A 72,089-nucleotide genomic window follows, 5' to 3' on the forward strand; every position below is an offset into this window, starting at 1 on the left:
ATCAGCCTCTGAAATTTCGACAGTTTGACACATTTTAAAAACCTTCGTACATTGAGATTGTTAGTTTTGAAGAAAGAAGGATGAGTTTCGTAAGCAGTCCCTATACTTTCGAATGTTTAGCAGTTTCTGCCCAAATTCAAAAATGGACTGATTTTGCTGAGAAATTGAAGAATATGCATTTCAGGCCCCTACAGTTTATGCAAATTGACGCTTTCTACCTAGCTTCGGAAAAGGGGAGAGTTTTGCATTTTTGGCTGTTTTGGGCGCACCGGGTCACTGCAGAATTTTGAAATTGACAATTTCTACCCAGTTTTGAGAAATTTTGTCAAAGGCAGTCCATGAACGAAGCTAAAAATTGAAGATTTTTTGGATTTTCCGGATTGAAGCACAAAGTTTATGCCACATGTTAAGGGGGAGTTTTGACACAAAAAATTCCGAATAGAGCACCTTCTCTTTCCTTGAAGGTTTTATAATCAAATTTCGATTATAAAAAGGGGGAGAAATTTATATGGAAATTCGAACTTGAATTTTTCATATTACGCGGATTTGAAGACCGAAGTGACCTTGAATTTTTGAAGCTTATGAAATGATGCAATTGGAAGTTCGGAAGTGATTTATTTTCGAAATGGGTTTCGTTTTATTGAAAAATTTTCGGGTCTATTTTTATGCTCAACTTTTGGGTGATCAATTTGGAGTTTGAGAAGCTCGTGATCATTCGTTGATGCTTGGTTTGTATGGTCTCACATCCTAGAGACCAAATTGAAGAATCATGGAAGAACTTGAGATTTGAAGTTCATTTCGATATGTGTCACCCTTGAGGCTCGGATCGCATAGTTGCCTGATTTTGGAAGTATTAAAGTGGGTCATCCATCCCTAACTTTGTGGGGGAGAATGTTGGGATGCAAAGTTATCCATGTATGAATTTGTAATGTGTTGAATTTTGTAAACCCACTTGCATGTGGTGCATTAGCCTTTTGACTCATGAGATAGAGAGAGAGACATGTAAACACCTCTATATAAGGTGGGTTTAGTCCACATGTAGCGGTGTGCTTGAGAGGTGTAAAAGTTGAGTGTGTGAGTGTGTGTTATTTATGTAGATGTAGATCTATGTCCCTTTTTGTAACAACATACATATTCAATACATCTCTTAAACACCGAAATCACCGTGTTCATTGTGCATTCTTTAATTCCACATGTCAAACCATGTTCTTTAATTCACATCAAGATGACAAAGTTGATTTGTTAGCTTTTCTTAAGATTTTTTATATATGTTTTATTGTTTAGAATAAAAAATATAAATTACGTTAATAAATTAAGTTATTGAATATAAAATAAATAAAATTATAAATATAGTATGAATAAAAAAAGATAATAATATATAGTTTGTTAAAGACAAAAAAAATAATAAAATGTTATTTTCTATATAAATTGTTATATTAAATTTAGAAAAAAAAACAAAATCCTATACAACGGTTGTATGGTGATTAAACCTGTATTAATTGAACTTCAATTACAATGTAAAGTTTATCTCATTGAACCTTATACCACCCTATTTTTGTTCATTAAACTCTTTATTGACCTTCCATTGGGGATGATCTTAATTTTTTTTAATAAAAGTAACTTTGCGACTATTGAAACAACCAAGATTACAAAGCTTTAGGCCACTATACTATTAGGCTAAAGGGTGTAATCTAGGCGCCGCATTATATTTTACATTTTTTTACAAGTTTTACCTACGGACTAGGGTGTGGTAAATGGTTTTACCTATGAAGTTTTTTTTTAAGTTTCAAAATTTTAACAAAAACCATATTAAAATTACAAAATTCATTTAGGAAATCCTAAAATTAAAAAATAACATGAAATTAAAAATTACATTAAAAACCTAAAAAAAACATGAAGTGAAAAATTAAAACCCTAGAAAAGAAACATAACATTCAAATTTTAATTGCGTTTGAGCTTATATATTTCACGAATTGAAGCCTTCACCAATTTAGCTGTCTCTTGATCTTCGGCGTCGAGGTGTCTCACATCTTACATCAACAAAGGATATTATGTGAGTCGAACCGTTTCAACCATATGTTTCTCCAAAGTTGTATTCAATTGTGTCATTTGTTCCATCATTTCCTCTAATCTAGTTGACCGCTTTGTTCCGACTGAAAAATTTGACGATGTCATTTTCCTATTCCTTTTCCTTGAGCTTTTGCTTTGTCCTTTCTCAGGGGAAGAGAAGGAGGGTGTATTTCTTATCCGTTGTCATTATCATCGTTAATATCAACGCCAATGTGACCATCCAATGATATTTGTTGTGAGCTCGAATATGAAGATGTTCGACTTCTTTTTGGTACATTAGCAATCTCTTCATGTGTTGCAAGGTCCTTCCATCTGATGCTTTGAATTAACTTAAAAGGCTTCAACATATCATCTTCGAATGTCGTGTGCGTTTTTTTCAACAAACTTGCTTCACTTTTGCCACTAGACCATTGCCTTTTGAAGTTTGTGTAAATTCCGTTTCAACGTGTCACGAGTTTGTTAAGAAGATTCCATTTCGAATTACATTGGTTAGACTGACGTCTGATATTCTGGGTCTCGACCCATAACAGTACAAAATTGTTCCGTAACGCGTAACCAAAATTGATCATGCAATTGGCACTTTCCGTGTTGCTATCTTCTGATATGTCGACCCGTGTTGCAGAATTCAACTCGCCGATTTGCATCAGTAAGTTAAGCCATACTTATCAGATTATGCTTCAAATTAGCTATATATGCCACATTTGAAATGGAGAAGTTTCCATTTGTGAGGATGCTATAACATCTTATCTGAGAGTTGGAGTTTTTGTCATACGTCACATAGTCAACATTTGGTGAAAGTTTAAGATATCGCAGAAAATCCTTCTGCCCCGTCATGTGCATGGAGCAAGCACCATCAATATACCATATTGTTTCTTACTCCAAAGCACAGAGTGCCTAAAAAATTAGTGAGTTGTGGAGTTTTTAAGCTCTGAGTTAGGTTTTGGGACAAGGGCATGGGTTTTGGACTTTGTTTGTGACTTTTGAGCAACAATAGTTTTAGAAGGTTTATTGCGCGACTATTTTGGGAACAAACAGAAAGACATGATTCTTTCATCTATCCACTAATCATACTAAATGACATATGGTTTCAGAACGACTTTTCTTAGACCAGCAGCTTCTGAAGCATTGAGAATCACTGTGTCTTTCGGAGTTGCAGTTTCATTTTTGAGATTTTTCACTTTCCATACAAGATTTTGTTTTGAAGATTTTTGTGAAACTGTTTTCTTAAAAACTCGTTCTTTGTTTGATGATACACTTGGTTTAGAAAGCTGTTTTAAAATCGTACCATCAAATTTGGCTATAAAAAACAGATGAAACAGTCCGAGGAGAGTTAGTTCTGACAGATTGAGTATCCACAATGGTCTTTTTGGAGGTAGGACTGACCATTTTCTTATGATCCAGCTGGTTGGGAGAATTAGATGGTTGTTTGAGAATCTTGATGGGTACAAATGTGTTGTGACTCCTAGTTGATGGATTGAAAGTCCAAGATGCACTTTTTATGGAGTTCTCAAGGAATCTGGAATTTTGTCTAGACCTAATTTCCTTTTGGTGAGCATTCTTGGCTTCTACTTTAGGATCAACTACGTTTTTCCTATTTAACATGGGTTTCTTTTTAGAGTTGAAAGAGGAATTGGAAGTTTGACCTACAGAAGGATTGTTAAACATAGGCTTGATCGGCACAAGATTCGTTTTAGAAATCATTTATGAGTCAGAATCACTTGAATTTGACAAGACAACAATGTGACTATCTAAGGATGCCCAAACAAACTCAGAAGTACGAGGCTCAGTTGTCTCTGGAATGATTTCATCAACAACACAGTTGTTAGGAGGACTGTGGTTCAGATTTTGACCGACAATGTTTGGAATACTAGAGTAGGATCTTGAGGTCCGATTTAGGTCCAAGTTTGTCACGGGCAGAAGAGGCGTGGAATCAGGACACTTGACAACTATAGGCTGAAACTCGAGAATCAGTGATGCAAATTGGTCAGAAGTCTCAGGAAGGGGTGAGAAAGGTGAGACAGGTGTGTCCGAATATTTATGGTTCAGAACATCTCCCATAAAAGTTAGGTTTTGCAATTCCTTCAAGGGACAAGCAATAGGTTTTGGAAACTCGCTTCCGAGACCAGGAGCTTTTGACCAAGGATGAAGAAAATTATGATTCATCCATTCATTTGCTTCAATAATGCCAATGGAATTATGCAAGCATCTATTTTAGCATTGAGACGTTTGTTGTCAGAAATTAAAACATTTCTTTCAAAATAAGTGATTTCACATTTGTCTTTAAGAATTATACATACATCTTTTGACATTACAAGCTCTCGTTCTAAAGACTCTATTTTTAACTTCTTATCCTCGAAACATAATCTAAGACGACCTAATTTACTCTCCATCTTCTCACTGGCTTCTATCGCTGACTCATAGGCTTTGTAAATGATGTTCATATCTGATTGGATCTGGGTTACATATGGTTCACAAAAAGAGATAAATCAACGTTATTATCAGTAATCATAAATTTTACCTGTTGAACGATGCTTCTACCGGGTGGATCGTTGGTAACCATGTAGCAGTAGTTTGGTTCAGCATCTTCATAATCTCCCTCTGATGCAGATGACCAGTAGCCTTCATCACATTCAATTGTCTGTCTAGCCATAAGACACATATTCATGCTAGTACTCATGTCATCATCATCTCCAGAAGATCAATATCCTTCCACTTTTCTTGATATAGTTGTAACAAAAGCCTTTTCACTCTCTGCCATTTCTTGAGCTCGACGTGCATAGTAAGCTGAGTCTTTCATCTTGGGTTTCTGTATGACTTCAGCTAAGCAATCTTTGGCAAAATGGTTTGCATGACCACATTTGTGAGATACAATCTTGGGTTTATCAGACTTCGGAATCTGTGAAGATTCTATGGTGTGATTTGGTGTTGGAAGGTTAGGTTTGTAAGTTGGTGGGTTTTCTGAAGGTTTGTTTAATGGTTAAGGATTATTTTTGTGAGGAGCATGGAAACGGTTGTGATATGGCTTGTTGAAAGGACTATTGTATTTCATGGAAAGAAAAGCAAACTCCTGTTGGAAGCGGAGTTCGGAGTCCGTTTCTTCAGAGTTGAGGTCACCATTTAATTGATAGTTGATGTTTGTAGGAAAAGGTATGACTGGAGGTGAGTGTTGAACAGGTAGGATATATGGAACAGTTGTGAAGGAGTCCGAGACAGCAAGGCTCGACATCTGAGGACCGTAAGAACGAACAAGAGCTAAAGGACCTCCTGTGAGTTCTCGTAGGGTTTGTGCAACATTTGATTCATGACCTTGAAGCTCATCGAACAGTTGATAGAGCTTCAGCTTTTTCAGAGATCCATTACTCTGAAGACATGATTTCACATTTCCCCATCCCTTTCTGAGGCTGTTATTGAACTTGAGGTTGTATTCAAGTGGAGTTCGGACTATCCCATGAGTTGTCATGTTGTTGACGACGATTCGAAATCTCTTTGAAGCTGAGGCAGTAGATTCATCAGGAGTTGTAGTGAAGGTATTGAACTCGTTGACAACGGAGGTTAGACGCTTATCCTTCATGTTTTCTGATCCCTCAAACAGGTCTTGAAGTTTGTCCCAATTCTCTTCGGCAGATTTTCACAGTTTAATGTGCTTAAAGAGAGAAGGTGGAACACCAAACACCATTTCGGAAAAGGCAACCTGATTTGCATGCAACTTTTCGATGTCATCAGCAGTGAGAGGTGCTTGACGCTATTCATCTTGTCCCATAAGAGTTGCAACAAAATCTCTAACAATTGTTCGAACTGGAACATGTGGACCTTCTTTAACGAATCTCCAGATAGCTTAACCTTTTTCTTTATCAAGTAATAATCTTTCCATTCTGACTTTCCAGTGATCATACTCTTCAAAAACTAGCAGTAGGGCATGAGAAGCGCAACCCACGCTCTTTGTTATTTGCATTGAATACATTTGTGAGAATTAGAAGCAGCCATTGAAGTTAATATATCTCGAGCAAAAGTCGTATATAGAAGAACTTTTATCATGAACACAGAAATGACTTAAATACCAAGGTTATTTCAGATCAATTATAATATGTTCTTATGGATTCAAAGGAAACCACTAAAGCTCTGATACCAATTGTGAGAACAAGGATCTGATTGCGCAAGGACAAGGTTTGAAAACTCAAACCTTGAGTTAATGATAAAGATCAATGTCTACATCTGATTAAGTGTTGCAATCAAGTCTAGTAAAACCAGTCGATATTGAAGTAGAATATTCAACAAAGTATTCAAGTAATAAATGAAGAACAAAGAGAATAATCAAGGTAAAGACAATAAATGAATATGAAGAATATTAGAAAGAGTTTGATTTGAGAGAAAAGTAAAAGTGAAGTAAATTAATATATATATATATATATATATATATATATATATATATATATATATCTTTGGAGCAACAATCCGTCATTTATTCTTGTCATTAAACCCTCCTTATATAGCAAAAGGAGGTACATGGTACAAACCGAAATACATACAAAGGACTGGATAAACAAGTTACTTCTGACACTCTGATTATCCAAATTGCAAAAAGACTTAGTCCTATGTAAGGTTACATCAAACAAAAAGACAAGAATAATAAGTGCTCCATATTGTCTCAGAGTAATTCGTCATCTCGGACCACCTTCACTTATGACTCTAACTCCATCTCTAACCTCAAGCTTATCTCGTACCTCAGTACATCTTGGACTCAAGACTGACTTCAGATCCTCTTTGAGTGCTTGCTAGAGGTTCACTTTCAGGTTCCAACAAAAACATCAGATAATTTTGAAGTTTAGTAAAAATATTAGTTACCTAGTTCTTTTAATTTACAAAAGAATTCTATTGAAGTAACGTTAAAGTAAATTTTTAATTTTCTGTTTTAACGTGGTAATAACTATTGACTACTACAACAAACTGACTTAGATAATTTTCTTAAAATTATAAATATTAACTATGTTAACAATATAAATGTATGACCTCGAAACTTTTGTACCATTACCGTACCAAGATTGCTTAGTTGCTACGGTATTACCAACCAAACATATTGACTACAAATTTTATTGGTTCGGTTAGTAAAGTTGGTTGGCAGGGATGGACTCAGGAATACATGGTAGGTGTTGTTGGGATGAATAGGCGTTGTTGATACACGAAAAATAGGTAGAAAAAACTGAAAAATCGAAAAAAAATTTCACTGTGGCCAGAAAAGTTAGTGGTTGCCGGTGCCACAACTGGAACCCCTTAGAACCGTCCTTGTTAGTTGGTTTTCCATGATACAATTTTGACTACCCTAGTCTTGTTACTCTTCCGATTGTATTGTTGGTGTTTTGTTTCCGTTATGGTGCTCTTGACAGCCACCTTCGTGTACTCTTGTGGGTCACCAGCTGGCTTTTATTTTAATAATATAATGCCATTCTAAAAAACACTATCCTATTACCCACACCACAAAATGATAGTTACAACCATGTAAGGTATCATTAATTTTGTAAAGGGAAAATGACACAAATGCACTACGAAGTTTCTAGGGTTTACTCGTTGAGTCCCTAAAGTTTTTGTCGGACTTTATGGGTCTCTAAACTAGGATTTGACCTACTCTTGTAGTCCCTGTTAACCTGTAATAGCCAGTTCAGTGATCTTTCAGACCAAAAAAACTCACATTATGCCCCTATAAAGCTAAAAAAAAATAAGTTTGGGGATCAATACGAATTGAGTGTGAATCAGCTTTAGAAGTAAATGATTTTTTTTTGTATGGATTGATCCCCGAACTTATTTTTTTTGGATTTATAGGGGCACAATGTGAGTTTTTTTGGTCTAAAAGGTCACTGAACCGGCTATTACAGGCTGACAGGACAAATAGAGCAGGTCATATCCTAGTTTAGGGACCCATAACGCCCGACAAAAACTTTAGGGACTCAACGGGTAAACCCTAGAAAGTTCGTTGAGCATTTGTGTCTTTTTCCCTTTTGTAAATACCATGTAAGGTATCATCAATTTTGTAAAACTAGCACTTAAGAAGAATATGGTAGGCAATTTCGGTGTTTAACATTTCAGGATTTAAGTTGACCATTTCATAGCACTATAAAGGAATAAAAGATGCCAGAAAGCCGGCTGACCAATTTCTTATCCAAACGAGCATAATGTTGTTCTTAATGTTTTAGACGGCAATTCTTATAGATAGCTTATTTTACATTGGATGCAGTCAGAAACATAAGATATATGTATTAAACAATAGGATAAAAAACCATGCCGATTAGCCCTATATATATATATATATTGAACAAAGCAGCTTCGTAAAGCACCAAAAACCATCTGCATTGTCCCTCTTATTCCTTAGCTTTCATATTTTTTTTATCTTTCATTGCTGTTATTAATAATATTTGAAGAAATGTGGAACAGATTCATTTTATTGAGTGTTGTAGCTCTAACTTTTAGCTACCATGCCTTAGCCTACGAGCCTAGTCCCCTCCAAGATTTTTGTGTAGCCGATCCCAATAGCTCAGGTAATATCTACTTAGGTGCTCTTTTATTTAAAATCTTGCTTGTCTATTAACAAAATATTGTCATTAATGTGCAGTCAAAGTAAATGGTGTAACATGTAAGAACCCGATGCAAGTTCAAGCAGCTGATTTCTTCTTCAGTGGGCTACATCTCAGGGGTAACACATCAAACCAATTGGGATCAAAGGTGACCCCAGTCTTTGCGACTCAGTTACCAGGGCTAAACACTTTAGGCATCTCAATGGTTCGAATTGACTACACACCATGGGGACTTAATCCTCCTCACACTCACCCAAGAGCCACAGAGATTCTTACGGTTCTTGAAGGGACTCTACAAGTTGGATTTGTCACTTCTAATCCCGATAACCGTTTTATCACCAAGGTATTGCAAAAGGGTGATGTTTTCGTGTTCCCTGTGGGACTTGTTCATTTCCAACGGAATGTGGGTAATGGAAATGCTGTTGTTATTGCTGCATTAAGCAGTCAAAACCCAGGTGCTATAACAATTGCAAATGCTGTTTTCGGAGCAAATCCTTCAATTCCAGCAGATATTCTAGCCAAGGCATTCCAAGTGGATAAGAGTGTGGTGGATCAGCTACAAGCCAAATTCTAAAGTTACAAATATTACAATGATTACAGTTGATGTCCGTGTGATAGTTTAATTTCATTCATAGGCTTCTTTTGAAGGTTTCTTTCAAATTTATTTGTGTGTAATTGTCTTTTCAAGTTAATTGGTATTTATTATTCATTGTGTACCTTATCTGATCTGTTGGTTTCATATGATAGCGCTTATAATTTCGAAAGTTTTAATTACTGACAACAAAATATTACCTGTAGATGCGGAACTTTACACTCTTAAATCTCACAGAATGCAAGAAGGGTTTAAATTTACAACCAGTAAAATCTAGAACACGTATCATTATGATGTATTTACATTGCTACATCAAAAATACATAGTTTAAAATGTTAACTAAGTCAATAAAAGTAACTTCGCGACTAATGATATAACCGAGATTACAAGGTTTTAGGCCACCGGTACTATTAGAAAAATGGCAACATTCCGACTGCTAATTCCGTCGGTGGTAATAGTATGGAAAAGCTATTATCACAGAATTCCGAAATACAAATCTAGCGAAGTAAGGTGTAGACAAATAATTATGAAGGATTTCAAATGGATATATACTTTCACACTTCTCCAAAAGAAAATTTTGAATGCTACCGACGCAGTTCTCAAAGACCGGTTTGTGTTACATATTTCACTAAATACCCATTGATGTCGGTAATGACCATTTCAGATGGAATACAATTGGAATCTATTAGTGAGTTTTTAGCTGCGAATTTCCCATCGTAAAAAATAGTTTTTTATTTTTTTAATTTTATATTTTTGGAAGGCTTACACAAACACATCTTTTAAATCCTACTCCAAAACTATTCATTTGTGCACAACGTCACTTGAACCCTCGACCTAAGGAGAGTGACACATTTCAAAACATATTGATATCGTAATTAAGCGTAAAACCCTTTCATATGTAGTTTAATAAAAATACGAACAAATCCATATAATATCCGTCCAAAGGGAAGAAAAAGTCCTATACAATAATAACTGATGTTATACATATTCAACCACAAGGATAACAAAAATAAATCAAAAATTTATCCAACACAAAAGTTTTCAGAAATTTATAAACTACAAATATAATAAAGATACATCTTCAACAAGTGCATAAACAAACAACCATAAAAACTAAAATGATCAGTTTGATGGATTAGCGGGAGTGTTACAAAATTGTGTCATAAAGTTATGATATTTAAACTTGAATATCTTCATGTGTTTTTTCGTTTCATTTCCATTTCCCTTACAATATGATCTTGAGTATGTTATCGTGCTTTTCGTTTCATTTCCCTTTGCAACTCACCCAAACCTAAAAAGTTAATAAAAACACATAACTATTAAACAAACTGTATCTATCAACACTTAACCATTATAGCCATATATATTATTTTTAATTCATATTACCAACATACTTTATCTTTTTTACCAATATAGGCAACATGAGTGTTGTAAAAATTGGTCTAGGTGGCCTCCTACTGTCTATGATTAATGTTAGTTTGTTGAGTTAGGCAGAGTCGATCCTGGGCGGGTATAGCGGTCCTAGACGATCTAGATGGTTTAAGCCGATAAAAAAACAAAACAATCAAAATTTTCAAAAAAAATCATGATTATTCAAATTTATGATATTGGGTGACTAAATTATGATGATTGTTGACTAAAACTGTTAAAAGTATCGTCAAATAGTCTAAATATTAGTATGTGCGATGATTTAAATAGTTAGACAAAGGAATATATAAAAGTTTTATGATTATTTACTTGTTTTGTTAAGATATAGGTAATATTTAATTTTTTAAAAAAATAAATTCTATTACAATTAAGGTTCTTCGCTTATGCGCCGATCCTGCGTGGACTGATTAGTCTCTTAACCTCAGTCGACCGCCCGACCACAGGGTAGCGACGTTTACAACTATGGGTAACGTACATACATAATAATTGTTTCATAATAGAAACTTACATTATTTTTTTTATCTATAATGGCAATGTACTTTACTTTTTTGCCATAATAGCAATAGATTTTTTTATACATAATATCATCATACATTATTTTTAACCATAACAACAATATACTATATACTTTATACCAATATAGACAATATCCTTACATTTTTTATCCATAAAAGCAATGTACTTTATTATTTATCGTATGCGGGAATAGGGCGTGTACAAATGACAAAGATGGGAGAATTTAGTGAGGTGTTGTAGGACGGTTAGGTTGTGTTACTTGTGTATGTTGTATGATGGCCATCATATGGAAAAAAACAATAAAGGAGGTGTAATTGATGGTGATTATCAGATTGAGATTTATAACATTGATTTAAACATATTCACAAAACGAAAACTTAGGTGGTTGGTAGGTTATAGCTTTATGTATATGATGATATGAAGATGTAAGTGGTAATACTTGATAGTAGATGTTGATAGATGGCAATAGAAAATAAAAGACCATATAGACAAATGTATACCACAATGGATGATTGTAGATGCCGATAGATGGTAAGAGACATGAGTTTGCTTGCTTATGTGGATTCACGATAATACTTTTACTAGATTTATGGTACGGCTTAGATATGTGTAAGAATTATCTTTTGCATTTAACTTGTAGTTGATTTTGGCTTTCTTATAAGTAGAATAGAAACCGAAATCGGTACCATTGCCAACGTACTTTAGATTTTTATCAAGTCTTCATACTTTTGCATGTAATCTTGTACCAAAACCATCTAAATACATATTATGACATGTATAAGTAAAATCATAAGTTTTTCTAGTAGATATAACATGTCAAATACTAATATTCTATCATTTATTCTTTTGTCCCACTTTCGAGTAAAATAACAATGCACTTTGCAAAATCAACCATTCCTTATATAAGTGCACATTTTAACTTATAACTTTCATCCAAAGTTACATTTTAAGACCTACCGACACTACTGTAAAAAGGTTAATACAATACACCATAATATAATACGGATATAAAAAAACCCGTACTAGAAAGGGATATATGTTTCTAATTAAAGGCGTATTATATATACACTTAAATCTGGGGAGGCTTGTCTACAGTAGCTCTTCCATTCACCTTCCGCCATCTGCTGCTTCTTCGACCCTTCCGAGTGTCTCCCACCGCCGTCAACTTCCAATCAAAGACGACCATTCTTCCCCAGCACCATCTATCTTCCAAATTACTAGATTAACCTAACCGTCTTTGTTCTTTACAGTTCAGAGCCAAAACCCTGTCACCACCACCGCCCTATACGTTGCTGCTCTCCGATTATAGGATATCTTTCCAACTACGAAGCCTCCACAAACGCAACCCCGACTCCATTATCGTCTACTTCTTCCCAACGCCCATTCTTTGGTTAAGCCCGAAATACATTCCACCGCTTACTGCTTCGTCTTCCTCCTCAATCAAATTGAGAGCCGCTGGTGTCGTAGAAAGACAATCTTCCACCGCCTGTGTCATCAAACTCAGGGCCGCCGGTGTCGTAGAAAGAGAATCCACCACCGCCAGGTCACCACCTTTAAAGGCTTCTGGTTCGTCTTCGTCGCCAATTCGGAATCATGTTCTTAGGCCACTCGAAAGGCACTCATTGTCGATGAAATCAAAATGTGAAATCATGTTCTTAGGTCACTGGAAAAGCACTCAAGCTCGATGAAATCATCAATTACGTTCAGTCACTACAAGGTCAAGTTGAGGTAAGTCGATGATTTCAAATTCTTGTAAATAAATCCACCGATTACCATCAAGATGATTGTAGTTCTTCTTGTAGATATTTGAGAAGCTTTTTTTCACCTTTCTACTCCGAATATCATTCGCCTTAAGCCGCCTCCGACTCCGTCGATCACCTCACTCACGAGTCACATCCCTCCAGCAAGTTTCGTCTTCGTCTACATGTGTTCTGCAACTCAATCCAACTTATTTGTAACCAATCTTTAATTTCGTTAAGATTGGTTTACTTTTCTGCTGAATTGCAGTTGCTTCCAATTTCCATCAATGGCATCTCAAGCCGACTCATCTCTGCAAGCCATCTGTTATCACCGTGGCTCACTTCAACTACTTGATCATGTCCCTTTTCGCCTTCATATTCACTTCATTTCATTTAATTGTAACTGTTGTTTTGAGCAGAGAAAACTTCCTCTTGATACGATCTATTTGGAGATTCGAGATGCTGCTGAAGTGTAGTGTTTCCTTAGAACTTTTTCCTGATTTGTTCTACTGTTTCACAGTCGTCCAACAGCTGTGAATCTTTCAGATGCTGCAACTAAACTTACAGAGATTGTAATGAACTCTGCTGCAACTGCTACAGATGTTAATCAAGCGTTCCTTGCAATTCCTCTCTCTCCTTGTAATTCATATCATGTATTCATGTTTGATTTAGTTGCTTTCTGTTCTTTGCTTTTTCAGGCTTACATTGAAGCTGCTGAAGTAATGTTGGAAGATGATGTTGCTTCCAATAAAGCAATCGGGTCATATGGATCTTCTTTCATTCAAATTCAACAAAAGGAATCTAAGAAATTTTCTGTTTTGACACATTGTAATACTGCCAGGTTAGTCATCTCCCTCTCCACATGACAAACTCTAGATCTTGAGCTACATGTTCTTATGATTTGTTCTTTATTGTTTCATTTCAATAGTCTTGCAACAGCTGGATTTGGAACTGCTCTTGGAGTAATCCGTGCACTACATGATGATAGAGTACTAGGAAGAGCTTATTGTACAGAAACCCGTCCATTTAACCAAGTAAACAATCTTCATTATTACATGGAAATATGGAATAGTTCTTTAGTTGTGTGTGCACCCTAGGTGTTCGATGAAATGTCTGACTCGATCAATACTGCTTTTGTTCATTTGTGAAAGTGTAGGGATCAAGATTGACAGCTTATAAATTAGTTCATGACAAAATACCCGCGACTCTTATAGGAGATTATGCAGCTGCTGCTTTAATGAAAACTAGATCTATCCATGATGTCATTGTTGGAGCTGATCGTGTTACTGCTAATGGTATGTTATTACTATTTTACCCACACATCTTTTTTTACTTTTAATCTAAAAAATTAAATTTGATTTTAGGTGACACTGCATAAAAAGTGGAGTTTCTTATTGTTTTATTGCATAAAAAAGGTGTTCAAGAGAAGTTAAAGAAACAGATTAAAGAAGTGGAACTTGCACAATCGAAAGAAGTGTCATTACACTGGTATGGCATGGCAGAGGTGTGTGTATAACAATACAACAGATCATCTTTTTTCTTTATATATTTTTAAATTTCTATTTAAGTTATCTTAACATATAGTAATATAATATAAGTTACTAACTTTATTTTTTTTTTTTTTTACATTTTGGTTTTAAGAGTGTTCAAGTTATTGGTGGAATCTATGTGGCCTTCAGCCACTTGGGTGAGGTTAGTACACATATATCTTTAGTTTACCAAATTTTGAAATAGAAATATGACATCATCATCATGTTCTGTTTAATCCTTAGATAAGGACATTTGGCATGTTACATTCAAGATTTAAATGGGTTACTTCAGCTATCCGCGAACACCTTGTGCCAATGCAAAAAAAAGGAGCCTAAAAGATATCATGGAGATTATCACACAAGATGTTATGAATGATGGTCACAAGTAAGTCTTATTTTGGATTGACCTTTCAATATTTTGTTGTCTTTTTGTGTCCTTTTCTAGGATACTTGAAAGAGCACACGCTCATCATCCTTATAATGGAAGGAAAATGTATTTTCTGCCCTCTGGCGCACACACACACATGATTTTGTTCCGATCATTGCAACTAGGAAAAATTTGACCACAACTAATCACCTCCGTCATTTGGAGTCAATAGTGACTCGCCAGTCGGGTGCCGGCAAGATACCAAAGCTGAATGTCGTGATACTCGGTGAGTCTCTTGCATCCGAGGAGGACGATCTCATATTTCCCGGTCACGATTTCTCCCAACAGGCACACGTACCCTCTCCTCAAAAGGTATCATCCTCAAAATTGATCAATAGCAGATCATCTGCATACATTGTTTCATTTCGTCGGAAAAATAGAGTCGGTGTCGAGTCAAATACATAAGTTCTTGCTAAAGGCGATATCTAGTTTTGATTATTGAGAAAGGATTGATGGCTACATAAACATATAGATCTGTTATTTCAATGAGGATATAGTTTGACCTAACAAGAACAAAGAGGACAAAATTCCTATTTTAATTTGAAGTCTTCTACTTTGGATTTTCAAAATACGAAGTGAACTTTAATCACAAGAAGGAAACATGACCTATTCGCTGTTCTTTTTAATAAACATTTTCATCATATAATCGATGATTTGGGGCACCATTTCAGTACTTGGAGTTGGAGATGTACAACAGATCAATTGAAGATCCTGGTGGCTTTTGGTATGATATTGCGCATCAGAATTCTATTGGAAAGAGAAATGGGGTCAATAGGTTTACTCAGAGAATCTTGATGTTACAAATGGGAACATCAAAATTGAGGTAAACGATACTTTTATCTTTCTGACATATGCCTCTTTCATCTAGTATCACACACCTAATCAGCCATTGGCCATTCCTATCTATCTACTCAGTGGTTCAAGGGTGGCATCACCAACAACTGTTATAATTGCTTGGATAAAAACATAGAGTCTGGGAATTGCGATAAAATTGCAGATGTTTGGGGCTAATTGCAAACATGGCCCTTCTCAGGTAGATGTTTGGGGAATTGAAGAAAACCCTAGTTATGGCCCTTCTCAGGAAGATGTTTGGGGCTAGTGCCGAGAAGGTCTTTCTAAAATTCTGTCTCTTCTCTCTTTTGTTTAATTTTATGTCCCTCTAATCGGATGATGAAACTGTCTGTTCTTCTTGAATTTGGTTAATTTACAGGTGAAAGTGGAGAAAAAAACCTGGAAAGTTAATGTAAGTATCTCCCTTCTGAATTATTTGTTATTCCTGATTATGCAGAGGTACCTAACAAGATTGAAACATGGCTCTTTTACAGGCTGGAAGTAGAACTGTTGCTTTGGAACTGACGACTCTTTCAAGCACCCACTAGTGGAGCTGAACCCAAGTGATGTTGGGTTCCAGGATCGGTACATTGTTCAAGAAATCATTACAGAAATGGCAAAGAACAGACCAATTGACGTTAAAGGAAAGAAGGGTTTCAAAGGTTTGCAAACAAGTATTCTTATATATATATATATATATATATATATATATATATATATATATATATATGTGTGTGTGTGTGTGTGTGTGTGTGACATCCGTCCTACCAACGTGCTCATGGTGTTTTATATATGTTGTATCAGTATTAGTACTCAATGAGGTTGATAAAATTTCAAGAGAAGCACAACATTCTCTAAGAAGAACAATTGAAAACTTCAGAGAAACTCAAACAAGCTAATGAAACAGATCATCGTGCTGAAGTTAGTGTAAGTAATTGATTCCTTCTTAATTCTCATACACAAACACATCAAAAAAGATTTATACTCCTTTCATGGTGATTGATTTTTGTTTTTGTTGGAATGCAGACTAGAAAAAAGATTATAGATGCTAAACTTGCAAAAGATTTGCAAGCAGTTCTAAAAGAATTTCAAAAAGCTCGACGCCTTTCAGCTGAAAGAGAGACAGCTTACACTCCTTTTGTTCCTCAAGCTGTTCTTCCTTCAAGGTAAATGTCCAATTCACATATGGAACTAAATTGAATTAACTTTGTGAATTAACATATTGTTATGGTTGTATTTGCAGTTATGCAGCCAGTGAAATCGATATAAGCTCAGACAAAAACTCATAACAACGTGCACTTCTTGTGGAATCTAGAAGGTGAGGTGTTGTTGTTCTTCCGTTTTTACCTTTTTATAGCCATGTCATCATTATTTTTATAAGTTCTTTCTTTGTTTTGTGTGGACAGGAGGTATTGTTATTGGACAATGAGATTGCGTTTAATGAGGCGATTATTGAGGAAAGAGAAATACAGAATCAAATTGGGGAAGTAAATGAGATTTTTGAAGATCTTGCTGTTTTGGTTCATGAACAAGGAGCCATGATTGGTAAGTAGCTTGAAAGTACAGTGTTGAAATGAAAAAAAAAACATAAGTGCAATGCTATATTAAGGAAAGTAAATTACATGATGTTTGTTTTTTCAGATGATATCGGGTCAAATATTGAGAATTCTCATGCTGCAGCTGCACAAGCAAGAATCCAGCTTTCAGAAAGTATATTTATTGGTTAGTTTATGTTATTTGTTATTGTTTGATGAGGGTTTTAATTTTAAATATTTGTCGTTTGATCCTATGTTGTGACAGCTCATCAAAGGTTACTGAAGCTGTTCGTTCTCGTTGTCTTAATGTGCAAATAAGTGCACCAAAAGAATACCAGGTCAGTATTTGCAGTTTCAGTTTTAGTAGGGATGAATAACTGATTGATTATACATAGGAATATTAACAGGGATTTATGTCGAACTTTGTTTTTTTTTTCAGATTGTTAGGGTTCTGGAATTTATTGGCAAAAAGGAGTTTAAGGAGGGCTATATTGTCATTTGAGACATGTCATGTCCAGCAGTTAAGATCAGTCTTGCACTTTTTCTTGTGGTTTCTTGTGTCCAGCAGTTATGATCAGTTAAGACCTTCTTAGTGGTCCATAATGGTCTATACAAATGTTCAAAGATCAAATCCCAAAAGAGAAATTTCTAAAGACTAATATGCAAACATGGTATTTTCTTTCACCAACATGTTTCTTTTATATATTTTTTGGTCGGAATCGGAATTCAATTCCATTCTAGTCTTGTATTTAGTTTAGCTTCAAATGAGTAGACAATAATGTCCTTCATCAACAGAAAATCATGTTTCCAACAAATACCATGTCTTATTCCATTGCAGGAAAAAGTAAGTAGAACTTGGTTCGCCTAATTCCATGGGGTTTAACGGGAATCGGAATCCAATTCCATTATGGTCCATTCGGATGCAATGCAAGATATGAAGCAATGGGGAATATGTATGTGGAAACTCAAAATATGAGACAAAATTGAGATTATGGTACATTATACTTAGAAATAAAAATCAATAAATATTAAACTTTGATATTTGATGATTTTGATCATTTTGGTAAACATTGATATTTGATGTTTTTGGATGTTTTGTTAAATTTTGATATTTGATTTTAGTATTTTAATATTAGTGTTTGGTTTTGGATTGTATAGTTATATGATTCCTTTGGTATTAATTTGTTATTGTTTAGTTTGGGATTGTATAATTTTTTAATGTTTTTAGTATTTTTTTGTTTTAAATTTGTAATAAAAAAAATTAATACTATATATTTGCAAGGGATCAGCTACGGAAATAAAAAAAATCACATCTAAAATTTGCTAGTGATTAGCGACGGACATATGAAAAGACATATATAGAGGTTTGCAAGGGATTAGCGACGAAATATTTTTGTTGCTGATGTCCTGAATAACGGTAGTAAGGGACCAATTTGCGATGGATATTTCGTTGCTAAATTCGTCGCAAGGAAAAACAAGTCTGTCGCTAAATCTCTAGCTATGTCATTAGCCACGTTATATTTGGCCATGGATTAAGTCTGTGACAGATCTGTCGCAAAAGACCTTTAGTGACGGAATAGCGACGGATTTATCTGTCGCAAAAACCCTTGTTTCTAGTAGTGAGAAATGTTAGTCACTCTCATCTCGAGTGTTATTAATTTCTAAAATTAGCACTTAAAAGGAACATGGTACGTAATTTTGCTTTTTAACATTACAGAACTGATACCGACCAATTCTTGGCAACATAAAGGAATTAAAGCAGCTAAAAAGCCGGCTGACCCATTCTTTATAATCCAAAGTGATCAGCCATCTATTCATATTTTAGTGGGGCCTAATGCTGTTTTTACGTGTTAGACGGCAATTCTAATAGATATATTATTTTCATTGGATGTCGAAAGACATAGTAAAGAACAAAATCATGAACCATGCAAATTAGCCCTATATATATGGAACCACAAAGCAGATTCTTTCTCCAACAAAAACCATCTCCACTGTTTCTTTTTCCTAGAGCTCTCATTCTTATATCTTTCTATTCCTGTTATTCATAATATTAAAAGAAATGTGGAAGAAACTCGTTCTATTGAGTGTTGTAGCACTTACTTTTAACTACCTTGCCTTAGCCTACGAGCCAAGCCCCCTCCAAGATTTTTGTGTAGCCGACCCCAACAGCTCAGGTATTGTCTACTGATTGAGTCATTGTTACACATCTGATGTGCTCTTTTAACTATTTGCCTGTTCTTTTAACAAATAAAACGTTGTTTAACTTTCAGTTAAAGTAAATGGTGTCACATGCAAGAACCCAATGCAAGTTCAAGCGGAGGATTTCTTCTTCAGTGGGCTACACCTCAGGGGTAACACATCAAACCAATTGGGATCAAAGGTGACCCCAGTCTTTGCGACTCAGTTACCAGGGCTAAACACTTTAGGCATCTCAATGGTTCGAATTGACTACACACCATGGGGACTTAATCCTCCTCACACTCACCCAAGAGCCACAGAGATTCTTACAGTTCTTGAAGGGACCCTACAAGTTGGATTCGTCACTTCTAATCCCGATAACCGCTTTATCACCAAGGTGTTGCAAAAGGGTGATGTTTTCGTGTTCCCTGTGGGACTTGTTCATTTCCAACGGAATGTGGGTAATGGAAATGCTGTTGTTATTGCTGCGTTAAGCAGTCAAAATCCAGGTGCTATAACAATTGGAAATGCTGTTTTCGGTGCAAATCCTTCAATTCCAGCGGATATTCTAGCCAAGGCATTCCAAGTGGATAAGAGTGTGGTGGATCAGCTACAAGCCAAGTTCTAAAGTTACAACGATTTCAATGACAAAAAAGTTTACAATTGGTGTTGGGGTAATCGTTTGATTTCATTCATAGGCTTCTTTAATTTAAAGCTTCTATTCAAAATTATTTGTGTGCAATTATCTTTTCAAGTTAATTGGTATTTATTATTCATTGTGTACATTATATGTTCTCTTGGTTTGACATGATAGAGGTTATAATTAATTTTAAAAGTTTTAATTAGTTACAACAAAATATTACCGGTAGATGCGGAATTTTACACTCTTAAATCACACCAGAATGCAAGAAGGGTTGTACAAACAGTAAAATCTAGAACACATGTCATTATGATGTAAAAACACATAGTTTAAAATGTTAATTAAGTAAAAAAAAAAGTAACTTTGAGACTAATGATATAACCAAGATTACAAGGTTTTAGGCCACCGGCACTATTAGAAAAATGGCAACATTCCGACTGCTAATTCCGTCGGTGGTAATAGTATGGAAAAGCTATTATCACAGAATTCCGAAATACAAATCTAACGAAGTAAGGTGTAGACAAATAATTATCAAGGATTTCAAATGGATATATACTTTCACACTTCTCCAAAAGAAAATTTTGAATGCTACCGACGCAGTTCTCAAAGACCGGCTTGTGTTACATATTTTACTAAATACCCATAGATGTCGGTTTTGATCGTTTCAGATGGAATACAATTTGAATCTATTAGTGAGTTTTTAGCTGCAAATTTCCCATCGTAAAAAATAGTTTTTCATTTTTTTTAGTTTTATTTTTTTAAGGCTTACACAAACACATCTTTTAAACCCTACTCCAAAACTATTCATTTGTCTACGACGTCACTTGAACCCTCAACCTAAGAGAGTGACACATTTTCAAACATCTTGATATCTTTAAGTGAAAGACCCTTTGATATGTAGTTTAATAAAATAATGTTAACGTAGCCTTATTTGTTTATCTATGTTTCATTATTATGGGCAACCCATGTGTGCCGTGGCCCATTTTCTATACCTATGTACACTTTATATATATATATATATATATATATATATATATATATATATATATATATATATATATTGTTTCATGGAATGAGAAAAGGTTACGGGAAACTCTATCAATAACATGGTATCAGAGTATTTCCTGATTACCCTTCAACCCTAAGTCGACATCTCCTTCCTTGTTGATTGTTTGATCTCTCATCTTCATTCTTTCTCTATCTGTCTTCTTTTCTTCTTCTCCTCATCATGTCTCTACCCATGAATGACAAGCCTTCATCAACAATCAATATCAAGCATACAGTTCCTTTTGTTCTGGACTTAGATCAGATGAACTATGACATTTGGAGAAAATTATTTGAACTTCACTGTATTGGGTATGGTGTAGATGACCATCTTCAGTCTCCTGTCACTGCATCAGGCGATAAAGACAAAGAGAAAAGTGCTGAAGCATCTTCTGCTGCGAAAACTTCTTGGCTTCGTGTGGACTCCATCGTAAGATCATGGTTATATGGTACACTCTCCGTACCTCTTCTCAACATGATTTTCAAGAAGCAGGCAACAGCCTATGAAGTTTGGGAAAACCTTGAAAGGGTTTTTCGTGATAACAAAGCATCCAAAATCATTCAGTTAGATCGAGAACTCAGAAACATCTCTTTTGGTAACTCTTCCATCACAGACTACTGTAACACAATCAAAACTAATAAGGCTACATTAACATTTCATTATTATGGCCAGTACATGTGTGCTGTGGCCCATTTTCTATACATATGTACACTTTGTATATATATGTTGTTTCATGGAATGAGAGTGGGTTACGGGAAATTCTATCAATAACAAATAAGAACAAATCCATATTATATCCGTCCAAAGTGACGAAAAAGTCCTATACAATAATAAGTCATGTTATACATATTCAACCACAAGGATAATAAAAATAAATCAAAAAATTATCCAACACAAAAGTTTTCACAAATTTATAACCTACAAATATAATAAAGATACATTTTCAACAAGTGCATAAACAAACAAACATAAAAACTAAAATGATTAGTTTACTGGATTAACAGGAGTGTTATAAAATCGTGTCATAAAGTTATGATATTTAAACTTGAATATCTTCATGTGTTGTTTCGTTTCATTTCCATTTCCCTTACAATATGATCTTGAGTATGTTATCGTGCTTTTCATTTCATTTCCCTTTGCAACTCACCCAAACCTAAAAAGTTAATAAAACACATGTAATTATTAAACAAACTATATCTATCAACACTTAACCATTATAGCCTTATATATATATATATATATATATATATATATATATATATATATATATATATATATATATATATATGTATTATTTTTAATTTATAGTACCAATGTACTTTATCTTTTTTACCAATATAGGCAACATGAGTGTTGTAAAAATCGGTCTAGGTGGCCTCTTACTATCTATGATTAATGTTAGTTTGACGAGTTAGGCGGAGTCGATCCTAGGCGGGTGTAGGCGCTCCTAGGCGATCTAGATGGTCAAAGCGGATAAAAAAAAACAAGACAATGAAAATTGTCAAAAAAAAAATCATGATTAGTCAAATTTATGATATTTGGTGACTAAATTATGATGATTTATAACTAAAACTGTTAAAAATGTCATCAAATAGTCTAAAAATTATTATGTACGATGATTTAAATATTTAGACAAATGAATATACAAAAGTTTTATGGTTATTTACTTATTTTGTTAGGATATAGGTAATATAATTTTTAAAAAGATAAATTCTATTACAATTAAGGGTCTCCGCTTATGCGGCGATTGATCCCGCCTAGACCGATTAATCGTTTAACCTCAGTCAACCGCCCGACCACCTGCTAGCGATGTTTACAACCTTGTGTAACGTACATACATTTTTATCAATAACAGAAACATAATAATTTTTTCATAATAGAAACTTATATTATTTTTTATCCATAATGGCAATGTACTTTTGCCATAATAGCAATAGATTATTATTTATACATAATATCAATACGTTATTTTTAACTATAATAGCAATATACTATATTCTTTATACGAATATAGACAACATCCTTACATTTTTTATCCTTAAAAGCAATGTACTTTATTATTTATCGTATGGCGGCAATAGGGCGTGTACAAATGACAAAGAGGGAAGAATTTAGTGAGGGGTTGTAGGACGGTTAGGTTGTGTTACTTGTGTATGTTGTATGATGGCCATCATATGGAAAAGACATAAAGGAGGTGTAGTTGATGGTGATTATTAGATTGAGATTTATAACGTTGATTTAAACATATTGGTAAAACAAAAACCTAGGTGGTTGGTAGGTTATAGCTTTATGTATATGAAGATATGAAGATGTTAGTGGTAATACTTGATAGTAGATGGTGATAGATGGGAACAGAAAATAAAAGACCATATAGACAAAGGTATACCACAATGGACGATGGTAGACGCCGATAATTGTAAGAGACATGAGTTTGCTTGCTTATGTGGACTCACGCTAATACTTTTACTGGATTTACGTGTACGGTTCAGATATGTGTAAAAATTATCTTTTGCATTTAACTTGTAGTTGATGTTAGCTTTTTTATAAGTAGAATAGAAACCGAAATGGGTACCATTGGCAACGTATTTTAGATTTTTATCAAGTCTTCATACTTTCGCTTGTAATCTTTTACCATAACCATCTAAATACATATTATGACATGTATAAATAAAATCATAACTTTTTCTAGTGGATATAACATATCAAATACTAATATTCTATCATTTATACTTTTGTCCCACCTTTGAGTAAAATAACAATGCACTTTGCTAAATCAACCATTCCTTATATAAGTGTATATTTTAACTTATAACTTTCATCCAAAGTCACATTTTAAGACCTACCGAACAACTCAATAGACTTGTTAATTAGGATATATTTTAGCGTTGTTTACAATATGCCCCCTTCATTAATTTCTATAGACTTAGGATATATTTTAGCGTTGTTTACACTTTGAATACGTTTGAAAGACTGCATTAAATATATTTTAACATTATAAGATGAAACTTTACAAATGTTACATATAGGACCAACACAGTTGTAAAGCACTATCCACGAAGAAAACAACTGAATGTGTATCCACGTTATTGTCATTTTTTTAAGACTACATAATACAAAAAAAAGAAAAAAAACAAATTTACTGATCAAGACGAATTTGTGACCATTAACTATTTCTAGTTTGTCTAGTGGTTAGCCTCCACCCTTAGCTTCTTCATCTTCGGTAAAATAATACAGGTTTTACCATTTTCGCTCCACTAATAGAAAAGCAGATTAAATCACCGATGAATTTTTTTTTCGGAAAATACCCACGAAATTTTCAACCCTTATTTTTTGGCGAATTTTTAATGGAATAACAACATAATATTGTGTCGTTGGAAATGATGTTTGATGCTCGAAAAATAATAATAAGGATGTGAAAAAAAAAATGATGAGAATAATGACAAATGAAATCGATTGCATGAGCACTATCTACAAGTACCAACGGATTACTAACGAAATAATGACAAATTAAATCGATTCAAACCACTACAATGGTTCAAACTAATCGGCCCAGAAGTAATACCATAAATCTTGAAAATAAATATTGTTTTAATATATAATGACCTAAGTACCATTGTCTAGCTCATACCTTTCAATAGTATTGACACACATCCCTATAGATACCGTATCACATGTGTATCGACACAGTTTGGTACCTTTATGTATTTTTACATTGTGTCTATGCCTATGTGACACCACACAACAACACAACAACAGGTGTTTGCCCGCCAAATCGTATGTCCCTAATCAAAGCTAGGTGAGTTTCGTGCTCGGTTGCAACACACCCACACTTTAATGTAGTTGAGCTCCTCGTAGGAGACTGTAACATAATGGTATCCTTTCACAATGGCATCCTTCCAGACTTCAGCTACAGATAATATATTGTTTTATTTAACAGATATAATATATAACTATCCTATCGCCCCCCTAGCCAGAAATGATAATCACTCTCATCTCGAGTGTTATTAATTTGTAATATTAGCACTTAAAAGGAACATGGTACGTAATTTCGCTTTTTAACATTTCAGAACCGATACTGACCAATTCTTGGCAACATAAAGGAATTAAAGCAGCTAAAAAGCCGGCTGACCAATTCTTTATAATCCAAAGTAATCAGCCATCTATTCATATTTTAGTGGGGCCTAATGCTGTTTTTACGTGTTAGACGGCAATTCTAATAGATATATCATTTTTCATTGAATGTGGAAAGACATAGTAAAGAACAAAATCATGGATCATGTAAATTAGCCCTATATATATGGAACCACAAAGCAGATTTTTCTACAACAAAAACCATCTCCACTGTTTCTTTTTCCTAGAGCTCTCATTCTTATATCTTTCTATTCCTGTTATTCTTAAAATTAAAAGAAATGTGGAACAAACTCATTCTATTGAGTGTTGTAGCACTTACTTTTAACTACCTTGCCTTAGCCTACGAGCCTAGCCCCCTCCAAGATTTTTGTGTAGCCGACCCCAACAGCTCAGGTATTGCCTACTCATTGTTACACATCTGATATGCTCTTTTAATTACATTTACCTTTTATTTTAACAAACAAAATGTTGTTTAACGTGCAGTCAAAGTAAATGGTGTAACATGCAAGAACCCGATGCAAGTTCAAGCAGCTGATTTCTTCTTCAGTGGGCTACACCTCAGGGGTAACACATCAAACCAATTGGGATCAAAGGTGACCCCAGTCTTTGCAACTCAATTACCGGGGCTAAACACTTTAGGCATCTCAATGGTTCGAATTGACTATGCACCATGGGGACTTAATCCTCCTCACACTCACCCAAGAGCCACAGAGATTCTTACAGTTCTTGAAGGGACTCTACAAGTTGGGTTTGTCACTTCTAATCCTGATAACCGCTTTATCACCAAGGTGTTGCAAAAGGGTGATGTTTTCGTGTTCCCTGTGGGACTTGTTCATTTCCAACGGAATGTGGGTAATGGAAATGCTGTTGTTATTGCTGCATTAAGCAGTCAAAACCCAGGTGCTATAACAATTGCAAATGCTGTTTTCGGTGCAAATCCTTCAATTCCAGCGGATATCCTAGCCAGGGCATTCCAGGTGGATAAGAGTGTGGTGGATCAGCTACAAGCTAAGTTCTAAAGTTACAAACAGTTACAATTAGAAAAAGTTTACTGCAGTCGGTGTTCGTGTAATCTTTTGATTTCATTCATAGGCTTCTTTTGAAGGTTTCTTTCAAATTTATTTGTGTGTAATTGTCTTTTCAAGTTGATTGGTATTTATTATTCATTGTGTACTTTATCTGATCTGTTGGTTTCATATGATAGCGCTTATAATTTTGAAAGTTTTAATTAGTGACAACAATGTATTACCTGTAGATGAGGAGTTTTACACTCTTAAATTAATCTCACAGATTGCAAGAAGGGTTGTCAAACCAGTAAAATCTAGAACACATGTCATTATGATGTATTTATATTGCTACATCAAAAACACATTTAAAATGCTAACTAAGTCAATAAAAGTAACTTCGCGGCTATTGATATAACCAAGATTACATGGTTTTAGGCCACCCACACTATTAGAAAAATGGCAAAATTCCGACTGCTAATTCCACTACAACAATAAGCACTTATAGACGAGGTCTACTGGGACGACATATGTCGTCTCTATAGATAACCTATAGGGACGACATGTCGTCTCCATATAGTTGACAACTTTTTTTTTTGACTTTTACAGCTACCGCCGTCTCAACATATTAAAGCGGGAAAGAAACTAAATTAGGCGCGTTTTGGGGAAGGCTATAGGAGAACAACCTCCTTTGTTTCGTTCACGCACACTCAATCATTAGTCTCTATCTCTCACTCACTCTCGATCGGAGATTCTCCCTTCCCGAATTTCGACCATTATCTTCTCCTCTGGCGACTTCCTTACCTCCCACTCCTCGTGCATCTTCTTCCCCTCTCTATGGATTGTCATGCTAGTTGTCGAACACCACCATTACGCTCAACAACGTCGATTAGTTTCAATGCCACCGATTCGGACTATCGGCTTCCTTTTGACATCCAATTACGATTACTATTGAATACAAGCCCTACACCGGCTACCGGGTTAGTAATTCTCTGTTTGAACCTATAATTGAGGTATATGTTAGCAATTATGTAATTTAAACTGGAATTGGGATATAAGTGAACGATGATGACGATGACAAACTCAAATTCGATAGAGATTTGTTTTCAATTTTGCTCTGTACGATTTCTTTGGCTGCAGCAAGGTTATTGTATGTTCAAGGTAAGTTATATTATTGTTGAACCTCATCTTTGTTTTTACAAATCTCGATAACTCTGTGATCTAAACAAATTTAGCTGAAATCATGTCAATCTGTTGTATGTACAACTTGATAATCTTCTAAAACCTATAATTCTGACTATCAGCTTCCTTTTATGCGATTCTTGTGTGTGTACTTGGTTTTTATGCAGTTCCTGTATACATAATTGTTTATTATGCTTTTGAATTGCATAATTATGGTGTGTATAGGGTTGGAGAATCGAATGAAGTTGCAGTCACCTAGCCACCTAGCCACCTGAGTAGTCCTGGAACCAGGTGATTGCCATTTTTACTTGATGTTCACTAAATGGTTATCCATCTATTTTTGATATTCCGAAAGGGCAATGATGTTATTTTTTCTCATTGTGTGATAGTATTTTATATTTCCTGAATAGCTATATGCAGAGTCATTAGCTAGGTTTGCAGGAGGTTCTCCATATATCTACCCTCTCTATGGACTAGGAGAATCACCTCAGGTATAATCAATAACAAAAGATTCGTTTATTTAATTATTTAATCTGCTATTTGAAAATATTTTAACTTTATCTGATAAATATTTTCAAGCATTTGCTCGTTTGAGTGCAGTCTATGGTGGCACCTACATGCTCAACAAACCAGAATGCAAGGTAATCCACAAAACTGGAATTCCAGATTCCATTCCATTCCAAGGATGGAATTCAATTTTGTTAGATTCCTTCAAACCCCATGTTTCATGAGTGAAGGGAATTCAATTTCATTCCTTTACATTCTTCATTTTTTTACAAAAAGACCAAAATACCCTTTGTCAAATTCCAATTCCATTGACAGATTCCATTACATTCAAAAAAACAGGTATAGTTTGAAGATGGGAAAGCAATTGGTGTTACATTAGAAGGAGAAACTGCAAAATGCAAAAAAGTAGCTATGGGGGCGACGTGTCGTCTCTATAGGTCCAACAATGGGGATGACAACCACGAACCAACAAAAACGATATGTTGTCTCTAAACAGTATCGATGGCGACGGTATTTATAGCGACGACCCAAGCTATCTATTGCGACGGGGCTATAGCGACAAAGGCTATAGGGACGACTTGTCGTTACAACCACCTATAGAGACGACTTTATATAACCTATAGAGACGACATTTGTCGTCCCTATAGGTCTCCTTTCTTGTAGTGTTCGGTCGGTACGTGGTAATAGTACGGAAAAGCTATTACCAACAGAATTCTAACGGAAAGCATATTCCGTAGCTAATCCGTAGCAAAATAGCTACGGATTAGCTACAGATTTTTTTTATTTTCGATTTTTCGGGCACCAAACGTCGTTTTTTTCGCTCCGTTTTTTTCACACCTCTATTATACATGATTATCTATAATTTAACCAATTTATAGCTATTAATATCATTAACAAAGCCGTGTGCACATACGGGATCCATTTGCTCGTTTAATGGTTTAATAATATAATGCTTATGAATACGTACACATACATCTCATAAACACGTATACATGTACACATATACCACAACTCATTCATGTATATAAATATACATATACAAACATAATCTATCACAAGTTAGTGAAAAGTATAGGCATTACAGTGTTAAATAGTGAAACGAGTACTTGATCCCGAAGAGGCACACAACTTTATGAACGATATTAATAGATACAAGTAGGTGAAAGTATAGATAATCATGTGTAGTAGAGGTGTGAAAAAAACGAAGCGAAAAAAAACGACGTTTGGTGCCCAAAAAATCGAAAATAAGAAACATCCGTAGCTAATCCGTAGCTAATTAGCTACAGATTAGCTACGGAATTTTCTTATTTTTGATTTTTCGGGCATCAAACTTTGTTTTTTTCGCTCCATTTTTCACACCTCTATTATACATGATTATTTATATTTTCACCAACTTATAGCCATTAATATCATTCATAAAATTGTGTGCACATACGAGATCCATTACCCGTTTAGTGGTTTAACACTATAATGCTTATAAATACGTTCACATACATCTCACAAACACGTATACATACACATATACACGTAAACATATACCACAACTCATTCATGTGTATAAATATACATATACAAACATAATCCATCACAAGTTGGTGAAAAGTACAATGTTAAACTGTGAAACGAGTACTTGATCCCGAAGGGGCACACGACCTTATGAACGATATTAATAGCTACAAGTTGGTGAAAATATATATAATTATATATAGTAGAGGTGTGAAAATAACGAAGCGAAAAAAACGACGTTTGGTGCTCGTAAAATCGAAAACAAGATAAATTTGTAACCAATCCGTAGCTACTTAGCCACAGATTAGCTACGGAATTCTAACGGAAAACATACTCCGTAGCTAATCCGTAGGTATTCCGTAGTCATTCTGTAGCTAATTAGCTACGGAATAGCTACGGATTTTGGATTTGTAGCTATTCCATAGCTAATTAGCTACGGAATAGCTACGGACGCGATTCCGTAGCTATTTCGTAGCTATTCTGTTACTAAACTAGGGCATCCCATTCTGTAGCTGATCCGTAGCAATTTCGTAGTTAATTAGCTACGGAAAATTTCCGTAGCTATTTTCTGTAGGAAAATATCATGTTTTCTAGTATGTAGAAAATGTTATATACAATAACAACTCATGTTATACATATTCAACCAAAAAAATAGTAAAAATAAATCAAAAAATTATCCAATACAAAAGTTTTAACAATGAATAAACTACAAATATAATAAAGATATATTTTCAACGATTGCATAAAGCAACAAACATAAAACTAAAATGAGGTTGGTGGATTAACTGGAGTGTTACAAAATCGTATCATAAGTTATGATATTTAAACTCGATTATCTTCATGTGGTTTTTCGTTTCATTTCCATTCCCTTACAATATGGTTTTGCGTATATTCTTATGCTTTTCGTTTCTTTTCCCTTTGCAATACGGTTTTGCGTATGTTCTTGTGCTTTTCGTTTCTTTTCCCTTTGAAACTATCCCATACCTAAATAGTTATTAAATCACACATATAATTATTAAATAAACTATATGTATTAACACTTATCCTTTATAGCCATATATATTATTTTTAATACATAGTACCAACATACTTTATCTTTCTTTACCAATATGGGGAACGTACATACATTTCTATTGATAATAGACACATATTAATATATTTTTTTTCACAAAAGAAACTTCCATTATATTTTTTTTTATCCATAATAGCATTGTATTTTTCTTCTTTCCATAATAGCAATAGATTAATTTTTATATATAATATCATCATACTTTATTTTTAACCATAATTGCAATAGACTATATTTTTTTTACGAATATAGACAATATCCTTACATTTTTTAACCACAAAAGCAATGTACTTTAGTATTTATTGATAGTATATACATGCTTTTATTGTTTTCATGTACTTGCTAGATATTGTTAGCTTAGTATTTATGTATAATATTTCTTCTAGTTTTGTGTTATATTAATCCTTCGTCCATGACTAAAGGTTTTGGGTAGTTCATATATTACTTCTCATTAATCAAAATTGTTGGTAGTTTTACTATCTCATACAAATACATTTTCCCAACACGATTGATTTAAATAGAACTCATCGAAACCAATCACATTTGGCTATGTTTTAATGTGACAATAGGTGAAGGATTATGGAAGTGTACGAATATAGACACTACAAGAAAAAGGGGCTTTTGTGACTAAAATCTCAAAGACTGATTAATCAGTCTTGGATACCTTGTATCTGGGACTGATGAATTAGTCTCAGATACTATCTAGGACTGATTTTATTGTGTGAATCATTAAAGACTGATGACACTTATTTGAGACTAAAATCTAGTCCCAAACTATTTGCTCTAGTTTATGTTTGGTTGGAACACATTGGGGGTTGAATTTCTGTCTCGAATAGTCTAGTGCCAACTTTCACTTTGGATGGAAAGTTGTATGGGATTGAATTTCAGTCCCTGATATACCTGTGTCAGTTTTGATCGTGCATTGAACTTATTAGGAACTAAATTTTAGTAATTAATATTATTCAACATAACTTATAATAAGTATATGAAAATAGCTAATAAATATATCACAATAAAACTTACCATCATGTTCATGTTGCCTGCGACCATAGCCTCCTGGAGGTGGTGGATCCCCAGCTCCATCACCTCCGTGACCAAGGCCTATAACATCGACCATCATAACAAAGAATAAGTGCCGGAATCAAACAAAAGGTCCGAACGTCCGAGGACGAAAGATAAAATGGAGTGAAATCTACCATTGAAGAAAGATATTTGCTTAACCCAGGCCTTCAGATCGCACTTCCTGCTTAAAGAGGAATATTGCCCATGTAAACCTCATTTGTAGCCTGTAAAATTACAAGATGTACAATATAGAAATACAACATGAATAAAAGTTAGTTACCCTACAAAATTATAAGATATGCAGTATAGACAAACAACACAAATAAAAGTTAAACAAAAAATATGAATAAAAGTTAGACTTCAAATAAAGTTTCAATTAAAAAAATACATTTGATTTTTTTTATCAAAATCTCCATCATATAGTTCGATGTCTTCTTCATCAATATCATAATCAGAAATCGTCATCATCATAATCAGTCTCTTCATCGGAAACATTATCGACTCTTCTAGTTGGCGGAGGTACTTCAGTATCATCCTCATCATCATAATCAGCATTGTTTTGAGCTACATCAACATTGTTTTGAAAGTATTGTGAGAAGTCGATAAAAAGTCTAGCTTTAGATGAAGAGTTGTTTTGAACTACGTCAACAGTTTCGGCCTGCACATTGTTGACATTTTGGACAGAGTCACTGTAAGCATTTTGGGCACGAGCATTGTTGGATGGTAGATCCCAAATACTTCGATGATTAGCATGCTCGATGATAAAATGAGGCTTTTTGTTTTGGTTTCTTCGATGATTAACAGGCTTGCGAATGTAGAACACTTGTTTGGCTTGTGAAGCATATGTGAGTTGATCATCTTGGTATGCTTCGTGTTGTGTGTTGAGACTTATTAAATTATCATCATGAATATCTCCTATATCGAACCACTTGCACCGAAATATTACAGTTGAATAGTCATATGGATATTACACCTCCATATTCTCTTCCAACTGGCCATAATATTTCTCTCCATTTTCGCCCACCGCTAGAACCCCAGAGTTTTGCGTTGTGCATCACGACTAAGTACCATAAACCTAACACCGTTGATTATGCACGCGGTGTAAGTATAAATATCCATTTGTGAACCTATTGAAAGGGCCGACAACTCTTTGTGGAATTCTGTAGAGTTTTCTTTTTTCCATCTGATAAACCTATTAAACATATGTTAATGTGTTATGTATTCTTGATTCGTTATATTGATCAAATATATTTGTTTGTTAATTATTTTTACCTTTTCAAGAAACCAATTGGGAAATTCGATCTTTTCGTCACTTTGAGGATGTTCAGATTTGAATTTTCTATATTGATGAAATATATGTAATTGATGAATGGAAAATAGTAACAATAAATAATGAAAGATAATTAAAAATAAGAACACTTACTCGATGTATTGTCTGACTTCTTGACAGCTATTCAATATAAGCCATTCTATATTATTTTTTTCCCCTTATATGAAGATGTTTGATTTACGTTGCGCTGGCCGCTCGACACTTGGACTCAAACATCCAAAACTTTGTTTTTTCAATGACAACGTCCTTGTTTCTTTCAGAGCGATTGAATCGAGTCTTCACATCTCGAAGGTACATCAAACAAAATGACAAAGCTTCTTCAGCAACATAAACTTCAGCTATACAACCTTCCGGCCTCGCCTTATTTCTGACATAGTTTTTTAGTTTTTTCATATACCTTTCGAATGGATACATTCATCTCATACATACCGGGCCTCCGATAATCGCTTCATCAGGTAAATGCAAAACTAAATGAATCATAATGTCAAAAAATGTTGGAGGATAAATCATCTCTAATTTGCACAAGATTCTAATAATGTCTTCTTTTGCTTTCCTCATATCCTCCAATTGGTGTAGAAGTTTCTTTGTCCAATAGCACTCTAACTCTAATCGGTATCAAAAGTTGCATAAAAATGTGATGGTCATGAGATTTCAACCCAATAATGTTAGTATCATTATCTACCGCTTTCTTACTCATGTTAGATTTAAACCCATCTGGAAATTTAACATCTCTTATAAATTGACAAAAGATTTTGCAATCAGGTTTCTTGAATGAGTAGCTTGCATGTGGCCTAGTGAACTTGTTACCCTTTTTTTGCAACCATTGATTATGTCGGATATTCAAATTTCTCAAGTCCTCACATGTATTTGATGTGTCTTTACTCTTATCATTCATCATAGAAGTACCCAAAAGACACTCATACACATTTTTCTCAACATGCATCACATCAAAGTTGTGCTTAAGCTGCGGAGAAGACCAATACTCGAGCTCGAAAAATATGCTACGTTTCGACCAATTCAACTCGAAAACTTGCCGATACATGTTTTCCTTGAGAGTCTTAGTATGTTTACCCGGTTTACAAAGTAGTAGACGACCTAGTTGCTCTTATATGTCTTCATCAGTAAAGTGTCTCAGAGCGGGTCTTGTATCGGGTTGCCCGTTAAATTTCAAACTCATCCTTAATGGATCATCAACATCTAAGAACCGATGATGACCGATATAAACGACTTTATTTACTGCACAGTGCGAGGGAGTGTCTTCATTGCAAGACGGGCATGATTTATACCCTTGTCCTCTCCAACCCGATAAACTACTATGCGTGGGAAAGTCGTTTATTGTCCATAACAACATAGCTTTCATCGTAAAGAATGTGTTTGTCGTTGCGTCTTTAATACGTACGCCCGAGTGCCATAAAAACTTTAGCTCTTCCACTAACAGCCTAAGGAAAACATCTATGTCCTTTCCAGGTGCTTTAGGGCAGGGAATCAACAAGGCCAACATGAATGATGACTCTTTCATACAAATCCATGGTGGAAGATTGTATGTGGTGAGTACGACAAACCACGTACTATGCGGATTACACATGTTACCAAATGGATTAAAGCCATTAGCTGCCAGCCCTAGGCGTACGTTGCTAGGTTCACTCGAGAAGTCAGGGTAATCTACATCAAATTTTTGCCAAGACTCTCCATCAACAGGATGATGCATCACACCATCTTCTGATCTCCCGATACTATTCTATATCATATTTTTGGAAGTTTACCTTGAACAATACAAACATCGTAGTCTAGGGGTCACTGGGAAGTACCGTAACACCTTATGAGCCACCTTCTTACCCTTGGTGTTTTTATCAATCCACCGACTCTCTTTACAAATGGTACAAATTTGCAATGACTTGTGTTCGAGGTTCCTTCATCGATGTTGGTATCATTGTCTCTCGACTCCCACATAACACCGTCAATAACATCAACCATCTCGTTACTTGGCAACACAATATCTACAACCAGAGGAATTAAAGGTTCACCGTGATATATCCATGTTTCGTATGACTGACTTAAACCATATATAGGAACATGACATCTCATTGCTTTCGGATCCATGAAGTAATGATTACCACATTGCTCACATGGACATCTGGTTTCACCTTTACAATCTAGGTGTAACATGGATCTCTGGACAAAAGAGTCCTAGCTGGAACTCGAGAGATTGACGATGTGGACTAGTAGTCCAGCTTTTATCAATAGACAAAATGCAATTGAAACATAGTTTAGTGTTTATGGATTACTCTACGGGAAGCAAAAATCAAATAGATGATTCATAAAGTCGATGATTCAAAAAGTATTCAAACACGGGAGTTATTTCTAGTATGATTTTTGTTAGTAGTCCAACTTTTATTAATATTTTCTTTTTATTGATTTTTGTTAATTATAACATCATAATTTGATTTTATAATTAATTCAATATTTTCTTTTTTATTGATTTTTTTAAAATCAATTTAATTTTATTCTATAATTAAATTAAAATTCCTAGAAGTACGTTGCTATTAATAACCTAATTAAGCTAAAGATATAATGACCAACATTAAGTCACTAACAAAATTAAGCATTTTGATTTTAAAATTAACATAATTTTATTTATAATTAATTTAATATTTTCTTTTTTGTTACTAGTGTTTTTTTTTAACATTAATTTAATTTGATTTTATAATTAGTTTAATTTGATTCTAAAGGTAACTTATTTTGATTTTCTAATTAATTTCATCTTTTCTTTTTTGCTATTAGTTTATTTTTTGAAATTAATTTAATTTGATTTTATAATTAATTTATTTTATTTTAATATTAATATTAATTTGATTTTATAATTAATTTGATTACATTTTATAATTAATATAATTTGATTCTAAAGGTAACTTATTTTGATTTTCTAATTAATTTAATATTTTATTTTTTGTTATTAGTTTAATTTTTTAAACCTAATTTTATTTAATTTAAATTTTAATAATAAATTGATTTTAAAACTAATTTAATTTGATTTTACAATTAATTTATTACTTTATTTATTTTTTTTAAATTAATTTAATTTTATTCTCTAATTAAATTAAAATTACTAGAAGTACGTTGCTATTAATAGCCTAATTAAGCTAAAGTTGTAATGACCAACATTAAGTCACTAACAAAATTAAGCACTTTGATTTAAAAATTAACTTAATTTTATTTTATAATTAATTTAATATTTTCTTTTTTGTTATTAGTTTTTTTTAACATTAATTTAATTTGATTTTATAATTAACTTTATTTTATTTTATTTTAATATTAATATTAATTTGATTTTATAATTAGTTTAATTTGATTTTAAAGGTAATTTATTTTTATTTTCTAATTAATTTAATATTTTCTTTTTTTCATTAGTTTAATTTTTTGTACTAATTTATTTTATTCTTATACTAATATTAACTCGATTTTAAAACTAATTTAATTTGATTTTACAATTAGTTTATTATTTTTTATTGATTTTTTTTAAAATAAAAACTATTAGTAACCTAATTAAGCTAAAGTTGTAATGACCAACATTAAGTCACTAACAAAATTAAGCACTTCAAACCATATACAATACATTACTAGAAGTAAGTTGCTATTAATAACCTAATTAAGCCAAATTATTAATCCTAAATATCACATAATCATACATGTATACAATACATTCAATTCTAATTTTCATTTCATTTCAAACATAAAATACAACTTGCATATTGTAATTTCATACAATTAAACATATAATTTCAAACAAATGTATACATCCAATTTCAAACAAATGCATACATCTAATTTTAATTTCATACAAATGTATACATCTAAATACAAAATCAAACAAATGTATATATACATCCAATTTCAATATCCAATTTCAATTTCATGCCAAAATTCATATTTAAACCAATGTGGTATAAACATAAATCAAAAAAACATATACAAAATGCATAAACACTTCCCACAAATCTGAAGAAAAAAAAAGAACATATATAATCCCACAACATGCATAAACACTTCCATATCCATCAATCCAAAGATAATCACACAAAAAACATGAATCATCACACAACTAAATTGAAAAATACTACCAATTTACCACCCAACTTAGCACCAAAACACAAAAATAATAGAAAATAGGGACGAATTCGACCTTCAATGTCAAAAATTCAGAATTGGAGCTATAGGTCGCCAGTAATGGAGGTGGTCGGCGGTGTGTCAGCTTTGTGGCGGCAGGAGCGGCTGGTGGTCGGCAGTCGCTTGTGTCGCGGGTCCTCTAAGTTCGTCGCCGGTTTTCAGTGAGAGACGCAGAAAAGAACGACACAGAATGAGAAAAGGAAGTTGATGGGGGGTTATCTATGAAGGCCTTTAGCGGCGATGGACAATAGCGGCGACGCCTTGGTATTAGCGGCGACATCCTGGAGAGAAAAAGTCAGCGCGTTTTTTCGTTCCTCTACGACCCTTCGATTGAAAACAAATCAGACGGACGGGGTTTGTTTGACGCGGATCGCTATTAGGTTGGCATTAGCGGCGACATGTAACACGTCAATTACATGTCGCCGCTAATGCCTGCGTCGCCGCTAATGCCAACATTTCTTGTAGTGTAGACACATACGATAATCACTCTCATGCCGAGTGTTATTAATTTGTAAAATTAGCTCTTAAAAGGAACATGGTACGCAATTTAGCTTTTTAATATTTCAGAACTGATACTGACCAATTCTTGGCAACATAAAGGAATTAAAGCAGCTAAAAAGCCGGCTGACCAATTCCTTATAATCCAAAGTGATCTGCCATTTATTCATATTGTAGTGGGGCCTAATGGTGTTTTTACGTGTTAGACGGCAATTCTAATAGATATATTATTTTTCATTGGATGCGGAAAGACACAGTAAAGAACAAAATCATGAACCATGCAAATCAGCCTTATATATATGGAACCACAAAGCACATTCTTTCACCAATAAAAACCATCTCCATTGTTTCTATTTCCTAGAGCTCACATTCTTATATCTTTGTATTGCTTTTATTCTTATTATTAAAAGAAATGTGGAACAAATTCGTTCTATTGAGTGTTGTAGCACTTACTTTTAACTACCTTGCCTTAGCCTACGAGCCAAGCCCCCTCCAAGATTTTTGTGTAGCCGACCCCAACAGCTCAGGTATTGTCTACTCATTGTTACACATCTGATGTGCTCTTTTAACTATTTAACTTTTATTTTAACAAACAAAATGTTGTTTAACTTTCAGTCAAAGTAAATGGTGTCACATGCAAGAACCCAATGCAAGTTCAAGCGGAGGATTTCTTCTTCAGTGGGCTACACCTCAGAGGTAACACATCAAACCAATTGGGATCAAAGGTGACCCCAGTCTTTGCGACTCAGTTACCAGGGCTAAACACTTTAGGCATCTCAATGGTTCGAATTGACTATGCACCATGGGGACTAAATCCTCCTCACACTCACCCAAGAGCCACAGAGATTCTTACTGTTCTTGAAGGGACTCTACAAGTTGGATTTGTCACTTCTAATCCTGATAACCGCTTTATCACCAAGGTGTTGCAAAAGGGTGATGTTTTCGTGTTCCCTGTGGGACTTGTTCATTTCCAACGGAATGTGGGTAATGGAAATGCTGTTGTTATTGCTGCGTTAAGCAGTCAAAACCCAGGTGCTATAACAATTGGAAATGCTGTTTTCGGAGCAAATCCTTCAATTCCAGCGGATATTCTAGCCAAGGCATTCCAAGTGGATAAGAGTGTGGTGGATCAGCTACAAGCCAAGTTCTAAAGTTACAACGATTTCAATGACAAAAAAAGTTTACAATTGGTGTTGGGGTAATCGTTTGATTTCATTCATAGGCTTCTTTAATTTAAAGCTTCTATTCAGAATTATATGTGTGCAATTATCTTTTCAAGTTAATTGGTATTTATTATTCATTGTGTACTTTATATGTTCTGTTGGTTTGACATGATAGAGGTTATAATTAATTTTAAAAGTTTTAATTAGTTACAACAAAATATTACCGGTAGATGCGGAATTTTACACTCTTAAATCACACCAGAATGCAAGAAGGGTTGTACAAACAGTAAAATCTAGAACACATGTCATTATGATGTATTTACATTGCTACATCAAAAACACATAGTTTAAAATGTTAATTAAGTAAAAAAAAAAAGTAACTTTGCGAGCGACTAATGATATAACCAAGATTACAAGGTTTTAGGCCACCGGCACTATTAGAAAAATGGCAACATTCCGACTGCTAATTCCGTCGGTGGTAATAGTATGGAAAAGCTATTATCACAGAATTCCGAAATACAAATCTAACGAAGTAAGGTGTAGACAAATAATTATCAAGGATTTCAAATGGATATATACTTTCACACTTCTCCAAAAGAAAATTTTGAATGCTACCGACGCAGTTCTCAAAGACCGGTTTGTGTTACATATTCTACTAAATACCCATAGATGTCGGTTTTGATCGTTTCAGATGGAATACAATTCGAATCTATTAGTGAGTTTTTAGCTGCAAATTTCCCATCATAAAAAATAGTTTTTTATTTTTTTAGTTTTATTTTTTAGGCTTACACAATATCTTTTAAATCCTACTCCAAAACTATTCATTTGTCCACTGCTTGACTTAAACCCTTGACCTAAGAAGAGTGACACATTTTCAAACATCTTGATATCGTAATTAAGCGTAAAACCCTTTCATATGTAGTTTAATAAAATACGAACAAATCCATATTATATCCGTCCAAAGTGAAGAAAAAGTCCTATACAATAATAACTCATGTTATACATATTCAACCACAAGGATAATAAAAATAAATCAAAAAATTATCCAACACAAAAGTTTTCACAAATTTATAACCTACAAGGCTACAAATATAATAAAGATACATTTTCAACAAGTGCATAAACAAACAAACATAAAAACTAAAATGATCAGTTTACTGGATTAACGGGAGTGTTACAAAATCGTGTCATAAAGTTATGATATTTGAACTTGAATATCTTCATGTGTTTTTTCGTTTCATTTCCATTTCCCTTACAATATGATCTTGAGTATGTTATCGTGCTTTTCATTTCATTTCCCTTAGCAACTCACCCAAACCTAAAAAGTTAATAAAACACATATAATTATTAAACAAACTATATCTATCAACACTTAAACCATTATAGCCATATATATTATTGTTAATTCATAGTACCAACGTACTTTATCTTTTTTACCAATATAGGCAACACGAGTGTTGTAAAAATCGGTCTAGATGGTCTCTTACTATCTATGATTAATGTTACTTTGACGAGTTAGGCGGAGTCAATCCTGGGCGGGTGTAGGTGGTCCTAGGCGATCTAGATGGTCTAAGCCGATAAAAAAACAAGACAGTGAAAATTAAAAAAAAAAAATCATGATTAGTCAAATTTATGATATTGGGTGACTAAATTATGATGATTTATAACTAAAACTGTTAAAAATATCGTCAAATAGTCTAAAATTTATTATGTACAATGATTTAAATATTTAGACAAATGAATATACAAAAGTTTTATGGTTATTTACTTATTTTGTTAGGATATAGGTATTATAATTTTTAAAAAAAATAAATTCTATTACAATTAAGGGTCTCCGCTTACGTGCCGATTGATCCCGCCTAGACCGATTAGTCGTTTCACCTCAGTCAACCACCCGACTACCGGCTAGTGACGTTTACAACCTTGTGTAACGTACATACATTTTTATCAATAACAGAAACATAATAATTTTTTCATAATAGAAATTTACATTATTTTTTATCCATAATGGCAATGTACTTTACTTTTTTGCCATAATAGCAATAGATTATTTTTTATACATAATATCATCATATGTTATTTTTAACCATAATAGCAACGTACTATATTCTTTATACCAATATAGATAATCTCCTTACATTTTTTATCCATTAAAGCAATGTACTTTATTATTTATCATATGGCGGCAATAGGGCGTGTACAAACGACAAAGAGGTGAGAATTTAGTGAGGGGTTGTAGGACGGTTAGGTTGTGTTACTTGTGTATGTTGTATGATGGCCATCATATGGAAAAGACAATAAAGGAGGTGTAATTGATGGTGCTTATTAGATTGAGATTTATAACGTTGATTTAAACATATTGGTAAAACGAAAACCTAGGTGGTTGGTAGATTATAGCTTTATGTATATGATGATATGAATATGTAAGTGGTAATACTTGATAGTAGATGGTGATAGATGGGAATAGAAAATAAAAGACCATATAGACAAAGGTATACCACAATGGATGATGGTAGACGATGATAGATGGTAAGAGACATGAGTTTGCTTGCTTATGTGGACTCATGCTAATGCTTTTACTAGATTTACGTGTACGGTTTAGATATGTGTAAAAATTATCTTTTGCATTTAACTTTTAGTTGATTTTGGCTTTTTTATAAGTAGAATAGAAACCGAAATCGGTACCATTGGCAACGTACTTTAGATTTTTATCAAGTCTTCATACTTACGCCATCTAAATACATATTATGACATGTATAAATAAAATCATAACTTTTTCTAGTAGATATAACATGTCAAATACTAATATTCTATCATTTATACTTTTGTCCCACCTTTCAGTAAAATAACAATGCACTTTGCTAAATCAACAATTCCTTATATAAGTGCACATTTGAACTAATAACTTTCATCCAAAGTCACATTTTAAGACCTACCAAACAACTCAATTGACTTGTTAATTAGCATATATTTTAGCATTGTTTACCATATGCCCCATTTCATTACTTTCTATAGACACTGCATATTTAACACTTTGAATACGTTTGAAAGACTGCATTAAAAATATTTTAACATCATAAGATGAAACATAACAAATGTTACATATAGGACCAACACCAGTTGTAAAGCACTATCCACGAAAAAAACAATTGAATGTGTATCCACGTTATTGTCATTTTTTTCAAGACTACATAATAAAAAAAAATGTACTAATCAAGACGAATTTGTGACCATTAACTCTTTCTAGTTTGTCGAGCGGTTAGCCTCCACCCTTAGCTCCTTCATCTTCGGTAAAAAATAATACTGGTTTGACCATTTTCGCTCCCCTAATAGAAAAGCAGTTTAAATCACCAATGAAATTTTTTTCCGAAAAATACCCACGAAAAATCAACAAAATTTTCAACCCTATTTTTTTGGAGAATTTTTAACGGAATAACAACATAATATTGTGTCGTCCGAAATGATGTTTGATGCTCGAAAAATGATAATAATGATGTGAAAAAAAATGACAGGAATAACGACAAATGAAATCGATTGCATGAGCACTATCTGTAATTAACCACGAATTACTAACAAAATAACGACAAATTAAATCGATTTAAACCAATACAATGGTTCAAACATATCGGTTCCTGAAGTAATACCATAAACCTTGATAATAAATATTGTTTTAATATATAATGACCTAATTACCATTGTCTAGCTCATACCTTTCAATAGCATTGACACACATCCCTATAGATACCAGGTCACATGTGTCTGACACAGTTTGGTACCTTTACGCATTTTTACATTCTGTCTAGGCCTATGTGACACCACACAACAACACAACAACAGGTGTCTTCCCGCCAAATCATATGTCCCTAATCAAAGCTAGGTGAGTTTTATGTTCGGTTGCAACACATCCACACTTTAATGTACACTACAAGGAAAAAGGTCATTACCGGCGACAAAAGTCGCCGGTAATACTAATAGCGGCGACACGTCGCGGGTATTGAGTCGCCGCTACTGCTTCATCGCTATTGATCACTATGTCGCCGCTAATGAGAAACGTCCATGTCGCCGCTAATGAGTTGTGTCGCCGCTAATGAAGTGTCGCCGGTAATAACAATTTTCATTTTTTTAATTTTTTTTAATTAATGATTTTGGTTGGCGGTGATAATGTCGCCGGTAAAAGTGTCGCCGGTAATAACAATATTCGATTAAAAATCAAAAATAATAGTGTCGACGCTAATTAAATATTAACAAACATCCGATTAAATATCAAACATAATAGTGTCAATGCAAATTACAAACAAACATCCGATTACAATTAAATATCAAAAGTCATACTATCCGAGTAGCAAAACAACCAAATTTTTACAATCTACCAAGTAGCAAAGCATGACAACATATGCAAATAAAACGCATCCTTACATACCACCATCTTCGTTCCCATCGTTTCCTTGATTATTGTGGGATTGAAAAAACGAATAAAACTCATCTCTACATGCCGGGTCGCTGAGCATTGCACGAAGATTTCCAACTACATAATTAATAACAATATATATAAACTTATAAGTTAGATTGTCAAACATAAACAAAAACTATCAAAATACATTGCTATTTTTAGTGAACTATGAGCGGCGACATTTTTTAACCTTTAGCCGTGACACATATGTCGCCGGTATTAGGTTAAACAGGATAAGACACCCCACTCGTTGGATTGGATATCTCATCGAATGGTTCAGATGTAACAGAGGTGGAAAGCGCGGATTCGGGTGGCAACCCTTTATCGGCGACACTATTACCAGCGACATTGGCTTTTAGCGGCAACAATATCTAGAGTCGCCGGTAAAGCCCCTTGTCGCCGGTAATAGTGTCGCCGCTAAAGATGAGCTCCTCGTAGGAGACTCTAACATAATGGTATCCTTTCACAATGGCATCCTTCCGGACTTCAGCTACAGATAATATATTGTTTTCTTTAACAGATATAATATATAGCCGCAGTGACTTAACTAGCTATCCACTTAAAAGGAACATGGTACGTAATTTCGCTTTTTAACATTTCAGAACCGATACTGACCAATTCTTAGCAACGTAAAGGAATTAGCTAGCTAAAAAGCCGGCTGACCAATTCTTTATAATCCAAAGTGATCAACCATCTATTCATATTTTAGTGGGGCCTAATGCTGTTTTTACGTGTTAGACGGCAATTCTAATAGATATATTATTTTTCGTTGGATGTGGAAAGACATAGTAAAGAACAAAATCATGGATCATGCAAATTAGACCTATATATATGGAACCACAAAGCAGATTCTTTCTCCAACAAAAACCATCTCCACTGTTTCTTTTTCCTAGAGCTCTCATTCTTATATCTTTCTATTCCTGTTATTCTTAATATTAAAAGAAATGTGGAACAAACTCATTCTATTGAGTGTTGTAGCACTTACTTTTAACTACCTTGCCTTAGCCTACGAGCCTAGCCCCCTCCAAGATTTTTGTGTAGCCGACCCCAACAGCTCAGGTATTCTCTACTCATTGTTACACATCTGATGTGCTCTTTTAATTAGATTTACCTTTTATTTTAACAAACAAAATGTTGTTTAACGTGCAGTCAAAGTAAATGGTGTAACATGCAAGAACCCGATGCAAGTTCAAGCGGAGGATTTCTTCTTCAGTGGGCTACATCTCAGGGGTAACACATCAAACCAGTTGGGATCAAAGGTGACCCCAGTCTTTGCAACTCAATTACCGGGGCTAAACACTTTAGGCATCTCAATGGTTCGAATTGACTATGCACCATGGGGACTAAATCCTCCTCACACTCACCCAAGAGCCACAGAGATTCTTACAGTTCTTGAAGGGACCCTACAAGTTGGATTTGTCACTTCTAATCCCGATAACCGCTTTATCACCAAGGTGTTGCAAAAGGGTGATGTTTTCGTGTTCCCTGTGGGACTTGTTCATTTCCAACAGAATGTGGGTAATGGAAATGCTGTTGTTATTGCTGCATTAAGCAGTCAAAACCCAGGTGCTATAACAATTGGAAATGCTGTTTTCGGTGCAAATCCTTCAATTCCATGGGATATCCTAGCCAGGGCATTCCAAGTGGATAAGAGTGTGGTGGATCAGCTACAAGCCAAGTTCTAAAGTTACTACGATTTCAATGACAAAAAAGGTTAACAATTGGTGTTCGCATAATCGTTTGATTTCATTCATAGGTTTCTATTGAAGGTTTCTTTCAAATTTATTTGTGTGCAATTGTCTTTTCAAGTTTGTATTTACACCACATACCACATATATGATGGGTACCACTTCAGCACCACATTCTACTACCATTAATATGGGATACCTACCACTAACACACTACTCCACATCGTTATTTTTTATTTATTTTTTTTAATTCAAAAATACAATAAAATTACATTTTTTATAATTAAAAAGCTTTCATTTTTTTAAAACTATTTTTTCATTAATTATAAAAATAAAATAACAACTTCAAACTACATTACTTAGTTAATCTAGAAAAAAAAAACATTACATTAATTAAAAAAACGAACAAACATACATATAAAAATCTTAATCGTCGTTCATGCTACGTTGGTACAAATGTTCCGCGACATCTTCTCGAAGATTGAAATACGTTTCCCTGTTATGAATTTCAACAACTCGCTCTAAAAAAACATTCATTCCGGGTACGAACTCCTTAATTGGAACGACAACGTCGTTCGGATCATACGTGCAAATCGCTCGACCTTCATCTTCAATAATCATATTATGCATTATAATACATGCTAGGACCATTCGTTTAATTCTTTCTTTATCCCAGAGTCGTGTAGCATATTTCACTACATGTCATGTCTGCTTAAGGACTCCAAATGCCCTCTCGATATCCTTTCTCGCCGATTAGTGTTTTTTTGTAAAAAAAATTCCTTTTCACTTCGAGGAACCGAATATGCCTTCATCAATGTAGAATAATCTGTGTATATCCCATCACCAAGGTAGTAACCGTATTTGTACGCGTGCCCGTTCACCGTGAACGTCATATCAGGTGCTTTGCCGGTCCAAATATCGTTGAAAATTGGAGAGTGGCCAAGAACATTAAGGTCGTTGTTAGACCCCGCTACTCCAAAAAAGGCATGCCATATCCACAAATCTTGAGATGCAACAACTTCTAGGATGACAGTTGGTTCACCTATATCTCCTCGAGTGAACTAACCACACCATGCAGTTGGACATTTTTCCCAAGCCACATGCGTACAATCTAGACTGCCAAGCATACCCGGAAATCCATGCCTCTCTTCATGAGCCAAATATAATATCTCAATATCACGTTGAGTAGGTTTGCGCAAATATTCTTCGTGAAAAACCTCATAAACATATGCAGAAAACCAATCTACACATTCAACTGTGGTCCTCTCGGATACTTTCAAGTATTTGTCAGATGCATCAAATGTTATACCGTATCCCAAATACCTAAGAGCAGCCGCACATTTTTGTATACTACTAAAACTCATTCTTCCTCTAGCGTCGGGTTTTTGTTTGAAAAAATCATAACGAGATTCTAAAGCATTACTAATACGTAAAAATAAAGCCTTATTCAGACGGAAACGACGTTCGAACGAGTCGTCATTATAAAGACAATTATCAGCAAAGTAATCACGTACCAATAAGTCGTGCGCGGCTTGGCGATCACGATTGACGATCGCCCTTGTACGAGCTGCATTCGAACTTTCTTCGTCGTGAATGTGTTGCACAACATTGAAGAATGTCTCGACGAATTCTACGTTGTCATTCGAGTCAAAACTTTTTAAAAATTCCATATGTATTGTGGAATCCATGTGTATGTGTTTTGTGGTTTTAGAGAATAGAATGAGGTGTAAGTTTTAGTATAATAGAAGGTTTATTTATATTTAGTGAATTGAGTTTGAAAAAAAAAAAAAAAAAAAAAAAAAAAAAAACAGCCAAAGTAGCCGTTCAATGGCCAAAAAACCCAACAACCAATCACATTGCTCATTTGAATCCGTCATCGGGGACATGAAGAAGCACGACCAACCCCGACCATGGAACGTCGGGGTGGTGTGCACGATCCGTTATCGTGGCCAACACCACGATTCCATTCGTGGTATGTATACCACAAGGCCTTATGTTGGTTTGACATGATAATGGTTATATCTAATAGTTTTTATTAGCTAGTGACAACGAAATACTACCTGTAGGCTGTAGACGCGGAATTTTACGGTCATAAATCACACCCGGATGCAAAAAAGGGTTGTATAACCAATAAAATCTAGAAAATATGTCATTATTGAGTTGGGGATTATGAGTGTGGTAAGGGTATATGATAATCAATAACTTTGATATCTTGTTGGATCGTGTTTGGGGAATTCCTAGAAATGGCTGATCAACCTCACTGCAAACCTATTATCAGGTCTGGTGGCAGAATCAATGCACTTTTCAACCATGGGCGTTGTACATGGAGTTCCACTCTCCGTGTGAAAGCGTTTTAAGATCTCTTGAGAGTATTTCTGCTTGAGAGATTGTGATTCCTTTCTCATTATGTTTAACCTCTATTCCAAGGAAGTAATGAAGCATTTCTATGTTCGTTATTTCAAATTACTGTTTCCTTTGGAACTTAATTTTCTAATCTACATATTTATGGGTGTCCTAAACTTTTAAGAAATTTTGTCCAAATTTATAAATTCCATATGCATTTTCTCAAGTGTGTCGTTTTTCCCAAAAATGGAAAATGACAATGTAATATAATTAACTATTGGTTTTGTCCCGGATTGCTCACTAAAGTGATTTTTGTGCAATGTCATTTAAGTTACAAAATTGTTGTCAATTACAACCTTTTTGGCTAGGAAACGGGGTGGGTCTGTATCCTTGATGACCTAGTAATTAAAAACAACATAATAACATATTCTCAAGCCAGGTAAGTAGCAACACGTATCAGCAAATGAGAGTAAAAGCATCTCTTCTTCGTTTTCATTCCATTAATCAAAAACTATGAGAAATAACTAGGGTTTTCAACTTCTCTATAGAACAAACTAAAGAAGCAACCAAGCAATAGCAATATCAACCTCCACTACTAGAAAATAGGCCTTTAATGACACGCAAATTATTACACGCATTGATTTAAGATACACAAATTTGGGTATCGTAAAGAAAATGTCCTCTCTTATAAAATTTGAAGGATTTAAGACACGCATTTTTGCGTGCCTTAAAATTACTTGTCGTTTTATAATTTTTTAGGAAAACGCGCATCTCATCCTTAGTAGCGAATTGGGAGGAAAAATCCTGTTAAAAATATAATTGTTTATAATTCAAGATTAACATTGGAGATTTTTCTTAAACTGGGTTAAAACTGTAAACTTGAAGAAATATTTCGTTGTAAGGATTAAGAAAGAATTGTGGTGTTTGGATGTGTTGTGTATTGTTTCATTAAGTGTAGGGGGTGCAACTCACTTTTTGTAAATAAGGAGGAAACACGCAGATCTTTGAGAATGGGTATGGGTCAAATACGTTCGGGTTTTGTTCAAGAATATTACCCGAGGTATATATGTTGGCTCAGCTGTGTTTTTGGAGTCATTCAGATTAGTTGTTATCACACACCTTATTGAGTTTCTCTATTCTTGAGTCTTCTTCTTCTTCTACAGTTTAGGGTTTGTTCTAGTTTAGAATCTGAATCTTGTCAGTCTTGTTTTGTAGAGTAGAAATCTCTTGATTGGTTTATATGTCTGAGAGTGAGTGTTGATGTAGTGAGTTTTTAGTTGTAAGTTTCTTGAATACCAACCGGGTCTTATTTCTCGTTTAAATAAAGATCTGTTGATGTTATGAATAAATCTGTAGTTTTATACGTTTTAACATGGTATCAGAGCAGGTTCATATTATTGCATCGTTTTTTCCATTGTTTGATCTGTTTTTGAGTTAGGGTTTCTCGATTTGTTGTCTGTGTTGCTTCCTTGGAAGCTTCTTTTGGTACTTTATTTTGGTCTTATTCCGATCTTCTGTTGAACTCATCGTTCGTCATATGGACTGGTTAAAATCTCTCAAACATCGTCGATTTTAAGTGTGTTGAAGATTAAGTGTTGCGTCATTGGGCCTATTCTTTTGAAGTCCATTTTGTATAAACGAATTAGGCCTGTCCACTCGTATTTACTGCTAGGGTTAGCATATAAGCTGCATGCATGCTACGTATTTTAGCAAGTTTTTGAGAATTATCTTTGTACCCCTACTCTCCACCTCTACAGAAATAATTCTTCATCGAGTTCTTCTGAGGCATGACTATTAATCATTCAGCACCTGTTTGATCATATTGTGTTCTTGTTTTGCCTGCTTTAATCTATTCGATCATAAAGGATTTATTTTTTCAATTGGTATCAAAGTAGGAGACTGTGTACTTAATACGCATCTCTTCTGTTTGAAGAAATTATTAGGGTTTCCGCAAATATTGGATCTGTTAAGAGTCGTCACTGATCTATTGACGTAACTCTGTGATCTCGATATTAACCTAATAAGTGTTTACAGTCTGATTAATTGCAGGTATTAAAAGATTTTTCACCATGTAGAACGACGATTCAAACATCAACTCCTTGAATATCTCAAGCAGCATCGGATCGACAACAAGAATCCAATTCTTTTTCCTCAAGAATATGAAGTCTGGGCAATGCACTTTGAAGATTATGTTGTAGGTTCAGAAGATAATGGTTATCTGATTTGTGAAGCAATCACTCTAGGACCGTTCGTTCACACAGAAACCAAGAGAACAATCAAAACCCAGAAAGAATACAATCAAATGCGTCTTGACGTGAAGGACGTGCCTCAAGACGAAAAAGACAAACTCTTAAGAAACATTAAAGCAATGAGGATCATCATATTCGCTTTGCAATAAGATACCTTTCGTCTTGTAAGTTCGTGTGACACAACGAAGGCCATATGGTATAGGTTCAGAGAGCTTTATTCCACAGACACAGATCTAGAACACTCGACTCAAACACTCTTGTTATCCGAGTTTGGCGAGTTCATTCAAAACTCTGATGAAACTCTGAGTGTCACTTTCAATCGATATAATCATATTCTCAGTAATATGATGAAGCACGGGATTGGACGTGAGGTGATTAAGCAAAAGGTTACGTTTATGAACAGATTAGGATCAGAATGGAAGGTAGTGGTGTCAACTGTTAAAGCACACAAACAGTTCAAGAACTATAGTCTTGCGAAGCTTGTAGGAATTCTAAAGGCGCGAGAGAGTGAAGTAATGAAAGAGGCAAAGGTGGTGTCTGGGATAGGGCCTTTAGCCTTAGTTGCGAAAGGCAAGACTGTTGCTGATGACAGATCTGATTCAGATCATTCTGAGTTCGAGCTCTCAAACGAAGTTTATGCTTTAATGGTGTCTAACCCTAAGCGATTTCCTAGAAAGAAGTTTCCTTCAAGCAAAAATAGGAACTGACAGGGAAGCTATAACTCAAAGAAAGTGAAAGAGGAGAACAAAAGTAGTTCTCAGAAAGAGGAAGAGAAGAAGGAGAAAAAGGTCGTTGGTGACTCCGGATACGATTGCAATTATTGTCATGCTAGAAACCATCCTGCAAATGAGTGCATGTTGCGAAGGAAGAATGAGAAGAACGAAGTAGAGGATGAGGAGGTGTATCACATGCGAAAGCTGGAAGAGATTAGGAAGAAAAAATCTAATGATAATTTTCCGTTTTTATCGACTTCACTTGATTAGGCAACCACGCGTTGTTCTATTATAGATTTTCCACTTTGTCAAGGTACATGGAAAGGCTCAAAAAATAGGGGTGAGCATAATAACCAAAAAACAGAACCAAAACCAAATTAACCAGTATAACCGAACCATTTTAAAAACCGTTGGTTCAGTTTCTAATTTTTGTTAACCGGTAATTAACGGTTCTGTTATGGTTTTATAGGTTAACCGAACCATTATTAACCGAACTGCTAACTTTATATTTTAATATATAAAAATTATAGATTATATATAAAATAATATAGTCAAACTTATTTAAGATCCATTAAATTTTCAGAATACAATTCATTAATCCTCACTTACCTAGAGATAAACGAGCAATCAAACCACCAAAAGTTGATCACGCAGACACACAAAATCTTTCAATCATGCATTGAGTTAGGTTATTGATTAATATTGTAATTTCTAATCGGCTAATGTTACAATTTGTAAACATTATTCCTAATTAGTTTAATCTTCACACTCATAATCCTAATCGGAGGCTTCTCACACTGTTAATCCTAATCGAAGATTATTTTGACTTTATAATCATGTTTGAAAGATTTTTTGACTTTGTAATCAAGACTTCTATGCAAGTTAAGTTTTTGGTTCTTCTTGACTTTATGAAATATTAAGAATGTTTTTTTTTTTTTTTTTGAATTTTTTGGCTTTTTTTATTTACTGTTTTTGAGTTAACCACATTGAATATAAATGAGTGATTAGATTTTTTTTATCTAGAAAACACATAATATGAATGTTTGCCTATTTTATTTTATAGTTTTTGATTTAATCGCATTGAACGTGTATAAATGTTTGGCTTTATTTTAATGTTAATATCAGTTATCAATATATGAAATTATTAATGTCAATTTTATTAAATGTTGTATATTTTTATTGAATTTTTTTTTTGAATGTTATTATGTGTTATCTCACTCTGAGTATCAATGGTATACATTTTATTCTATTACTATAAGCTAGGTTACAAATATTGGTGCCGAGGACATTTTTGTATTATTTTTCAATTTTTATGCCAATATACGTTTACCATTTATATTATTTTAAACATTATGGTTAACCAATATTAACCATTAATCAAAATCGTTAACCAACAAAAATCATTAATCATAACCAATAATAACCATATCCGATGAGTACCAAAATGCAGTAACTAATCATAATCGTTATGGTTCGGTTTTTACCAATAACTGAACCAAACCGCCTCATACACACCCCTACAAAAAAAAATAATAAAAAATACACACACATGGGCCAAAGCGACTTAACTATCCTATATCGCCCTCACCACAAAGGTAATTACTAATCATTGTCGATGTCATCTCCTTTTTCATTAATCGTGTAAAATTAGCACTTAAAAGGAAGATGGTAGGCAATTTGGCTTTTTTAACGTTTCAGCCTTTCAGGAATGAAATTGACCATTTCTTGGCACTATAAAAGAATTACATAACCGAAAAAGCCGTCTGCGCAATTTCTTATCCAAACTCAGCCCTCTAATTCATATTAATGTAGTAGAGCGAAATAATGTTGTTTTTTATGTATGAGACGGCAATTCTAACAGATAGATTATTTTACATTGGATGCGGAAAGACACATTAAAGAACAAAATCATGGACCATAAATTAGACCTATATATATTGAACCACAAAGCAGATTCTTTCACCAACAAAAACCATCCCCACTGCTTCCATTTCCTACAGCTTTCATTCTTATATCTTTCTATTGCTGTTATTCATAATATTAAAAGAAATGTGGAACAAACTCATTCTATTGAGTGTTGTAGCACTTACTTTTAACTACCTTGCCTTAGCCTACGAGCCAAGCCCCCTTCAAGATTTTTGTGTAGCCGACCCCAACAGCTCAGGTATTGTCTACTGATTGAGTCATTGTTACACATCTGATGTGCTCTTTTAATTAGATTTACCTTTTATATTAACAAACAAAATGTTGTTTAACGTGCAGTTAAAGTAAATGGTGTAACATGCAAGAACCCAATGCACGTTCAAGCCGAGGATTTCTTCTTCAGTGGGCTACGCCTCAGGGGTAACACATCAAACCAGTTGGGATCAAAGGTGACCCCAGTCTTTGCAACTCAATTACCGGGGCTAAACACTTTAGGCATCTCAATGGTTCGAATTGACTACGCACCATGGGGACTTAATCCTCCTCACACCCACCCAAGAGCCACAGAGATTCTAACAGTTCTTGAAGGGACTCTACAAGTTGGATTTGTCACTTCTAATCCTGATAACCGCTTTATCAACAAGGTGTTGCAAAAGGGTGATGTTTTCGTGTTCCCTGTTGGACTTGTTCATTTCCAGCGGAATGTGGGTAATGGAAATGCTGTTGTTATTGCTGCATTAAGCAGTCAAAACCCAGGTGCTATAACAATTGCGAATGCTGTTTTCGGAGCAAATGCTTCAATTCCAGCGGATATTCTAGCCAAGGCATTCCAAGTGGATAAGAGTGTGGTGGATCAGCTACAAGCCAAGTTCTAAAGTTACAACGACTTCAATGACAAAAAAGGTTAACAATTGGTGTTCGCATAATCGTTTGATTTCATTCATAGGCTTCATTTGAAGGTTTCTTTCAAATTTATTTGTGTGCAATTGTCTTTTCAAGTTTGTATTTATTCATGGTGTACTTTATTTATTATGTTGGTTTGACATGATAATGGTTATATTTAATAGTTTTTATTAGCTAGTGACAACCAAATATTACCTGTAGGCTGTAGATGCGGAATTTACAGTCTTAAATCACACCCGGATGCAAAAAGGGTTGTATAACCAGTAAAATCTAGAAAAAAATGTCATTATTAAGTTGGGGATCACACCCGGATGCAAAAAGGGTTGTATAACCAGTAAAATCTAGAAAAAAATGTCATTATTAAGTTGGGGACTATGAGTGTGGTAAGGGTATATGATAATCAATAACTTGGATATCTTGTTGGATTGTGTTTGGGTAATTCCTTAAAATGGCTGATCAGGCTCACTGAAAACCTGATATAGGTCTGGTGGCTGAAAGGCACTACTAGAAAAAGTGAAATAGAATACAGAGAGATAAAATACGGTTATTAGTATCCCCATATTAGATAAGGTTCATTTATTTACATAGTGGCTTAGAATACGGTTAGAAGGGAATAGAATACAGCTTAAATACGTTGTATTCCATTTATAGCATAGAGTACAGTTAACGAGAGGTTAGAGTACACCGTATTAGATTAAAGATTAGCACGCCTATTAAAAATTAAAAAATTAATTACATCGTTTTGTTCTTTAAATAAATAGATCAAGTAGTTTAAAATTTTAATGCCATACATCGTTTGTCAACTTACCTAAAGGGTATTTTTTGTAATTTAACAATAAGGGTAAAGGGTATTTTCTGTAATTTAACAATAAGGGCAGTATGGTCATTATGTACATAAGTTAGTCAGTTAGATTTTTTTTGTACACAGGTATGTATGGTCATTGTAAACGGTTCTTTATTCAAGTTAACCTTTTAACTTTCTGTTGCTGGGACTTTCATTTGTGTATTAATCTTCTTCATTGCAACTTTTCAGAATTATACAAGTAACAGGGATATGTTGGGCTAGTGTGAACAGACTGGTATGCCAATCATGGATTATATTTTATATTTTTATGTATATATTAATACCTTTGAAAGCTCTTAATTTTAAAAGTAATCTTGCAGTTCTTCTTGGAGCTCCTAGAAAAACAGCCTTTTACGACGCTCATTGGGCGTCGTAAAAGGCTCAGGCGACGCGCAAATGCGCGTCAAGGAAGGCCCTGTCATAAAGAGAGACGACGCGCATTTACGACGCTCATTTACGACGCGCAATTACGACGCGCATTTACGACACGCAATGCGTATCAAGGAAGGCCCTGTCATAAAGGAAGACGACACGCATTCGCGTGTCATAACCTTACGACGCGCGTATTAATGACACGCAATGCGTATCAAGAAAGGCCATGTCATAAATGAAGATGACACACATTTTTGCGTATCATAATTTTAAATGTTTAAAAAAATATTATTTATAGATTTACTAATTTTCAAATTAAATAATACATTAAAAATCTCATAATACAAAATAAAATACCATAAACAACAAAGATAATTTATTTCACTAATATGTCAAATACAAATAATTATTCCAATAGTGAGTAAATGTTATAAAAAATGAACTCATTTATATACAATTGCATTATCTAGCTTACTATGTGCCAACAACTCTCTGTGTGTTTACTTTTGCTTGAGTCTCGTTTCCTCCAAAGCTTCTAGCCATGTAAAAATATGATATCTTAGGGTTCATGTCCAAATCAAGTAAAACATTGCTAGCTTAAATTCATCAAGTCCTTGGCGTAAAGTATTAGATAGAAGCTTAACTGCAATCTCCAATCCTTCTAGCAGACCCTAAAGATCATTATTAGCCATGTAGCAGGATCAACCTGCAATCTCTTTTCTGCCTTCTTATTACTTGCAGCATCTTCTGCCTGTTTGACCAAGGCTATGCCTTCAGCAGCAACATGTTGCATTGCGTCAAAAAGATAAAAACAGATGACAACAAATACAAATAACTAGAAGCCAAGGGTAAAAGAATAGAACACAAAAAGAAGAGGAACAAACTCCTTGGCTTCCCTTCCATTTAAATTTTAATATTTTGAAACACATATGAATTATGTACCTGCATTGTAAGAAGCATCATAATGACCCTTGCCAATCATTGCAAGCATTCGCAAAAAGTAATGATTGCAGTATGATCCTGCACAATCAAGGAAACAACAAGGTATGCAAGCTTATCAAATCTTTCAGGTCTAAGAAAAAGTGGAAATAAAATTAAAGGAGAACGCAATGTCAATCACACTTACAATTAAAAACAAACTGCTTATTTTCTCTGTCAAAAAAATAAAATAAGTATGTAAAGTAAAAGGAGGGAATAATAATGCGAAGCAATACCTATACCAAACGTGCCAATTCTGATCCTTTGTTTTCTAGTTGTTTCTTTATAACTTCACAGATTTTTCTCTCATTTTCAACAGCCCCGTCAGTAATAAAGAAAACCATTGGAACTGAATGTACATAACAATCATAAATGCAAAGTAATTAGAGCTTACAAAACATTAAATGGAAAGAATAATTACCAGGACAAAGGAAAGGAAGACAAAGGTGAATAATGTCTCACTGACATATGCTCTTTCCTGCCCAAGTTCCTTCACGAAAAATAAACATAGTTATAAATATGATCATTAGGACTTTAGAGACATAAAGAATGTGTTTTATGAATAAAGAAAGATCCGAGCATTGAGTTATACATACAGGAAGAAGAACCCGGAGTCTTGTAGAATTGGTCCTAGATGATGATAATAATGAACTGATCGAGCTGCCAGCCCATGAACATACTAAAAAAAGTTGTTCCAAAAGGAAATATAATAAGAACATTGTGTTGTTATGAGAGTTAAGAAAATAGAAAAGAGTGAAATACTGGAAGATTTAGCTATCAACATATCACCAATATTGCAACATCATTGGTGAATATGGTAGGCACATTTTAAAATTTAATTGACTAGAAAAGTGGGAATTAATGGAGTAAAAAACAACTTTTCAAATCCACTATGAATATATACATGCTTGAAAGAGATACAAAGTGCTAGCCAATAATACTGAGTGATAAAGAACATCATTATTGCTTGGAGCATTATGTTTCTGGATCACCATTGTTAAATTTCAATGCCAAAATGTTGTGAGAAAATAAAATGTGAAGAGGGCAGAGTTAACCTGCTTAAAGTTGCCCAAATCTTCAAACAGAACCTGCAGCATGAAAAATCAGTTACTGGAATGTACAACATAAAGAAAATTGAACAAGAAGTAAAGGAAGGGAAGGGGTTGTGTCTTTTCTGACTTTATGGATTACAAATTTAATATATATATATATATATATATATATATATATATATATATATATATATATGGTTATTCCTTTTTTTCCTCTCTCTGTTTTTTTGGATCACAACAGTTTAGAAACGAAACGGTACAAGACTTAAATGCTTACTTTTGCTTGTAGCAATCAGCATATGAAGTATACTCAAGCGGACCAAGATACCCTTCTTTCCTAGGATTTGTTGTTGTCATGTCATCAATTTACCTTCTGTCAAATCCTAATCCCCATTAATATTATTACTGTATGATCGCATCACAGGAGGAACCAATCCAGATGCTTTCACAACATCAAACTGTGCACAACTCACCAAAAAACTGAAAAGCAAGCAAGACATGGAAGTATGCTCATAATTATAGATTTGTCATAATGTAGAAATGAATAAAATGAAAAATTCTAAGTGATGTACGTCCTTGTAATGACACGTGGTCAAACCATAACCAAAATAAAATACAGGAGAACAATCAAGTGAAAGGCAGATTTCAGCAGCCATATCCCATGCATCCCTGTAATGACATGTGGTCAAACCATAACCAAAATAATCAAGATTCAAGAATTATAACATCATAAACAAGTTCATGTGTTTATTACCACATATGGTGTTGATGAGTTGGAGGTAACATTGGATAAGATACAGGAGAACAATCAAGTGAATAATCAATAAAGGCAGATGATCTCCAGTTCAACTCACCAAGAAGTTTCTTACGATCATTTTGTCTCCCAGGTATTCTGTCTATAATTGAATAATCAAGTGATTCATGTAGTAATGATCGAGTGCAAAACCATCTTAAGGCAATCTTGATGGGAGTTGTAAGGCAAGAAATGAAGACATCAACAGGAAACTCGTGACTTTTTCATGTGCTTCACATGCTGCAAGTAGAATACAGTCTCTTGGTGAAGTTCCTAAAGAAGAACTTGAGGGAGTCCAATCCTGGAGTTATATACATATAAATGATAATCAAGCATTTAGTCAAACAATAATAACAATGTTGTCAAGAAATAAATAGTTAATAATACCTCTATGAAGGCATTGGCAATCATCCCTGCAGCAGAACAATCAAAAACATATATGGAGGGAGTCTTGAGCCATGAGTCAAGGTCGCTGATAGGCAATGGAATATACCGTGTATAACTCTACAACATTTGACAAGAATAGAGGAAATTAGTCTAGGGAAACTATTGAATAAAAGGCATGAATATAGAAAGATAGTGCAAAATAAAAACATATAATTACCCTGTTAAAAACCAAATTTCACCATTGGCAGTTGGTTTAGGTACACCATGACCATTATAACGGAAAAGAACCCTTTCAGATTTGGCATATTTGTGACATGTATCACTAAAATATGCGGTTGTTTCTTGATCTTCATCCTCTTCTGTGCTTCCTGTAAACTGTAAAACAAAACATCTTTACATTTCCTTCATAAAAAAAACCATTATTACAAAAAAATAAAAGTAGAAACCTGCAGCACTTATCATAGAAAAACTTATCCTCGGCATTTAAAGTCTCGGTGGAACTGAAGTTCTTTAGGCAACTTGTAATGGAACTGTTTTGCTCAATATCAAGGCTTAGATCTAAGAGTGTCTCGTCTCTTGCAGTTATAGTCTCACATCTTAAGCACTTTGTTTCATTTGTGAGTATACCCTGAAATTGGAAAAATTAGGACAATTGATGAGTTTTATTTGATATTGGTAAGCAAAGTAAAATGAAAAATAATAAAGATATGAATATACCTGAAAGTTTTTGTGAACCCATGTAACCAAGGGCTCCTTTCTTACACCATTGGCCAAAGGGACATGTATGCCATTGGGAATCTTTTCAGGAGGTGATGAATGTTCTTTTGTACCTTTTGTTTCTTTCTCTAGTATATCAACTAGTTCGTTTAACAAAAAGTTCAAAAATTCATGTGCATCCTACACAAAACTCAAAACATCATCAGAAAAATTAAGTGTAAATGGATTTTCATATTTGATGTAAGAGGTTGGTTTATTATATAATGTAATTATAATACCTGATGCATGTAACCACGGAAAAGTTCATTTTCTTTCTTCACTCTTTGTACAAAGCGTTTTGGAGCAATAACACATGTTTTCTTCTTTTGTGTACTAATCTGATACAAGTAACCCAAATGGTGAATATAAATCATGAGGAAAATAAAATGCAACTTAAAAAAATATGGAATGGTTACAGCTATGGAAAAAGCCCATTGTGTATAATATAAAGTGATTAAGAGAAAAAGAATAACTACCATTAAAAGCTTATTTACAAGTAAAAATGTGTACCTGTGTAAACAGTTCTGCCAAACATGTAAGGAGATTTTCTTCTACATCTAGATTTTTAACCTTCTCATAATATTTGAGTAGTTGTTCACGAAATGGAACACAAAAATATAGACCCTGAAAATTATGATTTAAGAAAAAGATATATGAGAACATTAGCAAAATAGTTCAGGTCAAACTTTGAGTGAAGTTATAACAAACAACATGAATTACTAGGCTTTTTCAATATCTTTAGAAAGGTAATAAACCAAGTGTTGTCAAGGATAAATAGATTAAAAAATGGTGAGAATAAATGAGGGAAGACTTGTAAAAAGTTAGGACTTAGGATATCACAGCAACAACAATATCCTGCTGGGTTTAGCATATAGCAACAGCAGCCTCCAGCAAATCTCTAAAGCGAACTACTTTGATAACCATGTGAACTCTAACTAATAAAACTAAATCACCCACTACAAGCTTTTTGCTTAATAACTATTGGTGCAAGTCACTCAAGCATGGCAAAATACAACTTTATGTGGCAAGCATACATGATAACGGGTCACCCTACTCATCTAATCAATATTAGTGGGAAACTAATAGGTCAGACAGAAACAGACATACATCTTGTCTGATAGAAAATTATCTCAAAAGCATATAAAATGCAAAAGGAAATCGAAAATGATGAAAGGGTAAATGCAGGAAACAATAGATTACCTGGTCCATATGGAAACAATAGATTAACAGTAATGAAAACAAACATTTAACCCTCAATTAGTTGGGTATGCTAAATAACTTAATGAAATTACATATGAAACTAGGTTACATGCTCTATAGGTTTCTTCTTTTTTCTCTCGCAATCAGAAATTTTAAAAGTAACATCTCATATTCATTTATTCAAACAGGTTACCTGCTCTCATGGTTCACGAGTGAACAAATAAAAATTTTCCAAATTCACTTTTTTTTGTGCTCAAATCATTTGTCTACGGAGAGTGATTTCAATCAGGTAAATCAGGTAATTATCATGAACATTGATCATAAACTTTTCTAATTTCTTCAGATACAACACAAAGGGAAGAACTCACATGGAGTCGTGAGCTTTGGCGAATCGGATCTAATTAGCGAACCATGGAAAGGAAAGAAGTAGGCGATATGGAGAACATTGGTTAGCAGAGTAAGTCGACGACTAAGAATGTGTTTTAGTGGTGTTGTTGAGGTGTGTCGAGAGCATGATAAACATACCTTAATCAGCCCTAGGGCTTAGAAACTTGAGCAATCGTTCCAGTCTCCGGTGAGGTGAGGTGAGCCTGAGGTCTCCGATGGAAAGAGGTGAGCTGAGGTCGCTTGCAGGTGAGGAGAGCCGAGGTAGAGAACATTGCACAAAGCACTCCTTGAAAAAAGCCCTAGATAATGGTCCCTATGATTTTTTGATAATAAATAGTATGTTCAATGAAGACGAGGGTTGGAAGACGGTGTTTAATGAAGTTTTCCCTAGATAATGGTCCTCATGAGAGCTTCGCCTTCGAAGATTCTTCGTGGATCTTTGTCCTCAAGAGTTAGAAGCATTCTCGCAGCATTACAGATTTTTCTGAGTTGTTCTTTTTCAACTTTGCATCGTAGACTGTATTCTCCGACCAATTTCAACTTTGAGTCTAGTCGTTCCTTTTCATTTGAGCGTCGATAATTAGGGCAAAGGGGAAAGGAGGGCAAGAGGGAAAGGAGAAAAAAGGAAGGTGGGGTTTTCAATTTTTTAGGATTTCATTTTACCCCTGCCTGTTTATTAGGGGATGCAACGCGCATTGCAATAAAATTTATAAAGCGACGTCCATAGACGACACGTATTTTATTAGAGGTGCCCTCCGTGTTTTTTTTTTGGATTAGACACTAATTTAAGGGCACGCAATAATGCGTGACCTAAATCCTTAAATTTTTTGAAGAGATGACACTTTTTTAATGTCCCTCTCTTTTGCGTAACATAGATTAATGAGTGTCGTGGTTTGCGCGTCGTAAAAGGCTATTTTTCTAGTAGTGTCATGACTTCCATGTTCACTTTGAGGCATTGTATTGCTACTGCATTGTCAAATAGTGCTTTTCTAAAAAAAGTACATAGTATAATACAGTTGTTTAATACATTAGAGTACAGTTCTATTTGAAATAGAGTTCGGTTGCTGGTTATTTGAGGTAGAATAGAGTACAGTTGTTTAACCGTACTCCAATAGAGGAATAATCTAATACACCCCTCTATTAATATGTATCCTTTTCTGTACTATATTATCAAATATAACCGTATTACATTACTCTTTTTCTAGTAGTGAGGTATAACAGACTTCTAAAAATCTCAGAATATTCAACGCACTTTTCAAATTACTGTTTCCTTTGGAACTTAATATTCTAATCTACATATTTATGGGTGTCCTAAACTTTTAACAAATTTTGTCCATATTTATATATTCCATATGCATTTTCTCAAGTGTGTCGTTTTTCCCAAAATGGAAAATGACAATCTAATACAATTAACTATTGGTTTTGTCCCGGATTGCTAACTAAAGTGATTTTTGTGCAATGTCATTTAAGTTACAACATTGTTGTCAATTACAACCATTTTATCTAGGAAACGGGGTGGGTCTGTATCCTTGATGACCTGGTAATTAAAAACAACATAATAACATATTCTCAAGCCACGTAAGTAACAACACGTATCAGTAAATGAGAATAAAAACATCTCTTCTTCGTTTTCATTCCATTAATCGAAAACTATGACAAATAACTAGGGTTTTCAACTTCTCTATAGAAAAAACTAAAGAAGCAACCAAGCAATATCTTTGTCGGGGTTGTGGCCTCTTTTCCAAAAAAAACTAAAGAAGCAACCAAGCAATAGCAATATCAACCTCCACTACTAGAAAATAGGTCTTTAATGACACGCAAATTATTACATGCATTGATTTAAGATACGCAAATGTGGGTATCGTAAAGAAAATGTCATCTCTTATAAAATTTGAAGGATTTAAGACATGCATTTTTTGTGCCTTAAAATTACTTGTCGTTTTATAAATTTTTAGGCAAACGCGCGTCTCATCCTTAGTAGCGAATTGGGGGGAAAATCCCATAACTTAAAAACCTGCCTTGGGTGATTTAGGGTTAGTTTTCACTTCCCTCTCTCTCGTTTTTCTCCTAGTGATGCCTTATTTCCTCGTCCTCAAGCTCTATCCATTCATCCATTCTTCTTCCGATGGAGTCATTCGCCAAACCAGCAGCTCCCGCCGCTACACCATCATCGGCTCTGGATAACCCTAACGCCGACATGGATTCCTGTATGAAGAAATCAATCAAACTTCGTTTTCATGGATCCATAGAAGAAGAACAATTATAGAAAATGGTAGTAGTTCGAAGAGTCAAACTGGGTTCATAGGGTTTAGAGGTATCAGCTCAGGGTTTGGGTTCTATGGGCATGTCCGCTTTCTATGGAGCCCTAAAACATGAACCTGACATGATCAAGCTCATCTACCATGCTATTAGGGAACCTATTTCTTGTTCTTCTTTCTTTTCATTACTCTACTACATTTTCTCTTATTTAAACCCAAAAGCACGAACCAATCTGTGACTTTTTATGGGTTTCTTCGATACCGATCTGTGACTTTTTGAGGTTTTAATTGAATCAAACTGAAGAAATAAATAGATTTCTTGTTTTCTGTTTGTTCAAGTGCAGACGAATTCTCTTTTTCTTTGTGTATTTTCCTACGATTAGGGTTTGTTTAGTACGAATCATGAATTGTGTAACATCCCCCAAAATTCAAGACTAAAAATTTCTTTTAATAAAACTTTACTTTAAGCATATTCATCATTTCAAAACATAAACAGAGTATTAGTTTCCAAAATACATGTTCGTTATCAGAGTAAACATTCCCAGGCTGGCTAAACTATGGTGTGTGCCATGCGATCACCCCGAGCTCTTCCCTCCGCTACCGGAAGTACCTGCAACCAAAACTGAAAACCGTAAGCATGAAGCTTAGTGAGTTCCCCACCCTACCACATACTACACATACTGGGCCACACCCGCTATCTTGGGCCTCGCCCCTACCTCGGGCCTCGCCCGCTACAATGGCCCCGCCGCTCTAGGCCCCGCCTGGCTTCGAGCCCCGCTCGGATACAGATCTGTTTCACTTAGGCCTCGCCTGTCACAGGGCCCCGCCCACTAACATATAATAGCACATAAACATATCACATCACATCACATAAGCTAAACACATACTAACGGATCTTGTCCTAAGGCTTCGCCTATCTCTGGGCCCCGCCCTTGTCCTGCTACTGATGAGTCATGGAACCCCGTCCATACTCCTGTTGATAGTGAGGTATGGGCCCAGCCCACCCTCACTCCTTCCCTAACTTGGGCCTCGCCCCTGATCTGTTGCTACTGAGATGTGGAACACCATCCACACTCTGCTATTGGTGAGATACGGGACCTCGCCCACACTCACCTCCCTACCAGGCACATACAAGTATCACACAGACAACAAGTATAAAATATCACATAACCATTCCTTGGGCACCCGCCCTCTATCATTGGACCTCGTCCCGCATATCATACTAGCATACTGTGCCTAGGGCTAACCCCCGGGTCTTCTACTCGTAAATACATGGGTCGGCATTGTGGCTGTAGACCCATTCATACAAAGGGAAACTCACCTGCACTGGCTGATCTGGCTGATGAACCCACTAGCTGCTGCACGGCAACTCTCTGAACTTCAGCTCCACTCGCTCCCCGAACTACCAATATCAATACAACATTGAGTCTAACTGACCCCCGACAGGCAACCAAGTCAACTCTAGTCAAAGTCAAAGTCCTGGTCAAAGTCAACCTCCTAGGTCAACCCTACTCGCCGAGTCACCCTATTGACTCGCCGAGTTCATATGTTCAGAGTCCTTCTATTCGCGACTCGACTCGCCGAGTCAGTCCATGACTCGCCGAGTCTACCGATTACCGAGTCCTGACCTGTCCAACTCACCGAGTCTCCATTCGACTCACTGATTCGAGTCTCAACTCGAAGGGTTTGGGGTTTTGCGACCTGACTCGCCGAGTCCAAGAACAGACTCGCCGAGTTGTTCTTCCAACTCGCTGAGTTCCTGCCCAACTTCATCTGACTCGACGAGCTGTTCATCCCACTCGTTGAGTTTCTCCAAATCTTCATGCTACTCGCCGAGTCCACTCAAAGGACTCGCCGAGTCCATTCAGATCTCCATACATGCAGAGGACTTTTGAGTTATGCATGGACTCCAAACTATAGATCTACCCTTCCCAAGCCCATTCCTCACGTAAAGTTGCAAACTTTACATGTAGAGAAGGAGATCTAGGCAAAATACACCACAAACTAGGGTTTAAGGCAAAGAGGCTCCATAATCAACTCAAGGGCTGCTACTTTATGCTTCTCAAGACCATAATATGCTTAGATCTGAAGTAGCAACTTCAGATCTGGCTTCTAACTCAAAATAATAACATTATGGCTAAAAAGCCCCAACAACCACACATAGATCTAGGTGCAAAAAGGGTCCAGGAACTAGTTTATTACCTCCAAATGCTCAGAATGAACTCACAATCCCATATCTATGGTCCCTTCTTGCTCCTCCAAGTTCCTTCTTCCTTCTCCAAGCTTTAATGCACCTTCCAAGGCAACAAATGGCTCAAATAGAGGATATGGCGGCTAGGGTTTAATGTTCTGGGTGAAAGAGGCAGTAAAGGAACCCTAGGGGAGAGAATGAGGCGCTTAAATATGCTCCAAGTCCCGAATTTAGGGTTTTCCTTGCACAGACCAGACTCGCCGAGTCCACTTGGCCGACTCGCCGAGTTGGTTACTTACACCTCGACCCGGATCCCGCTCGGACTCGCCGAGTTCCTCCTTGGACTCGCCGAGTCGCCCCTAAAAATTAGGGTTTTCTTTCCTTTCTTGGCCTTCAAAACTTTGGGTGTTACAAATTGAAGGGAGTGTTTCTTGTTCTGTGATGATAGAATTCCTCTTCAACTTCCGCAGATATTTTTTTATTGTATCTGTATGGTATCTTCATGATGTTGTTCAAGGTAAGTATCATATCCAAAGAACTTTTAATTTTTTTTAAAGTTTTTATATTAAAAAGGTTGGTTTGTTACATGTCTGTGCAGTGCATTTTTCGCAAGTCAAAAGAATGCAAAGAGCGGCATAAAATATTAATGGATCAAAATATTGGTGATGGGGCTGATAGTGCTAAAGATTCAGGGAACACCCAGCCTTATCCCTCTACTTTACCTGGCATTCCAGAGGCAATATTCAATTTCTTTTCTTTTTTTATGTATAAAATATACATGTTAACATATATGTATAAGTATGATTGTTGGTTTTTGTATGTTTATACAGGGCAGTGCAAGACAATTATTTCAACGGTTGCAGGGACCAATGGAAGAGGAAACACTTAAATCTCATTTTGAGAAAATTATGATTGGACATAAACAACATTTGTAACATCCAAAAACCCAGGTATACCTTGTGAACCCTTATCTTTGAAGCATTTGTCTATATTGGTCCTTGATAAGAAAAGGGGTGTTAGACGGGTACGAGGGGCGTACCGGAGAGTATGCTCAGCGTACTCGTGCGAATGCTTGATCTCGGAGGGCCGCCTAGTACACCGGGCGTACCAAGGTGTACGCGGGGCGTACAAGGCCCAGTTAGTAACCCTAATATTTAGGGTGTCCTTTATTTAAAGAGTGTTATGGCCTTCTTGTGGTCACCATTTCCAGAGAATTAACCTCCCCAGAACCCTAAATCTCGTTCTTGTAGCAAGAGAGTGCCTTTGAGAGCTTGTGGGTGTGTTCTTGAACTTTTGGTGTAAAACCCGTATTTTCAATAATAATTGACTACGTTTATTTTACGACGTTAGTTATCTATTATTATCCATTATATATGGAGTTATATTCCATACTCCAATATTATATCAATTCGAAATTTATTAACATATATTTCATAGCTTACAATTTATATTATATTGACAGAAAGGGAAATATAATTATAAGTGATCATACATTTAATCAAAGATATATGTATATATCAATAAAATATATAATCGTGTTGTGGATATATAACTTGATTGGATAAAGTTTTATAAATTAGACGAAAATATACATATATCGAATTAGTTATCAATTGTTGAATTTAAATAGGCCGTAGAGTAATATTCGATAACAATAACATTTTATTTTTATATATTTAGCCAATTCGAAATTTATTGATATATAATTCATAAATTATAGTTTGTATTATTTTGACTAAATATTTGTAAAAAATGACTTAAAGTTTATATATTATAAACGTTTATTTGAGTTAGTCGAGAATTTATTTGTTTGACTTATATATATAACAAATATATTTAAACTAGAATTATATATATATATAAGAAGATATAAATAAATAAAAATAAAAACATGTGTATGGCTTATTGGTTTAAAAGGGTTATGTTACTTTAATTAAACATATATCCATATACGTAGATATATACATGGTTATATACAGATTATATTAAATATAATTTATGAAGGTTTTTAAGAAATAAGAAATATGCATATTTGTATATAGATATATATAGAGTACACACGTATAGATGTAAATTGGATAAGATAAGGTGGATTGCATGTTAAGGAACAATCAAACAATAGTCACCATATTAAAGCCTATGTGGATAGTTTAATTTAAGGATAAGTGGCATAAACGTATCAATAGGTGAAGAGCACCATTTAATTGTTTGTACAATTTCTCTACGTCATCATAAATTTTGATGTAGTATATATAAAGCTCGTATGAAGAGCCAAATTATGATATCTTTCTACATATTAGTAAGAGGGAAATATAGGAAGTTTTCAATAAAACGTAATTTCACAAGAGATCGATACGTGTTGGTCAAATTATCTGCAAAATCACATACTTGGCGGTTTCAAGAGTGTTCAAGTGAGTTATCTCACTATACTATGTATTACAATATATATTCATGTATGTTAGGATAGAGAGCTAGTAGAGTAAAAATATAGTCTTTATGTGCTTTATGTTATTACACATGAGTTATTTGGTAGAGCCGAAAGTATAATCTCTATGTGTTTATTGTTACTATATTTGAACTAGTAGAATAAGCGTAATCTCAAGGTGTTTAAATGTTATTATATTTAAATTATTATGGTTAAGTTAGGGGTTGACGGTGGAACGACGACAGGTCGGGAGCCTATAGACCCGTGTGTTGACGACGAAATGGCAAGTACCAGGGCCGGTCCATTGTATTTTTATGCCCAGGGCAAGGTAATAAAATAATGCCCTTATATTTATACAAAAAAAGTGTGACATATATAACTCATCTCTACAAATCTTATAATAAAAAAAAATTCATATAGCTACAAACAAAAACATATGTAAATCACAACACAACATGTTCAACAACAAATAATTGATTTTCAAACAAATTTTCCTTCTTCAGAGGTAACAACAATGTCTTTTGTTACAACATTAGACATTGCTTTGGAAACCATTTGTCCCACTTTGTTGTTTAATGCACTTACTGTAAAAAAAATGTTGATAGAGATGTTGACAATATAAAAGTAAAGAACAAAAATAAGACAAAAATCTAAGTTTTTTTAGTATCAGGAAAAATAAGATACATACTACTACAAATATGAAGCAGAAAAGTACAATAAGAATTTTCCTAATTTGCCCTTGCTATTTTAAAACCAAAAAAAGACCAAAGATTGTGTTTTTTCCACTTTCACTATGAAAAATGATTTGGAAAATAAATCAAGGAATCATAAATAGAGATCCATTTAAAAAATTTGTCTTGTAGCAACAAATAACAATGGAAAAATTATATACCTACTGCCCCTAGCTGCTTCCTTGAGATATTCAAAATAATCAAAAGGTCAGAACTCAACAATAAAATATACATCCTGAATCACATAAACAGGCCATCAAAATCCAGAAAGGAACTCAAGAAATTAATACATAAAACCACAAAAGTTATACCAAAGCAAACCAGAAAAATCATACTTGAAGCAAACCACAAGAAATCAAAATTTGGACTTTTGAAGCAAACTACTATAATCAAACAAATAAATATGAAATCAAAGATGCACATTTCGAAAACTAACTGATACATTTAGAACAGATTGGGAATCAAAAATAGAAAAATAGAACAAATAATTACATTTTAACTGATAGCTTTGAACCGACGAACTCCATGTCTCCAACTTGAACAATTAAACTCCAATCAAATCAAAATAGTGATAAAAAAGAATAGGAGAATTATAAGTCGAAATCAGAAATACAATAATGGCAATCTTGGTTGGGACCGGGAACCCCAACACATACAAATACGCAAATCGTGAATTAGAATTAGGAGAAAAATAAATAAAAAAAGTAGAAATTAGAACCAATCGATTTAGAGATGCATTCGACTCCTCGATCTTCTACAGACTTCAATTTTCTAGGCGTTGTCGATTACATCTCCAATGTCGATTCAAGCACAAGCGCCTTGCCTTAGGCTTGCATCGTCTCGTCTGTGACAAAAATCAGGAGCTTGGGCTTAATCTTTTGGGCCAAACTAATATATACACAATTACTTACGACTAATGATGCCCCCTCAAAAATGTTGCTCTGGGCCACAGCCCATCTCACCCAGGTATTGGGTCGGGGCCTGGCAAGTACGCCGTAAGTCTAGATACACATATTATTGGTGGCTCAGCGAAAGGTCGTGAGCCATTGTTTGTATGCATGTATATGTATTGTGATATATGGTATCTTGGGAAACTCACTAAACCTCGGCTTACAGTTGTTGAATAACTATTTTTCAGGTTGATCTTCTGATCATGACAAGGCTCCAGCGTGACTATACTCGCATCGAAGAAATTAATAATATTTTTAGACTTCCACTAAATCTCTCTTTTATCATTATATACTTATAAAGGAAGCATTTTTCCTTTCACCACATTCATTTGAAACTTTCATTCATTTTTCCTTTCATCACATTCATTTGAAACTCCTACGACTTTTCAACTTCTTTCTAATAATGATTATAAGTTGGTTAATAAGGTTAAATAAATATAAAACCTAAAGTGTAATCATATATATAAACTAAATTTCAATATTAAAAGAATATATTTTCTTCTACTTATAAAGTTATGTTTGTAGCTTTTAATATATTATACTTAATTTATTAGGTCTAATATGTTGTTGTATGTAAACCATTATCATTTTAAAACTACAACTTTTGTAAAATTAATATAAATACTTAAATTGTTAATTTAAATATAACCTTATACGATCAACTTAAATATAAATTTTAGTTCAACTTAAACAACCTAAATAATATTTTGTAAATAGTTAAAAGTGATAAATTGTAGTGTCTTTCTAATGATGATTATAAGTTGGTTAATAAGGTTAAATAAGTATCAAACCTAAAGTGTAATCATAAATAAACTAAATTTCAATATTAAAATAATATTTTTACTTCTACTTATAAAGTTATGTCTTTAACTTTTCACATATTATACTTAATTTATTAGATTTAATATGTTGTTGAATACAAACCATTATCAGTTTAAAGCTACAACTTTTAAATAGTTTTGAGAAAACACTTAAATTGTTAATTTAAATATAAAATTATATGGTTAACTTCAATATAAATTCCAGTTCCACTTAAAGAACCCAAAGAATATTTTGTGAATAGTTAAAAGTGATAAATTGTAGTGCTAAATGCAAAAACTAAATTGTAATATCAATTTAACTAAAATATTTCCTAAATATATTTTTATAATCATTAAAAGTTTTCAAATAAGCAGCTTAAAATAACTTATAATAACAATAGTTAAAAATAATGATTATATTGTTACCTTTAAAATAAAAAAAAAAATTATATGATGTTTTAAATAATTACAATGATAGAAATTAAAACGTTAATCGAAAAAATTTTAAAAATTTATTAACAATAACAACAACTATAGATAACATTAAACCATATATTATATTTAATTTTATTCATGAGTAACCCGCGGATAAAGGTCATTCAAAAGATTGAGGTTATGCAGTTTTTATAAATGTATATATATATATATATATATATATATATATATATATATATATTATCATATAATTCAAAATAGTCAATATACTATATTAACTTAGTATACGAATTATTATATCAAATTTAACAACAACATTATTGTTATTTAAAAAAAACATATATTTATAAAGATTTCAGGTATATAGTTGCTTCTGCGCAACGCGCGGGCATTCGCCTAGTATTTAATAAATGTATGACAATGATCTTTTAATAAAGATGGGCTTTTGGATTTGTGTTTTATATATATTTTAAAAATGAAAAATTTTGTGTTGAAAATCGGGACGTAACAAGTTGGTATCAGAGCCCTGGTTTGAGAGAATTGGATGAACATTCGTGTGATTCGAGACTCAAACTGAGGATTTGAATTTCTTAAAAAAAATCTTTTAAGAAAAAGAACTTTATTCAATATATATATATATATATATATATATATATATATATATATATATATATATATATATATATATGGTGCGTACAGTCAGCTGGAACTCTGAAAGGAAAGTGATTCCCAAAATATTCATATTTGTTATGTTTGTTGATATATGAGATGGTAAAAATGCTTTCTAGTATGTAGGCTAGGGATCTTTTCAGGAATTGCTAGTTAGAATTGCCTGATACTTAAGATGTCTTATAGCCTAAGGATTTGCTTGTTAACTGCTACATAGAACATATATTATTATTAATTAGTTATGTGACAAATACGATAAGTTGCATGCTCCCATAATTAAATAGTTTTAGATTGCCTGATTTGGCGCTATTGCGCAGCTTTTGTTTGAGTCTAACCGTTGCAGTGCCAAATTATTCAGTCGACGAACTGTTTGATTTAGAGGCATGTAATCGTATTCATCAAATAATTGGTTAGTATTAGTAAAAGTTCTTCCTCGGCAAGTAGTAGGGTAAAAATGGAAGTAATCCTAGAAGGAGAGTCTAGGAAATTTAATATATGCTTAATAGGGCGTATATTCATGCGGTAGGGCATCGTTAAAAACGCAAAATCCTACTGGATTCTAACAAGATCTTTTGTATTTGCTCATTAAGACACATGCATATATCTTTAGTGGTCATCATGTGTAGTGTTGGAAAGTAACTTGGAAACTTTGAGACAATTTCTGGGGCAAGTATGAGTAGGTGTGAAAGGTAGTAGAGGCCTATACTACCAGAAACACAGGACTCCCACTTGGATCAGGAAGCGTCGCAAACTTACTAAGGCACTCGTAGATAGTGTATCTAACACTATAAAATTCCTTTGTGTTGTCATTACATGTTGTACGGTGATGTTTAGAAGAGTGAATCTAATTCTGGGCCCAAGTAAGGCGTGAAAGATTGAGTCCGAATAAAATAAATTTGCTTAAGAAAGTGGGTTTTGAGAACCTTGTTCGACATAGAGCCAAATTTAATCGCGAGAATTAAGAAGGAGATGATGATGGTGATCGACATAAGAATTGCAGCCTTCGTTGTGACGAAGCAACTGGCGACTAGAGTTGCTACCTGTTATGGTGTGGTTGTATGTCGACCTATCATAACCTAAGGAAGAAGGATCAAGCTTCTGACATAAGAAGAATAAAAGAGAAGGAAGGTGTCTTCCATACCAGGGTTTATCTCGTAGAGACAAGAATTTAAATCGCAATGAATCTTTTTGTAACAAAACGTTATTAGTTTATGATCGCTAAGCTAATTATTGTAGTTAAGATAGATACCACTTCATAAGATGAGTTAGGAAGGAACGTGTGTTCTCATTGGAAGTTGAGTCTACGAATCAAAAGTTGGGACTGAAGTTCCATCAGAGAATAAAAGAACATGTGCAGATTCAGGCACATCGAACGTCAAATAGGTTCAGACCAATAGATTGTCGCTCGAGAGATTTGGAAAGTGGCATTCATTTTAGAGAGTATAAAAAGACACATGCGAGTGTCTTTCGTACGTTTGCATCCAGGTGTTCCATAAACGGTTAAGATGACCATTACAAGAGAGTATATGGGAAAATGACAAGTCAATTGTTCCAAAGAGGAAAAAGATAGTATTAGATTTAGCAATCGTTGTTGTTATTAATATTTCAACTAAGTTACCCATATCCTTTTATACCCTTAGTTATACGTGTACCTCGATGTGTTTCTTGATGACGTTGTGTTTGGAAAAACTTCAAACTATTTTGGTCTATGATATGAGGAGATCACTTACGGTGAATACAAGTAGTAGTACTATGATGGAAATATCAAAGGTCATTGGATATAACAAACATGAGTTTCTTCAAAGTTAAAAGAAGATATAGATAGCATAAGCAAAGCTAGTTTGGATCGGTGATGAGCAACAATAGACGATGAGTTGAACCCA

The 72,089-nt window shown here is 34.3% G+C and overlaps 8 protein-coding genes and 1 pseudogene across 9 annotated transcripts; 8 read left to right on the forward strand and 1 right to left on the reverse strand.

Moving 5' to 3' along the window:
• The first annotated feature begins 8,482 nt into the window (after nucleotides 1–8,482).
• On the forward strand, nucleotides 8,483–9,239 carry LOC145061901 (putative germin-like protein 2-1). Its single transcript, XM_079009486.1, has 2 exons — nucleotides 8,483–8,597; nucleotides 8,672–9,239. Exons 1-2 carry the CDS (start codon nucleotides 8,483–8,485, stop codon nucleotides 9,205–9,207), a joined length of 651 nt encoding a protein of 216 aa, XP_078865612.1. The 3' UTR covers nucleotides 9,208–9,239.
• Nucleotides 9,240–12,784: 3,545 nt separating this feature from the next.
• On the forward strand, nucleotides 12,785–14,276 carry LOC145064136 (methylthioribose-1-phosphate isomerase-like). Its single transcript, XM_079011644.1, is given in 6 exon segments — nucleotides 12,785–13,267; nucleotides 13,328–13,528; nucleotides 13,607–13,749; nucleotides 13,837–13,942; nucleotides 14,065–14,207; nucleotides 14,273–14,276. Coding segments are annotated over 6 exon segments (669 nt in total). The 5' UTR covers nucleotides 12,785–13,195.
• A 2,032-nt stretch (nucleotides 14,277–16,308) lies between these two features.
• On the forward strand, nucleotides 16,309–18,391 carry LOC145064138 (syntaxin-21-like; annotated as a pseudogene). The gene is made up of 9 exons (XR_013688050.1): nucleotides 16,309–16,357; nucleotides 16,552–16,622; nucleotides 16,722–16,861; nucleotides 16,939–17,013; nucleotides 17,077–17,240; nucleotides 17,337–17,417; nucleotides 17,496–17,568; nucleotides 17,670–17,901; nucleotides 18,069–18,391. The product of XR_013688050.1 is annotated as a syntaxin-21-like (transcript).
• An 898-nt stretch (nucleotides 18,392–19,289) lies between these two features.
• On the forward strand, nucleotides 19,290–20,036 carry LOC145062332 (putative germin-like protein 2-2). Its single transcript, XM_079009950.1, has 2 exons — nucleotides 19,290–19,404; nucleotides 19,501–20,036. Exons 1-2 carry the CDS (start codon nucleotides 19,290–19,292, stop codon nucleotides 20,034–20,036), a joined length of 651 nt encoding a protein of 216 aa, XP_078866076.1.
• Nucleotides 20,037–25,468: 5,432 nt separating this feature from the next.
• LOC145061869 (putative germin-like protein 2-2) lies at nucleotides 25,469–26,304 on the forward strand. Its single transcript, XM_079009448.1, has 2 exons — nucleotides 25,469–25,617; nucleotides 25,708–26,304. The coding sequence occupies exons 1-2, from the start codon at nucleotides 25,503–25,505 to the stop codon at nucleotides 26,241–26,243; spliced, it is 651 nt and encodes a 216-aa protein (XP_078865574.1). The 5' UTR covers nucleotides 25,469–25,502; the 3' UTR covers nucleotides 26,244–26,304.
• An 11,616-nt stretch (nucleotides 26,305–37,920) lies between these two features.
• On the forward strand, nucleotides 37,921–38,738 carry LOC145061862 (putative germin-like protein 2-1). Its single transcript, XM_079009441.1, has 2 exons — nucleotides 37,921–38,073; nucleotides 38,162–38,738. Exons 1-2 carry the CDS (start codon nucleotides 37,959–37,961, stop codon nucleotides 38,695–38,697), a joined length of 651 nt encoding a protein of 216 aa, XP_078865567.1. The 5' UTR covers nucleotides 37,921–37,958; the 3' UTR covers nucleotides 38,698–38,738.
• A 5,365-nt stretch (nucleotides 38,739–44,103) lies between these two features.
• LOC145061975 (putative germin-like protein 2-1) lies at nucleotides 44,104–44,867 on the forward strand. Its single transcript, XM_079009572.1, has 2 exons — nucleotides 44,104–44,218; nucleotides 44,309–44,867. The coding sequence occupies exons 1-2, from the start codon at nucleotides 44,104–44,106 to the stop codon at nucleotides 44,842–44,844; spliced, it is 651 nt and encodes a 216-aa protein (XP_078865698.1). The 3' UTR covers nucleotides 44,845–44,867.
• Nucleotides 44,868–45,908: 1,041 nt separating this feature from the next.
• LOC145064139 (uncharacterized) lies at nucleotides 45,909–46,517 on the reverse strand. Its single transcript, XM_079011645.1, has one exon. It carries the CDS (start codon nucleotides 46,515–46,517, stop codon nucleotides 45,909–45,911), a length of 609 nt encoding a protein of 202 aa, XP_078867771.1.
• A 5,684-nt stretch (nucleotides 46,518–52,201) lies between these two features.
• LOC145062127 (putative germin-like protein 2-1) lies at nucleotides 52,202–52,950 on the forward strand. The gene is made up of 2 exons (XM_079009765.1): nucleotides 52,202–52,316; nucleotides 52,415–52,950. The coding sequence occupies exons 1-2, from the start codon at nucleotides 52,202–52,204 to the stop codon at nucleotides 52,948–52,950; spliced, it is 651 nt and encodes a 216-aa protein (XP_078865891.1).
• Nucleotides 52,951–72,089: the final 19,139 nt, after the last annotated feature.

The sequence above is a fragment of the Lactuca serriola genome, chromosome 7 (genome assembly GCF_051521515.1).
Source record: "Lactuca serriola cultivar US96UC23 chromosome 7, Lser_US96UC23_V15, whole genome shotgun sequence".
Taxonomy (NCBI): Eukaryota; Viridiplantae; Streptophyta; class Magnoliopsida; order Asterales; family Asteraceae; genus Lactuca; species Lactuca serriola.

Excerpts from the sequence above, each read along its gene's own strand:
- LOC145064139 (XM_079011645.1), bottom strand. The coding sequence starts at position 46,517 with ATGGAATTTTTAAAAAGTTTTGACTCGAATGACAACGTAGAATTCGTC.
- LOC145061869 (XM_079009448.1), top strand. The coding sequence starts at position 25,503 with ATGTGGAACAAACTCATTCTATTGAGTGTTGTAGCACTTACTTTTAAC. Across the intron at positions 25,618-25,707 it reads AGCCGACCCCAACAGCTCAG|TCAAAGTAAATGGTGTAACA; the intron begins GTATTGCCTACT and ends TTTAACGTGCAG.
- LOC145061975 (XM_079009572.1), top strand. The coding sequence starts at position 44,104 with ATGTGGAACAAACTCATTCTATTGAGTGTTGTAGCACTTACTTTTAAC. Across the intron at positions 44,219-44,308 it reads AGCCGACCCCAACAGCTCAG|TCAAAGTAAATGGTGTAACA; the intron begins GTATTCTCTACT and ends TTTAACGTGCAG.
- LOC145061901 (XM_079009486.1), top strand. The coding sequence starts at position 8,483 with ATGTGGAACAGATTCATTTTATTGAGTGTTGTAGCTCTAACTTTTAGC. Across the intron at positions 8,598-8,671 it reads AGCCGATCCCAATAGCTCAG|TCAAAGTAAATGGTGTAACA; the intron begins GTAATATCTACT and ends ATTAATGTGCAG.
- LOC145062127 (XM_079009765.1), top strand. The coding sequence starts at position 52,202 with ATGTGGAACAAACTCATTCTATTGAGTGTTGTAGCACTTACTTTTAAC. Across the intron at positions 52,317-52,414 it reads AGCCGACCCCAACAGCTCAG|TTAAAGTAAATGGTGTAACA; the intron begins GTATTGTCTACT and ends TTTAACGTGCAG.
- LOC145061862 (XM_079009441.1), top strand. The coding sequence starts at position 37,959 with ATGTGGAACAAATTCGTTCTATTGAGTGTTGTAGCACTTACTTTTAAC. Across the intron at positions 38,074-38,161 it reads AGCCGACCCCAACAGCTCAG|TCAAAGTAAATGGTGTCACA; the intron begins GTATTGTCTACT and ends TTTAACTTTCAG.
- LOC145062332 (XM_079009950.1), top strand. The coding sequence starts at position 19,290 with ATGTGGAAGAAACTCGTTCTATTGAGTGTTGTAGCACTTACTTTTAAC. Across the intron at positions 19,405-19,500 it reads AGCCGACCCCAACAGCTCAG|TTAAAGTAAATGGTGTCACA; the intron begins GTATTGTCTACT and ends TTTAACTTTCAG.